Genomic DNA, 72,089 nt, shown 5'->3' on the forward strand with positions numbered 1-72,089 from the left:
CTTCAGTTTCTGACCTCATATCATCCCATAATCGCCCTTAGTGGACGTGGCACCACGCCCAGTAATTGAACTGGCTGTTCGAAGGCAAACCGAAGGGGCCTTCAACCTTTCTGCAAACTCCCCGACGCTCCCGAGCCGAACTAAACAAAATGAGATGAACATTAAATGCAGAAGGAACTGCTCAAAAGCTAAACTCTACAATGAAGGGCAGGAGTTCCACGTGCGTTCGTTCCTCAACGCGTTTTTTTAAGGGTTTACTTCAAATTTTCCATTTTATACGAGAAGGGCGAGCGTGTCCAGCGCGTGTACATACGCTACCATCATTTGGTGCTCCAGTATTTTAAGGAAAGGTATATTGGGTGTCCCAAGTGATTTGCGTGAAAAGCAGACGCTCCAAATTTCTTAGAGTGTTTAGCCGAAAGCTCGTCTCCTACTCACCTATTTTGAAAAGAGTGCCGGTCAAACGTCTCGCTTGAGTATATCCTACACTTACCACTGCGAGTCATCATAAAATGCTCTGAAGTGGCCACGCTAATATAAATATAAATATAATACCAATATAAATTATAGCAAAACGTAGGGCACAAAAAAAAAGTATACTCAGTTTGATATTTACTGGGTGGGTGCGAGTGTAGAGTTTATTCGAGTATATCAACGGAAGTGTGAAACTGAAGAGACCTGCAAAAGCAACAACATAGTGCCACATCAAACAAAAAGCATATATACACTTTTAAGTCCAGCTTATAACTTTCCCAGCCACAATTCTAGTCCCAAGTTTGCAGGATATTCCGCTCCACGTAAACCGATGGAAAAATAATAAAAATAATGTAGTGTCACCTGGCGTTTCTGTCACAATTAAGCGAAGTTTTTTTTAGTTACAACTAACCCGGCATTGTGACGGAGGGCGTGGAAGCGTTTCTGTGGTTCTTTCTCAAAGGAAACTCGTTCTTGTGACGCCATTCCTCGGAAGACCCTTTTATACGGGACCAACGCAGTTTTCTCCGACGTGAGACTGTGATTAACGGGCACCACCGTTGAGGCGCTCACTATAAACGCCGCCAAACTGTGACGTTCCATCGCGCACAGAACTAGGCTATCCACACTGTCCGCGCATTTTATGACCGGTCGTTCGGCCAAGGTTTTCGCGGTATCGACGCGGTTCGACCGCTCGCACTATACTTCGAGTCGCTGTGGCGGCGAGGTTTACAGACGACGGCACTTTGTCAACTCGAGTCCCCTGCTAAATGGATGCTTGGCTCCGGATAATAGGTCTTAAAACTTCGGGTTCTTGACAGCGCTGTTTAAACAATATAGTTTTTTTTCATCTGCAGCGCTTTTGTTCATTGGACGTTTCAATTCCTTTTTATTTTTCTAGTGTTGCTTTAGCGTGATAGAGAAAGTGTGAATTTCAATTGGCATGATATGTAAAGCGAGGAATTCAGTGTTTATGGGTCTGGTGGCGGTTTTACTTTTCTGTAATGAATTTTTATTGTTGCTCATAGCCGGTGTTCTTTATGAATAGTATGAAGGCGGGAAGGGGTTCGAATGATTCTTTTTCTTGGTTTGATTGAAATTTGAGAGTGCGTACCCGCTTCTTTGCGTTCAATTCGTTGTTTTCCTGTATATATTTCTGTTTATTTCTCACCCTCTCTAAACATATATATATATGGTATATAATATGACATGTTCCGAAGTAATTTAACTATGTAAAATTGCAGTATTTTTTATGCCACAGCTTTTATCGCCATTGCCCCAGTCCACTCCCCTCCCCCTCTCTACAATTTATCCGAAGCACCTTCATCCAAACCACGATCACCTATCTGCATTAGCTATTTCTACTTTTTACTTTTTACTTTTTTGGCCTCAAAATATACGTATTATTATAGTCTTCACCTTTTTGTTAACTAAAGCTATGTGCCCATTGGCTTTGATAAACACGGGCAGTTTTTTTTTTCTTTAGTTGTGCCATAAGGTTTATAAAAGGGAACTTTCTCCAGTGCATTTCTAGTAAGGGTAAAGCATAAAATTGAAGAGTATTTATATCGTGTTTTAAATTAAGATTTAAATTGCGATTTATATCATTTCTATTTTGCCCTGACAATTTGATCAATAATTTCTCGCAATAAAAAATTAAAAATCTTCTATATATTTTCTTTATAATAGGCTGCTCTTATGTGCATGTTTTCCGTTTATTCAAAATAAATCATCAAGCAAAAGCGATTTATGTCAAGTTGAACAAAAGCCAAAGCGGTGCTCTTCTTAGCAAATCAGAGAGTTAAAGTTTCGATCTACCCTCCCTTCGCATGCCAGTTACGAAGTGCCCCATGAAAGCAAGACCGGACAACATAAAAGTGAAAATGTCATGTTATAACGAAAGCCGCTCATGAATAATAAAAAATACAGACTTTCTTATGAAGTAAAAATGCTGCTCTTTTATTTTTATTTTCTTACAATTGGACTGTTAGATTTACAGTAATTCTTCTGCCTAGCTTTCAGAAGTCGAACGGATTGATCAAACAATCTGCTATGGTTAAAATATATCTAGTGGTAAATATTTTTTCTAGCTGCAATGATTAGAATAAATTAATATGAATATTTAAATGAAACAGTTTTGAATAGAGAAAAATTTTTATTTAAAAAAAATCACCTTGTGACTCGCTTGCGCGATAAGTATGAGGTCTCCTAAAAAATCAAAGCTGATTAACTGCTTTGGTTGTTACCTAAAAGGTTCGAAATAACCCTTAACATTTTTAATATTGATGTCTAGTGTATTTAGCCTCAAACCCTTTGAAGTTAACCAGACACCCTTTACTGTGAATCAGCTTCAAGAACAAAATGGTGCATTTCAGTTTATTTTCCCGCTTTACAGCGATGTGTTCTTCTTAAAATATCCTCAGTTAGGCTAGCTGGAGGTTAGCTAGCTGGCCACTTTAGTTGACACGTATTCAGTGTTCAAGGAGTTATTGAAAAACGTATAGAAATACGTTACTCGTTCCTTGGAAAACAAATAAACGCGTTATCCACCAACCTTATCTCAATATGAAAGAAAGGTATTACAGTTACCATTAACGATAAGAAGTAACGCACGTTACTTTATCATTAAGTTGTATGTCTGAACTAAAATGTTTCAGTGTTTTGACGTTAGAGGTACGCATAAGTGCCATATTTTAAGAAATATTATGTCCCTCAATCCCTCAATTGTCAAGAGGAAAAATGCGAGCATATATATGAAGCAGGTTTACGACATGATCACTCGGAGCTTGAAAAAAGAACCGGCACCCCGCATATGCACGAAAAGTCCAGCTAAGTTTTAACTAACTCTAGTGTGGGAGTGCTTACGTGAGGAAAAGGGGAAAAAATGTTTAGGCTATAGAGATGAGTGCAAATAAATAATTACTTGGGGCCAACGCACAAATAAATTTAAATATAATTATTTTTATCCTTTTGAAGAAAAAGTAGCGAGTAATGTATCTGCGTCAGCTGTTACTCGAAAGAGGTAACGTAAGTACGTTACCCGATGCTGTTTTGAAAATGTAACAATACATTACCACGTCACCGAAAAAATAACGCGTTACCGGTAACGCCGTTATTCGTAACGAGACGCCGCTTACGCTACCTACAATGTACAGGCCAACTTCAGTTTCGGTAAACAGCGAAACTTCCCCTCAAATTTAATTCCTGTACTTTCTTATACCCAGTTTTAAGACGAAAACCTGCATAACCTATAAGATTCGTTCTGAGGAATATAAAAAAAAAGGAAGAAATTTTACCCTCTTTGTTTTATGCGTATGGGTGAACGTAGAAAAATGTATGAACAGCTGCAGAGGCTTTATTACACGACGTTTCGGGAAGAGACTTCCCTTCTTCAAGTGTGTAGAAAATACAGTTGCAAAGCGTTTTTCGAGAGACCAAGGGAGAGAAGGAACATTGGAAAAACCGGAAGAAAAAAATCACACATAAAATAGTACAAGTGAAAACACTTGAGCAGGAAAAAACTACATTCCAACACACACACACACACAAATAGTACTTAGGGGAACACGGTCGCGGCACTCGTTAGCGAAACCAAGAAAATATATCACAGGCAACGACCTCCGTCAAGCTAGAGTTAAAGCTCCAGATCCAGAAAAATAAAATAAAATAAAAATAAAACAGAATAAAAACATACAGGGGTCAAGTCGAGTGAGCCCAAGCCAGTATAACGCCGAAGGAAACGAAGATCACAAACAAGCCCGAAGTGTGTGTAAACGGACACCAGAAATGTGACACGTGGGCGGCACTGCTCAACAGAATACCGCGAACCACTCCTTAAAGCGCTTCCCATCCAAATCTCTCCCTCCCCCCTTCCCCACAAAAAAAAGATAAGTAAAGAGGGAAGTTAGCGGGCGACGTTCCGTATCCCAATGTGTTTAGCTCTCCCCTCAAAGAGCTTTCTCCCCCCCGCCCGTTCTCCTCGGCGATGGAAAAGATGGTTTGCCTGTAGTATACCAAAAACTAACTAAAATTCTACAACAACCTATACAGGTTTCCTTTTCAATCGTTCATACCAAGCGGGGTTAGGGTTTTAAATTTCGATATATAGAAGGACTCATTATTTTTGCGCGTAATATCATTTCTGAAACTGCTTTTTACGATGATAATTTTTAAGTGCGTATGGATTCGTGGTCGTCGGAGTTAAAGTGTTTAGCGACTGGTGTTTTTCCCTTATTTACAATGTCAGACTTATGGCCATAAAATCGCTCTTTTCATTGAATTTTTATTTTCTCCCACGTAATGCTTGTTACACAGCGTGCAGTTGATAATATATATCACGCTAGGTGTTTTGCAGTCGATATGCTGTTTATTATTTACGTAGAAATCTGATGCGGAGCTCGAAATTTTATCAGCAGTCGGAACGAACGTGCAAAGTTGGCAGGGAGTGTTGTGGCAACCATCACAACCGGCGCATGAACTGGGTTTTTGTATTTACAAGAGACATAACATTCTTCCAAGACTCCGATGCTTACGGAATGTGACAAATGCTGATTCGGGAAATATTTTTTTTAAGTCTATCGTCGGCATGTAAGATGTTTAAATGCCGTTTCAATATAGAATTCAGGGTTGATAAGTTTGAATAGTTGTTTATAAATTATAACCAACGGCACCCTTGTTTCGTTGGCGTGAAGCTGTCGTGTGGATTCAAGAAGTGCTCTACGTTGTAGAGCGGATGCCTTTCTTGTGGCGTCGTCAAGAATTGATGCGGGATATTTTCTTTTAAATAGCGTGTTCTTCAAAGATGTTACGTTTTTTTTTCAAAGTTCGATTCTTCAGAAAAAATTCTACGTAACCGAAGGAATTGGCTGTAAGGTATATTATTTTTTATACACATTTTGGGTGGTAGCTACCATAGCGTATAACCTGACGTTTGTCTGTAGGCTTTCTGTACAATTCCGTTACCAAATGGCTTCCCATCTTTTTAACGTTAACGTCGAGAAAGTTAATTGTGTTCGCTGAGTAATTGCAGGTAAATTTAATTGTACGGTGACAACCGTTGAGGTAGCTTAAAAAAAAGAAGTGCATCTTCAGTGTCTTTCCAAATTATAAATATATTGCCAATAGAACGAAGATATATGGCGGGAATCTTGGCGTAAGTCCATACAAAGGTCTCCTTAAACTTGCCCATAAAAATAAAAATGTTAGCGTAATTTAGGGACATTCTCGAGCCCATGGCTGCGCCTTGAATTAGCAAGTAATGATCATGATCAAAGATAAAGTTATTGCAGTCTAAAATTAATTCCAGTGCAGTCTAAAATGTATTCCATAATACAGCTACTGTCTGTGAGAGACGAAGGGTAGAGAGAGAGGAATTCTTCCACGGCTGCCAGTCCCTCATTATGTGGGATGTTAGTGTCCAAAGAGCTCACATCGATAGTAACTAGAATGCTTTCCTGTAATATTAAGCCGGATCCACTCATATGGCCAATAAGATGAAGAAAGTGTGTGGTATCCTTAACGTAAGATTGTAACAGGGAGGGGGGGGGAGGGGGGCATATATTTATTCGCGTGGTCTACAAATTCTGAAATTTGTTTGGTTGGTGTGCCTATGCCTGATGTAATGGGACTCCCTGGTTTGTTGGGCTTGTGAACTTTGATGAGCATATATATAGAAGACACCTTTAGACTTTAACTTGAAATTTGGTGTTGCGCTATCAAAAGCCCTAGATTCATTGCATTCTTCTTTTCCATTAAAATACGTTTAAAGGTGTAACCGCCGGGAAAACTGCTGTCGATCATCTAAAAGTTCAAATTCTTTTGCTGCATGCTGGGTGGGTACAAAACTTAAGCCTCTAGATAAAACTAAAATCTAAGTAGAGGTTAGCGGAGTATCAGATAGGGCAATTACAACACATTAACTTGTTTCAATAGGACTACTAGCCACATGTGACACATTGTTCAGGGAAAGCAATATATTATCGTTGTTAACCTTTAACAGGGAAAGGCCATCCCGGTACGCTTTTTTTGCCTTGGCACTCTGCAACTCACCAAGCTTTTTAACTGCAAACGCATTAAGGTCGCAAATCTCCTCCTCGGTTAGTTCGGCAACGACAGTTTTAGTTCAAGATGAAGATGCTTGATTATAGTTAGGCTCTCCTTAATTAGAATCTTCAAAAGTTGCCTGGAAGTTACCTCTAGAGTGGTGTCCCAGTTCTTGGTATTCACTGTGAAGCCAGAACAGCACGCGCCATTATTTTCAATTGAAAAGGGTGCATGCGGGTTCTGCTTCTGAATCCTAATCTTTGTTCCCGCACCGTCTACTAGCTCGGAAGAAGACCTGCTGTAAGGACGAAAAACCCTCGACCGAGAGAACCTCTAATCGGATTAAAGCTTTGTTCATGTTCGTCTTGCCTGCAATATCGTCTTGCTCACTCGGTTTGTTTGTCGATTTTATCCTAAATCTACACCCTTGGCAGCTAAGGGTGCATAAAAAGACGACAATAATATTTTGCGAGAAAGAATTCGATTTACATTTTTTTAAAGAGGATTCAGTTCTTGAAAAGATATCCAACGTTGCTCCGGACGGTAGAGGTGTAGGCCTGTACCTTAAAGCTAGCAAGAAAGTTCATTTTGTTCGTTTTAACCTTTAAAAAAAAAATACATCTCCAAACACCAAGTATGGTCGTGGGCGCTTTAGAAAAGAAAGTGAATTACTCAGATCCTTACATTTTTATATTATTTATCTAGTTGAGCCGAGGCTGTCTTTTCTGCCAGATGTATAAACAAATATACAACCATTTTTGTACTTTTTTCTTTCTCCAAACGCCCATATGGTCGTGTGCGCTTTCGAAAAGAAAGTGAATTACTCGGATTCTTACATTTTTATATTATTTATCTAGATGAGCCGAGGCTGTCTTTTCTGCCAGATGTTTAAACAAATATACACCCATCTTTGTACTTCTTTCTCCTTTCCAATTAAAGTTTGGGAAAAACTCCGGCTTCGTCCGCTTTCCGTCTACACTCCAAAAAATGTATGTAAGTCTACTTGCACGCACAACACTCGGAGAGCCAATCACCGCAACTTACGGAGGCAACTCAGCGAATGACGATGCGGAAACATATGTTTAGACCAAAAAACACAGTCTGAATTGTTACATTAGGCAATGCAAAACGTCACGCTTGCATTGCTTAATGTCACAACTCAGACTGCGTTTTTTGGTCAAAACATATGTTTCGCCGTCGTCACTCGCTGAGCTTCCTCCCTAAGTTGCGGTGATTGGGTCTCCGAGTGGTGTGCGTGAAACTAGGCGCACAGACATTTTTTAGTGTGTAGAATCACTGACAACTAAAAAGCCGCAGGGCGATGTTTCTTGCCTCGTGATTGGTTCTGCGGCGAACTTATCGGCTAATGCCACAATCTCATTGGCTGCGGAGCTTAATAAGGCTGAGGAGCCGAATAATAAACACCCTGATTTTTTTTTAAGCTTTCAGTCACTATAATCAACGAGATGTTTCGGTGGTACCCTCTTATGGTTTCTGTTCGTGACGTCACGATCAGGATTTCCCTCGTCGTGAACCGGCGATTGGGCAAGCCTGCTCAGTATACAGAACGCAATGGTTTGGCCAACGGCGAATGTCGATTACAGCAACGCGTTTGCTCGCGCAAGCCTCTAATAGAATGGGAAGCGAAATCGTTTCTAAAATTACTGACGGCTAGCTAACGTGAATATCACGCAGGAGGCATTCAGCCTCAAAAGCAAGATCTGGCTTGAACACTTAGCACGTGTTTAGTCCTCCCCAATATGCCCGTACAAACCGTATTTATGGCCAGAACTTTATTTCCTCTACCACAGTGTTACATCTCCATAAAAAAAAAAAAAAAAAACTTAAACGTGTACGAACTACGTATCAACGAAAGTTAAGTGAGATTAAAGATTTTTATCCTCTATGTATGTTATATTATTCCTCTATAAAGTAGAAAGCTAGTTTTATTTTCATTGGCGCACATGGACAGGTATCATTATGAATTATGCTGGAAGATAACTTTTTTAGCATGACGTTGGAACCCAGATAGTATGATAATACTTGCTAAAACATTTTACCCTAGTGTAACATATCAATACTTCTGCTGAACAAATACAAATAACTTAAATACAGCAATTAATTACGTTTACATTTTTTTAAGGGCCGCAAGGCGTAAGATTATATTTTTATGCACTGTATACTTGGTTATAGATTGATCTAACCAGCCAGTTTGGCTACGCCACCGTTGCCTCATAGCATCGTGGGAACTTTGGTCTTGTTGCTCGAACGACAACGCCCCTGGAGCTCTTGGCGTGCACCGCGCGAGACGGCACGAGACGTCTCGCGCACAACGTCTAGCTCATGTGAACTAAAGCTCTCGCGGTGTCACGCAAACTCTGAACGCTTGTTCAGAGCCGTGTATAGAGAGAGTTTGGTCAACGGAAGAAACGGGCAGAGCCAGGGCGTGCACCAGACTATGGTGCCTGGATCGCGTTTTCGACTGGTATGTTTAGCGTCTTATCCCGCCCATACATCAAAAGTGGTCTCAATATGGCGATAAATGGCGTCACAGAAGCCGGAGTGTAATGCTGTTCCCAGTCGCGATCCTGGCGGTTGGCCGTAGAAATGCTGGCGAAAATCACGAGCAAACGCGAGTGTCGCTGTCGTCACGGCGTCCCAGGCGTCCCAACTTCCGGCTGCTTAGCTTCCGTGAACTTGTCACAGTGGAGAGCGACCTGCAGCAGAACTTGCGTCTGCCATTTATACCACAACTGTTGAGACGCCACCCGGGTCGCGACCGGCGACAGCAGGATGATGTCATCAGGCGGAAATCGAGGGACCACTTTTTTGGCCGCGCAGTAAACACACCAGTGATTGAAGATAAAGTAAGTAGGCAGATAGCGGGCTTGGCATGCTCTCTTAGCCAAACAGAAGCCGAAAAGAATCCCGTAGGGGTTGTAGCTAGATACAGTTTTAATAAAAGTGTAAGGGTTGTATGTAGTAATCCTTCATGGTTGAAAATATGGTGCACGCCATGCTTCGACAATGATTATGCAAAAAGATGTAAGAAACGAATGTGCCACTAGAACTCTGTTTCGTTCGGACAGAGTGTGACCGCTCGGACAGCAGATCCCTGGCCTTCGTCGCCTCTTCGATCGTTCAGGTAGTCGACCTCTTCCACCATGACTTTGGATGACCGTGATGGAAAGATAACGTGCACCACAGTTTGAGTCACCGAGAGTTACTCCGATGCACTTATTACTTTCGTTTCTCGCGACCATCGCCAGAGCAATATTTCCGACTCCTGGTTGGTCGCATTCAAATTTGTGAAGACGCCCTGGAATACGCTTAGCCCGCTTTCGGCCAATGCCGCCTCATTAGTCGCCTCATATACTTCCCAATGAAAAGCCAAACTCTCCCTATATACGGCTCTGGCTTGGTGAGACGAGTCTTTCCGCTAACTAGGATTGTAACGTACAGAGTCGCAAAAAGGATTATATGTACCTTATCCAAGGTAAAATCTTCGACTCGCGGGGTTTTCAGAGTTCTATTCAATACGACCGAATAGACACTATGACTATTCGATGTTTCGTTTTATTGTGCTCTGCAACGAAATGCAATGCACGAGACCTGTGACACTGACGGAAATTTTTAGATACCGTTCCTGCAATAATAACAAATATTTTATCTCGATCTCAAAATATTACTTGTTTATTTGGGTGTATAATGTTACAAAGGTAGACAAGCTTTGTTTCTGTTCGAATTGGCAGTATAGTGCTGGGCGATATAAAATAAAAGCGGCTAGACTACAAGCACGAGTGCAGGGGGTATTACATTTTTAATTCGGTAAGCAGAAGCCGTGGTACATTGACAATTTCTACGTAGAAAAAAAAAACGCTTAGGCGATGGTATACTCTTTTTGGAATTAATATAAACAAATGTAGCTTATGAATGATTTTCACAGCGCCCCCCCCCCCTCCTTTCTCCATTTTGTGTTGCCACTGTGACTTAAAAACAAAACACATTAATCGAATACAGTGAACTCGCGCTGTCACAGAGCAGGCAGAACTTGCATGCTATACCTGACTGTTTTCAACGTCATCGGGTTAATTGTACGTTCGTGTTGGCGTTCCGGGACCGAATAAACGTTGCGCCCTCAGTAGAAGCAAACATACAAATAATTAAAGGCTGATCCTCTGACTTATCCGTGCATTCTAGTTAATGTAGCGCGTAACAATACAAAAATAAAAAAAAGATAAGGCGTTGAGTCAGTGGAGACAACGCATCACACTACAGAACCAGAGTCGGTTGGTTTGAATTCCTAGAGCAGTGAGAAGCAATTTTTTAACCTTTTGATGCAAAGGCACCGAGGAACTGTTATAATATTGATTTCGTATCAAAAGGTTTTCCCATTTCTAGCTGTGGAACTACAGACACAATTGGTTGGTTGGGCCTCGCAGATTCCCGAAATTCTTTGCTACGCATATGTGGAAATATATAGGGTGTTTGTGAGAAATCTGAACCCGGTTTTTCGCACCCCAAAAATAAACTAGACATCGCGGAGAAGTCAACCTCCGTCAGAACGTGTCCCTTGCCGTTCAAACAAGATGCCAAAGTTTCACCAGTAACCGTTATATTATTCAAAAGTTATAAGTGATGTTTTGAAATTTTCAATGAGAAAATGGGTCCATTTTAGCCCGTCTTCGGTTTCAGGCGTTTTAGAGCTCCATGATTCGAGAGCTCCGTCAACCGCCATTTTTCCATTGAAAATTTCAGAAAATGGCTTATAACTTTTGAAGAAGATAACAGTTGGTGCCGAAACATTGGCATTTTGCTCGAACGGCTAGGGATACGTTTTGATGGAGTTGAAGCTCCGTGTAATGTCTGGTTTATTTTTGCGGTGCGAAAAGCCGGGTTCGAACCCTCCCATTTGTAACCGAAAGCCACCAAGTCCATGGGAAAAAAGATGAACCCCTCTAAAAATACTTTCGATATTCACAATACTAAATCTCGAAAACACGAAACCCGAATTACCATCTACCCTTTCACGTTTGGAACCACGCGGGAGACGGCTGCGGACGAAGAAGGTCACCAGTTCACGCAGGCTTTTAGTATGCCTGCTGCCTGATTTGACGATGGATCCAATCAATCAGCACAAATGAGTGCATCGTCATGGCGCTCGTTGCATTTTTGCGTTTGGTATGACTGACTAAACCAATCGCGCGTGATGAATTCCCGGAAATGCTGCATTTTTTTAGGGCGATTTTTTTTTAGCAGGTGACTGTATACCCCCAAAAACAACGAGCGTCGTGGCGACGGATTTTCGTCGCTGCTTGATAGGCCATATAAGATTGTAGCGTTGGTTGCGGTCGTACTTAAAGATGAGCGAGGTATAGACCAAACCACCTCGCTGACGTCACTCCATTGTGGTAGCGCTGCTGTCGGTACGGGCGAGCGCAGACGCTTCATTCCTTCCGAATTTGGTTTCTGCGCGCGCGCAGTACTCACACATGGTGGGAGCGAAGTGGGCTCCTTTGAAAACACTGGGTTGGTGTATATACAGCGCATGCATACTTAAATGGTGACGCCATGACACGAGTACCGAGTGACAGCACGGATTGGACACGACTACCGTGTCAATATCCGACTAAGATCTGTGTCCAACTACTGAATCTGAAGGCGTTCGGCTTGGAACAAGGGTTCAACTGTTGAGTAGTCGACGTCGTAGTGTGCAGATGTTTCACAGGAAGGAAAGGGATTTCGACTCGACGGCAACGTTTCCCCGGAAAACGAATGATTTTGAACTGCGGTGAAAGAAATAGGCAAGAGACGGCCGTCCCAAACAACATTCTTTTACGGCGGTGCCTAGTAAGTAACTGATCCTTCTGAGAGCGTGAAGCGGGCTCCTTTGAAAACACTGGGTTGGTGCATATACAACATATACGACAGCCTTCGCCCGCAGCCGGCTCCCGCGTGGTTCCAAACGTCAAAGGGCAGATGGTAACTAGGGTTTCGTGTTTGCGAGGTTTCTTATTGTTAATATCGGGATTGTTTTTTGGGGTGTTAATTTTTTTCCTCAGGCACTTGGTGTTTTTCAGTGGCAAATGGCGGGGTCCGAACCCGGCTTTTCGCATCGCAGAAATAATCTAGACATTACAGGGAGCTTCAACTCCAACAAAACGTATCCCTAGCCGTTCGAGAAAAATGTCAATGTTTCGGTACCAACCCTTATCTTCTTTAAAATTTATAAGCCATTTTCTGAAATTTTCATTGGAAAAATGGCATTGAATGAGGTTTCGAATCATGGAGCTCTAAAACGCCTGAAGCTGAAAGCGGGTAAAAATGGGTCCCATTTTTTCATTGAAAATTTCAACATATCACTTATAAATTTGTCCGAATGTCCGTTGTGAATTCGGCCTGGAAGGCTAGCTGGCGAATCTCACGTGGTACGTAATGAGCTCACGCGCGTCTTTTTTTCTTTTTTTATTCTTGAGACTGGACGCCCTTAGCGGTGCGTCCAACCCCAAAAGATACCCTCCCTCCCCTTTCCCCTCCTCCCCCCTTTTAGAGAGGATGTAGGACGAACGACCAAAGCACACACACATCCGGGTGCCAACGAAGTTGGCTTTTCTTTGTCGTGTGGTCGATATCATGTAGCGCTATTTCTTGCACATGTGCTTGCTCAATATGTGCCTGCTTTAGTTTTTCCAATGCGACGGCGTTGTTCTTGCCATTGACACGCGGGAGAAACGTGTCGCTTCTCTTTTCAACCACTCGAAAAGGTCAGATGTGATGAGGGCCCAGTGGCTTCTTTTGCGCTTCTCGTACAAAAGCATGAGTGGCGTACTGGAGGTCTTCGGTCGCGTAGGGAAACTTCGAAGTCCCTTGCTGTATAGGCACCCGTCACAAATATATAAAAAAATTGCTTGGCATATTCTACATAGTTCAACTGCCTCTGCTGTTAAGGCAGTTCTATTAAAAAAAAATCTGATAGCAACCGAAGTCCAGTGCCGTAAACAAGTTCGGCGGTGGAGCATCGTATGTCCGTCTTCAAAGCTGTCCGAATTCCAACAAGCGCAAGGGTAATATAACGAACCCAATCTGAGGGACCACCGCGAGCTAAAAGGGGCGATTTCAAATGTCGATGAAATTGTTCAACCATCCGGTTCGACCGTGGGTGGTAGGCAGCCGGTCTCAAGCTGTTGGTTCCAGAAATCGAGTGAGCTGAGCAAAGAGGGCCAACTCATATTGTCGACCCCTGTCGGTGACAATCTCTGAGGGGCAGCGAAACAAGGGATACCCATGTAACGATAAACGCCTCAGCGACGGTGGCGGCGGTGATATCGGGCAATGGGATTGCCTCTGGCAATCGTTTTAATCTGTCGACGCACGTTAGGATGTAGCGCTGCCCCTGAGAAATCGATAGGGGTCCGACCAGGTCCAGATGAATCTTTTTTTCAAACGGCTGTCTGGTTGGAGGAATTGCCGACTTGGTAGTACCGGATGCCGCTGTACTTTCGTGCACTGTCATGCGATGCACGAACGCACCCAGTTACGAACGCCGGATTTTATTCGGGGCCAGAAGTAGCGGTTGCAGAGGAGCTTCTGGGGCGCGCGTACACCCGGATGCGACCAGCAATAAATCGCTTTGAAAAGCGGCCGTCGCCGCTCCTTTGGTACAAAAGGCCTAGTCGTTCCCCTTGACAGGTCGCAAACAACGGTGGTGCGTTCTAGATAGCTTACATCCCGCAGTTACAGTGACGTAGATGAATTGTGTAGCACATGCAATTCTTCGTCGATAGTCTGAAGACGGGCCAGCAACTCCAAGTTTACAACAGAACAGGATGGGGTGTTGACAGCGTCAGTCCGGCTAAGAACATCGGCGGGGACGTTGCCAACTCCTTTAACGTGCCGAATGTCCGTTGTGAATTCGGCCCGGAAGGCTAGCTGGCGAATCTCACGTGGTACGTATTGCGACCCGGAATTGCAGATGACGCAAGTTTGAGGTTTGTGGTCAGTCTACGTGCTAAATGGCCGTCCTTCGACGAAATGTTGAAAGTGTCTTACAGCTGTTATGGTTCCGGGCCGAGCATGCTCTCGCTTCCAAACGTCGTGGACTTCAGAGATACTGAGGAGCGTTCACTGAAAGGAGAAGACGGTTATACACCGGAATATTTACATCGCCATGTTTCAGTTTTGGCCTCTGAGAAGAGAAGACTCTCTACGAGTCTGAGCACCGGCTAATGTATCCCCCTTGAAATGGCGAGGGGGTCCCTGTACAAGGTCCCGCGAGAAGAAAGGGCACGTTAACGTAGTGGCTTGGGCGAGAGACGTCCCGTGGAACTTTCGTCACCACGGGACGTCTCTGCAGTCTCTGCCCCGACGGGGACCTCCCACGTGGTCACACCCCAGTCCAGGCATCCCTCTCGTCCCGTTTTCTAGAAGAACGCGGGAACAGGCAGCTCTCCCGATCACACGCCGAGACCCAAACGTCTCCATTTGTCTCCATCGTCTGTTAGCACCCGGTCTGAAGGCCGAGGAAGCGGGCCCCAGTTTCTCAGCGGGGTGTCAGGAGGGCAGCTCACGCTGCGCCGGGTGGCCCGCTCGGCGTCGCCCGGAAGCCGCACCCCACCCACGCCGCGTCGGTCGGCATGTTCGGCGGCGCCAGAATGCCGAGCTCGAGACTGTGCTCAGTAGATGGGTGGTCGATGGCGCTGCCAGGAAGCCAAACCTGCTCTCTCGGTGGCAGATCATAACACAGCCAAGTAGGCAGCCAGTAGCTCAGGTCCGAAAAGGCTGTCGCGTGTTTGCGCTGGCTTGAGCTTTTTAGAAAAGAAACCACTTGGCCGCCATTCTCTGTCGATTTCTTTGTTGTAGCACCGCTCTCAGGGCTGTGAAAGATGCGTTAATCATCAGCGATGTTGCGGCATCATGATTAGAATGTACCAGCATTGCTTCTTATGCAAGTAAGTTCTTTACCACGCCGAAAGCGAGTTCTGAATCTTCGTTGCAGGGAACGGACAACGCTTGTCCCTCTTGTTTTGTTCTGCTCAAGATGCTTAAGATGCAAAACTGCTCAAAATGCTTGAGCAGTTTCGCGCAGTTTGGAATTAAACGTTGGTAAAAATTTACCAAATCGAGTAACTGGCGAAGTCTGGTGGCCAAAATTGGCCTCGGGAAATCTTTGATGGCTTGCGCCTCTTAATTCAATAGACGAATGCCAAGAAGTCAAGCCAATGATCTAGAAATTCCACTTCCGGATTTAAGAACACACTTTTCGCGGCATTGGTGACAATACCGTGGGTGCGCAGTCGTTCGAAGAGAAGGACTAAGTGGGCCGTGTGCTCTTCAGGTGACTTGCTGGCTATGAGAAAATCGTCCTAATATAATAATAATAATAATAATAATAATCTTTATTGGCTCAGGAGAGCCGTGGCACCGCGGAAAGGCGGCAGCAAGTCCCATGGAGGCCCGTGGTGCCACGTCTAGTGATGGTGATTATGAGATGATATGTACAAGGGGAAGACGACGCGATCTTCCCAACATCGCAAGCACCATTGTTTGAAGGTTCGGAAAAGGTTCACGGGAGTCTGCCACCGAGAGCTGAAGTGACCTCCCGCAGGCTGATCAATGAACATCTCTGATGGAAAATCCCTGCTAGTCTGGTGGTGTCATCGCTCACTCCAGTGAAGGCAGCGGGCTCCAGGAGGTGGCTCACTGTTGGTAGACGGCTGCCACCCCCAAGGCATTCGCGTTTAGGGTTTAGACATAACGCCGCAGTAACCCGGTGTTTCATCTTGTCATCGTCGTCGCGAAGACGAAAGGTAACCCTCTGTGACAGCTTCGATGAATTGTTGGAATGACAGCCGCAATTCAGAGCAAAAAGGGCATGCGGAAAAATTTAAAGAAAGTTTAAATAGTGATGTGATCGCTGTTTTTAGGATGTCTTTATCGGCCACGGGAATTTGATGGTAAGCCTGTGTCAGATAAATCTTTGAGACGATCATCGCGCCCTGCAGGTTCACTGTGAAATCCTGGATGTTAGGTAGAGGGTACCCGTCCGGTACAGTGTTTTCAGTTAGGGCACGAGAATCACCACGTGGCCGCAAATCTTCAGTTTTCTTCAACACCATGTGTAATGGAGACGCCCAGCTGTTAGACGAGGATCGGATAATGCCAAGGTCTAACATGAATTGAAATTCTTGGTGAGCATCGCGGAGTTTCTCTGGAGCTAGCCGGTGGGTGCAATAGTAAACCGGTGGCCCTCTCGTCCCGATGAAGTGTTGTACGTCGTGCGAGACGCGTTTTGTTCAATCAGGTGACTGAGTAAGGCTCGGAAAACTACTCAGCGAGGTCTTGAACGCTCCTTCGGGGATCGTGCAGGCAGAGGTGTAAACTGCGTTGTCGTTTATTGCGATACCATGGATGGAAATTCGCGTGGTTGAGTCTATCAGTTGCCTGCTTCTGACATCTCAATGGTGAACGATGCTACAAATATGGCGGTGCTTGCGCACAAATATTGTTCTCCAAATAACAGGCTGAAGTTGAGCTAGTTGGTACATAATTTAGGTAAATGGTCAGCTAGAACGATAGGGACAAAACACAGACAGAGAGAAACAGAGACATACACACCGCTGTATGTCTCTGTTTCTCTCTGTCTGTGTTTTGTTCCTATCGTTCTAGCTGACCATTTACCTAAATTGTTCTCCAAGATTGTTGCTAAACTTTCCAAGGAGTGTTTCTCTTACTAAGAAGTAGCGATACACGCAGTAATTAATCGCGACAGTCTATAAAACAGCGTCCCCATAGGCTCCCAGCATCCATATTCTCGCTTCCCCACATAGACTGCCCTACTTCGCGCATGCGCTTCTCCATGGCAACCGCGTCGTCTCTTGCAAAAATAAAAAAGAAAAAAAAAAGAATAAAAACACAGATAGATTGTAAAGAATATAAAAAGAGAAGAAAACAGAATGAACCTTTGTTTTGTCCTTGGAAACGTTTTTACCACGTGCTACGTGGCAATTTTCATTACGGTTATACCAAAAGTAAAATATAAACGTTTTGAAAGCACGTTCCAATGACTGCAAAGGAGAAGGACGCCAGGACAACGCTCAAAAGCCGCATGGCCAGTGCATCAACAATGGGGGAGCTCGAGTTAGCGCTGGCTTCCACGACGTGCTGGAACCGAGGCTGCGAACGTTGTGAAGTCAACTCCAACCCTTAAACATGCCCATTCCTTCAATTTTTGATGCTACGATTGTCTGTGGATACCTCCCCCTGCGTTCCGAAACAGTAAGTGCGTCGCTAACGCTGGCCATCGCCGATGCAGCAGACGCCGCCATCTTGTCCGCGCGTCTTTTACTCCCGCGGCCCTCACGCTGCTTTTGATCCCGCGCTTTTGCTCCCGCGGCTGCTTTTGCTCCCGCGCGCCTCTCGGTTAGCCCCGGACGAGTGCCGCTAGTAGTTAGCATTTGCGCACGTTACATAGCCCTACCTTATGATTTCTTCGAGGAGAAAATGGGAATTTAAAGAACAAATGCTATCGTTAGTCCTTTGAGACCATAAGTTTTCTTCGAGTGTGGGATGGCGCTGTTGTTTATAGTGTTGTGCAGAAAAAAGATCGATGTCAAAGAACGGTAGGTTCTCGTTGCTGGAACTGCGCTGATCTCGGCTCCGGTGTCGACAAGGTACCGGCTCTTGGTGGCTCGGTCACATACGAAGAAAAGGCGACTTTCGTCGAGGCTCTCACCACTCGTCGCCTTTGGAGGTCGGCCGACCTGTTTCCCTGCCATGAACAAGGGTGGAGATAATTACGTGCGTTGGCACCGAAGCGGCGGTGGGTGTAGCAGACCCTGGAAGGGCTCAGTGATTGTGACCTTTCGCCGCGTGCCCGACGAGACGTGGAACGTCTGCGACGTGACTCAGAAGGGTGGGGAGCGTGACCTTGTGTAGCTGCGACGACGATCTCCTCCCAACGTTGGTAAAGCTGTTTGATATTGGCCTGGGGATGCTGTCTGTTGGCAGCCGATCCGGTGTCCAGGGCTGTTAGTTGCTGTAAAGCCCCGGCAGCATTGGCAACAAATGGAGTGGTCAGCTCCGTCACTGGGTCGGCCAGCGTGGCAATTCCGGTCAGGTTCAAAGTGGTTGCTGTTTCAAAACCATCCGAACACTGGAAGGAAGCCTTTGGGAGAACAACCCCGGGAGGAGTACGTCGTCCAGATTGTTAGCGCGCTCACCAAGAAGCTGGGTCATGCGTCGCAGCAACTCGCTTGGCCGCCGCTCACCCAGCTTTTCGACCGAGAGAAGATGCTGCGCGCGGGTGCGTTCCGAAACCTCGGTGCGCTGGAGCAGAAAATTCCTCAGCTGGTCATACGGTGCTGCTGAGTTGGATTTGTCAGAACGTCGTAGACTGCGTTGTGGGCAACTGGGGAAAGAGTCGAGACGAGGTGGTGCTACTTCAGACCTTGTGTGGTGATCCCTAACGGGTTGAATTGTGATTGCGTTTGCAGGAACCAAACTCGCGGATTGCGGTTCCAGTACGGTGGAAGGCGGACTGCGGCTACTGCAACAGTGGCTGGCAGCGGGCCCGAAGGCTCTCCTTGCTGCATTTCACCCGTGCTAGTTGGCGATCACACCCGGGTCACCAAATGTGGTGAAAAAAACTTGCAGGAGACGGGCGTTCGAAACAACATTCTGTTTCGGTGGTGTCTCGTTAAAGGGGTATTCAGACGAGGGAGGAATCCCGGGGATTTCTCCCCGGCACGCGCGCATCACGAGATGAATACGCCAGGCTTTTGCACATCGCAAAGCCCGACGTTTCCGTCGTGGAATGCGCGTGCCGGGGAGAAATCCCCGGGATTTCTCCCTCGTGTGAATACCCCTTAAGGAACTGATCTTCGTGAGCGCGTGAGCGCATAGCTCACGGCGTCTTTTTCTTTTTTCTACTCCTGAGACTGGACGCGCTTAGTGGCTTGTTTAGTTTCTATAGTACAAAGCAAGGACTTTTTTTAAGGGTGAGCGCCGCGTCAATAATTGAAGATTCTTATCTCAAAGTAGATTCTAAGAAGAATTTGAGTCTTTACTATTACGTCCAACGTGCACAAGATCATTCACTCGGGTTAAATAAAAGAAAAGATTTACTACGCGCTAAACCCCTACATGGTTTGTATGTTGGAAAACTTCGCATGAGGTCTTTTCGCGTCAATGGACCAGTACAAGCCGTGTTTTTGTTTAGTACAGAACGTTTTCTGAGCTTCTAAAAATAAAGCTATTATATTGTTGTTGTTGTTTTTTTTTTGGGGGGGGGGGGGGCAAAAGACGTAATAAAGGGAAGCAGTTTAGGAATGAATTCATATACTTATATCATAAGGGAGAAACCTGAAATGTAATTCTCTAATCACTCTACAAACCTATCGACGTACTGTCTTCAGAGTATAAAATTGCGTTTTAATGCATGGTTCCGTCGTATTAACTACTCACATGAAATACCGCTATACCTGAATTGGGCCCAAGAGTGCACTCACTGAAAGTTAGTAATACTTTAATTATAAGTTACTATCAGCTCAGTAAAGACGGAGGAAACCCGAGAAGCAGTAGCACTTCTGAGTTTTTACCTCACTTAACAACACCATTGGCGTTTACTAATTATTAGGTTCAGTCTTAAATCGCCTAGAAACTTCAATGTTGACCCAAAGAAAGAGAGTCCGTTATTTTACGCATACAATCAAATCAAGAAACACAAAATACGGTTGTGTCGATACCCGTTTGAATCTAATAGTACTGCGTTAAAGATAACCTTCAGAGATGAAGAGAAAGCCGCGACAGCCGGTTTTCATAACAGTCTCAAAGTTAGGTGTGACACTGCACTGTTTTATACTCACCGGTATTCGCACAACCCTTAAATAACGTATCCCTGCAGATTGACCGAGACAGCCGCGACTCTAAAAAAAAAACATTAAAGCTTAAAAAAAAAAAAAAAAAAAAAAAACGTTAAAGGATTGTTTGGGAATTGCGACACCTCGTTGCCTTGGCGCAGTGTGTCTAGGTTACAAAGTGTCTCCAGGTGCTCCATGTGGGTCACATGGTTCACGGGCCGCGCTTAAAATATTTCCAGAAAAGGTAAAAAAAAATACGTTGATTTTCTGGATGTGTTTTCACCTCCCAGGCCGTTTTGCTCCTCTCCCCGCGAGGACGCAAAAGATCCGCGCTTGCGACCAACCTGCGCAGGTGGTGTCGTCCGCCATCAAAGTGCAAACGCTCTCCGAGGGTTTAGTCGCTCCCTCTCTCAGGTCTAGGCTTTTCAACTTGGCGTTCTTCTGTACGCGCCACCTCATGCATTTTAAAAGAGCACCCCCATCCTCCCCCCCCCTCCCCCCCCCCCCTCCCCCCCCCCCCCCCCGTGCCGACTTTATTACGGAGCACGCAAACGCCTAATCAACGGACGAAAATATCTCACGCTATATCAAGTTACAATGAGGTATTCAAATAGAAAAAAGCAGAACTCCGCAGCGATCTACCTTACCGGTATTACTTTGAATGTAATTCCGACTTATATTTCTTTCGCGAACATACGAGGGGCGAATCATATTCACTGGCAATTCATTTTTTACTACAAATTACAGTAACACAGAGGCCGGAGGATATGTCCACCTTCTACACAGATTCCTCCAGAAGCCGATTGCCCTTGCACCACCTGTATGGCAGCATCTCCATGCCCAAATGGAACCACTTTTTTGGGAGGGCCTAAGACCCCCGCCTCGATTGCTGTTTTCGTTTTATCAATGTGCGGAAAATGTCGGTCGTCCTCGCGTTTTCTTTTTTTTTTTTTTATGCCGACAAAAACGTAATCAACACTGCTGAACCATTCATGTCATATCCATGCACGATCGAATGTCCGACTAGCAGTATGACATGCGAGAAAGACAACCAAACCCACCAGGCGCCGCTCAATCACTGTGTCATGTGCTTTCACGTGACGCGATGAATGCCCGTGTCTGATCAAATTTAACATTCTGTTGAACACTCTGTACGCCATGTGGTACGTGTGGTCCCGCGTGGATATTGCCTGACCAGTCCTTCAGTGGTTATCACAAGCGTGTGGCACGAAGAAACCTATGCGAGGACGCCATTTCATGGTCATTCATACACTGGAAGCAGCTATCCAAGCGTGGGTGTGAAGAACTCCACATAAAGTGATTTTTCCAGGGTATGGAGCGACTGCTACACATGTGGTGCAAGGGCATTGAGCTCCAGGGGGAGTCTGTCTAGATGGTGGGCATAAGTGCCGAGCTCTAAGTGACCCGTATCCGTAACTAAAAATGAATTGGAAATCAATATGGCGCGTGCGACGCATCTTTTTCGTCGTCACTTCCACGATAGCCTACAATGCATAGCGCTGATTAGGTATTCGCGTGTCTTCTCTGGGGACTATGGAGGAAGGCTAATGTTTTTTTTTATTTTTTTTTCCTGCCAATAGCGCGCTTAAACAGCAGTATATCATATCGTCGCTGACAGAGTGCTTCCAAACTTCGTTTGTATCGACGGCACTCATGGAGAGATAGAAACAATGATGCCACGATGGAGCGGCTGCCACACAAGTGGTGCAAGGGCATTTAGCTCCAGGTAGAGTCTGTCGAGATGATGGGCATAAGTGCCGACCTCTAAGTGACCCGTATCTGTAACTAAAAATAAATTTGAAATCAATATGGCGCGTCCGACGCATCTTTTTTGTCCTCACTTGCATTATAGCCTACAATTATAGCGCTGATTAGGTACTCGCGTGTCTTCTCTGGGGACTATGGAGGACGGCTAATGTTATTTTTCCTGCCGATGGTACGCTTAAACAGCAGTATATCTCATCTTCGCTGACAGAATGCAGCAAAACTTCGTTTGTGTCGACGGCACTCATGGAGGGATAGAAACAATGAGGCCACTATTTCAGGCGTTGACATTCGAAGCACTGCGCAATAAGCAATAAGCACTGACAGCTGGGTCGACACCACCTCACCCCTTGCCTTATCTCGTGATAAGTACGAGCTCCGAGCAGCAGTTTTTTACTCCGCAGCATATGAGTTAACGCCATCATAAAATAATTAGCGCAACGAGTGTAAAAATACTCGCCAAGAAACATAGCTACGCCTTTTTCTGCGGTCGTTGGCAGCTTATAAACCACAGGACGGTGCCATTTCCTAACACCTCATTAGTGCGCTTCAGTATTGTGCATAAGAGCCAAGGAAGACGCACAGCTCCTTGCTCCTATATACAAAAACTCTTTGTTATCGATTCATATCCAGTAAGATTGTGGCATTAGGAGACATGAACGATTAAGATCAAACGACGAAGCAAAAAAAAGTAAATATTTCTCCGCGTTTGATAAGTTCTCAATGGTTATAATAATTAGTATATTTTTTTCTTTTTATGTAAGCGGTACTGGCTTCCGTTTGTGGCATTCTCCACAATGGCGTCGGCACTATAAGGGAGTTCTAGTATTGCGTATAGGAGTAAACGAAAGCGCTGTGCGTTTGCGTTAGCGCTGCCTGCTCCACGCAGCGCATGCGTGTCGTCGCCATGAGCCAATGAAAGACGCAGTGTGGGCTCCACGCACGCGCACTATTGAACAGGCAGCGCTAACGCAAAAGCACGGTGCTTGGGTCTGCTCGTATACGCAATATTAAAACTCACTATTATAGAATGTTTGCAGCGTTAGCGATTCCTTACTGACTAAATTTTGTTTTGTAGATTACAAACAAATTCGAGATTGAAGTAGCACTGAGCTTTTTGTTTGTGTCTTTATTAGTACAATCTCGCCGTTTGCAACCCGATGGCGTAGGCTACGTGCAAACCTTCAAGACATATAACCGTCCGTCTATTTTAGCAATGTCCTGCAGACTTCAAAAGTCGACCTGTGAAACTAAGATATGAATTAACAGGGTGTTGCTTTGATGAATCAGCGTAGTTAGCACAGCTTGAAAATTTTGAATTTCGAAGGTACATGATTGAAATAAGGCGCGCAATCATCGTTTCGAAAAATTATTTGTGCCTAATTTTTTGCAGCTACTTAAATTTAGTAAAATCGGGAAAAATATTACAAAGACGGTAACAGTGCATTTCATCTTTACTTAAGAGGGTTTACTTATAAAACGCGAAAAAGGAAGAAAAAATAAAATAAAGGACAACTACTGCGTTTTGAGACGTCGTTTTGTTATTCTTTTTTTTTTTCTTCCTTTATTTGTTTTTTCGTAATGCTTTATAAGTGCGACAATTTCCCAGTTTTGCTGCGATATTGCCCTTATTTTATTACTGGCCTGTTCATTGTCTGCAAATGGGTTTCCGAGCTCGCTCCCAAGAAAAATTCATAGTAAAGGCTGGCAAAGAGCAGGTTAAAAGCAATAAATAATGATCGCACGAAATATAGAACCAATAACTACCTGGAAGCGAGCTCGCTAACCATTGTACAAACGACGAACAAGACGATATATGACGTATCAAATGCACGGCGGCCTTTTCTGTCCTTTTTGTATTTAAGATTCAGCTACCTTGGAGCTGAGCTCTAAAAATGGCCGACACTTTTTGCAAAACAACGTGCTCGTGCCTTTTCACGTTTGAAATTCTAATTTTGCAAAAACTGTTGTGAATGTTAGGGCCGCCCCTGTATTTAATAATGTTGACGAACCCGCAAAAGAGAAAGAAGAAACGACGAGTTCTTAAAGCACGGTACTTCAAAAGCCTGGTAGCACTCAATACGAAAATGGGCTGGACGTTACAGCGGTTTTCTATATCAAAATCTTGTTGTCAGCATCAAATATCATAATATGTGTCCTGCGGCCCCAAACTGTGACGGAAGATTAAACCACATCGGAAGTACTCAAAGGTATTTGGGAGCTTGACACGATGGGTATCTCGGCTTAGGGAGCTCAAGACAACAGCCTAAACCTCGTCGTACGATTTGAGCAAAATATAGCTAAAATGGTCAACGGTACAAAGTAGCGTTCCCTTGGAAGCAGGGGGCACAGAGGCCTTAGAGAACAATCGAGAAATCGCAGTCTCACGCTTGCGTTACCTCCAAAAGCGTCTTTCATCTAAGGAAGGTTTACTCCATCAATACGCCAGCGCCATCCGTCAGTACATGGAGTTACGTCATGCGGAATTAGTATTTACCGACTTCGAGGGTGCTAGAAAAAAAACTCGTCTTTTACCTGTCATACCGCGAAGTGATTCGCGAAGACTCCACCTCCACAAAGTTACGGGTAGTCTTTGATGCATCATCGCATGCAACAGAATGAAACTCCCTCAACGACTGCCTCGAAAAGGGGCAAAACCTGAATACAGACATCCGCCGCATCCTGGTTCGTTTCAGGAGGAATAGGATTGCATTGAATGCCGACATTGAAACAACTTTTCTGCAGATAAAAATCTGACAAGAAGGTCGCAATGCAGTCAGATTGCTGTGGTTTGCAGAAGAGCACACCTTGCACTTTTATTTAGAAGACTTGCAGGAGTGACGAATGACTCCAGTCCCTTTTGGGGTAAACTCCAGTCCATTTCTACTCTCCAGGACAATTCAGTACCACTTCAGGAATGCGGCCGCTGACAAGAATATTAAAAAAAAAGTTGCGAAAGTCGTTTTATGTCGATGACATTTTAACAGGTGCAGACACGGTTCAGGAAGCGATTGCACTGTAGAAAGCATCCAACTCAATCGTAAATGATGCTGGCATGATACTGCGAAAATGGGCTTCAAAAGGCGAATAGTTACAGCTGTTAATTGATGAAGTTTACACAGGTGCGGTACCAGCAGAAAAAAAAAGAACATTAGGCTGTCCAGAATCCCCAAGGATCTTGAGATAATGTGGGACAAAGCCAGTGGCAGTTTCAGATATTCGATTGAACCTCTTACATCATTCTTACTTAAATGAGTGAATACCAAACGTTAGATACTTAAAGATACGTTGAGAATATTTGATCCCACGTGATTTATTATTCCTTCACAGTACGGACTAAACTCCTCTTCGAGGAGCTATGGACATTAGAAGTGAATTGGGATGAAAAACTTCCAAATGATTTAGGTGTCGGATGAAACAATTGGTGCACAAATATTCCTCACCTTTATTCGATAAATGTATCAATGAACATTAGGAATGGACTAACATAACCGTTCGAAGAGCTGGAGTTGCGCATCTTTGTTGACGCTACCATGTACGCCGACAGAGCATGTGCTTATCACAAAATAGAAGATAACAGACGACACATTTAGATAGGTTAACTACCGCGAAGCCAAGAATGGTACTTCTCGAGGCATTGACTTTGCCACACTTGAAGCTCATGGACGGGTTATTTGTGAAAAGGTTGCTGGAATACCTTGGCAGCACGTATACTCAAGTAAAAGACAAATACACCATGTAGACTTACCCGAGTGTTGTGCTGGGTTAGATAAATGGTCCGACAAGCAAGTGGAAGCCTTTTGTTCAAAAAACGGTTTCCTGAAATTCAAATTATGTCCGTGCCAGAGAATTGGAGACATTGTTCAAGAGAAACTAACCCAGCTGAATTCCTCATCACAGGAGAATCTGCTACAACTCTTTGAGATACCGGTCGGTGGTGGGAGAGGCCCCAACGGCTCGTTTTAGAGGCACGTGAGTGACAGGAGAGCCCACATAAGTCAGATGAAGTCATCCAGCTCGAAAGCAAAGCGATGAGTACTTCGCACATGTATCTACAATCAGAAGCTTCGGTATCTGCTGTACTCTTTCATGTGACGAAGTACAAGAGACTTCAGAAAGTACTTCGAATCACAGCGTGGGTGATGAGATTTTCGCATAACAGCAGCTCTAAAGGAAATAGACTAGGAGGGCAGTTCGAAGCCGCAGAATACGCTGCAGCAAAACAACGGTGGATAAAGCAAAATCAAAGAGAAGCCTTCGCAAGAGAGGTTCAACTGCTATCGAGCAATCGCGACATTGAGCCGACCACTTTTCTGTCGGATCTGCACCCAATTCTTGTCAACAATAACTCATTCAGAGTAACAGGACTGTTGCAACAATTCCATGTCCCTTCCGCTGTGAAACATCTAATCATACTTCCAAAGAACCATTATCTGACAGAGCATATTGCTATAGATATTAGTTATCAAGTTTGCCATGAAGGACAATTCAGCACAATGACCACTCTACTACAGCAGTTTTGCGTTCTGAGAGCTCGACAGTCAACCACGAAGACCCTCAGGAAGTGCCTCTTATGCTCGAGGCTCCGCATAATGTCAACACCTGTGCCATTCGAACCCCTACCGGCGGAGCGAGTAAATATTACAAAGCCGTTTAACAGTACAGACGTTGAGTTCGCCGGACCTTCATATGCGAAAAAAATTAAGGTAGGAACGAACAGCTCTAAAACGTATATTGTCCTATTTACGAGCGCGACCACAAGAACTCTCCATCTGGAGCTCTCAAGCGAACTCTCTACTGAAGCCTTGCTTCTTGCATTTCGAAGATCCATTTCCCGAAGGGGGATACCAAGTATTCTTTACTCCGACAACGCTAGATCGTTCAAGAATGCTTCGACTGGTTTAAGGATGATTTGTAATTTTCCTCATACCTCGCTAACAGAGAAATCAATGGAAATTGATCGTAGAAAGCGCTCCTTAGTGGTGGATAGTGGGATACTTTATTTGGTTCAGCAAAAGCAGTTTTTTTAATGTTTTCGAAAGAAGCAGTTTCTTTTTCGAATAACTGTCAACGGTGCCGGTGGAAGTAGAGGCAATTATAAATTCTCAACCGTTAACGTATGTTTATTCTGACCTCGAAGAACCCACACCAGCCAGCCCAGCTCATATTTATCTTAGACGAAGCCTCATCGTTCTGCCGGAAGTCGAGTCAAACTCTGAACTTCCCAAGTTCATGACTCGGAGGGAAGCTACACGGAGGCCCAGGCACAGACAGCTGGTTATTGACTACTTCGGGCTCGCTGGACCAAGGAGTGTATCTTGCCGCTGCCATTAGCTCATCACTACCCAAATAGCAAGTCAGCGCCATTGAAGATTGATGACGTCGTCATGTGGAAGTAAAGAAACGTCCAAAATATGTTTGGAAGCTCGATAGAGTAATGGAGGTTCACATCGGAAAAGACGGCACCGTGAGAGCGTGTTTCATTAAAGACCAAGACGAAAATGTATTTAGAAGTCCGATTTAAAAGCTTCATCTACTCGAGACACAACCAGCTTTGCTTACTCGGGAGGACTTTGACAAACCGAAAAAAAAAGAGAAAGAAAGGACGACGAGCTGTTAAAGTACTTGTCTACGAAGAGGAACACGGAGAGATGTGTGTTTGAGTGTATTATTAAACCTACCGGTCGCATTGACCTTCGGGTGCGACGTTCTGCCGTCTCACTGTCAGATCTTTCAGAAATAATGCCATACCTCAAAAATGCGGAGAACTTTCCTTTCAAGTCTTTTCGCTTCAAAAAATAAAATTGAATCTGAACGTGACATTTTTCTGAGAGTTCCTTTATGTTTTCTATATGGAGTTTGTTGAGTGTGTCGTCGTCTGAGAACGTGCCCAACAAGTCGCCTGCTGAGCAGGGAATTTAGAAATTAAAGGGTATGCAGCCCAAATACTGGAAGCACGCCCGAGTAAAAGGAAACGGTCGTGCTCTGTTTACTGAAGCCGCAAAGGAGCACTCATTCAGCGCTCAAACTCTAAATCATTACCCTTATTCTTTTTATGTATCTATTTTTTTTTTGTTATACAATACAGTAAGCCGGAAAAAGGTAAAGGTAGAAATTAAAAAAAAAATTGAATTAACGAAGGCTGCATACGTTTTAACATGAACAACAAAAAAGAAAGAAATTTGTATTCCGTTTCACTTGACCCTTTTCGAAATTACGTGCCATCTGGTGGCTCAAATAGCAGCCTACCTTTTGTCCTAATAATGGCGGTAATCGACCCGAAGTATGTTGTATTTTGCTGGGCGCAATCACTTTCGCTAGTCGACGGCAGAGGAGAGTGTGTTCTTTACTTTGCCATGATTTCTGAATCTCCCAATTTCAACGGTGGCAATATACAAGCGGTAAGAATGAATTACCAGCTGATATTGACACCGTGATACTCTTTTATACACAAAGTGCTTTAAAGATGATTATCCGCCGTAAAGAGATTTACTAGACTCGAGTTAGAATAAACGCTTACGCAGCTCTTGCATTCAATTTCGGTGTCACATCGTGCTCTTTAAAAAAATGCTGTGCATCTACTTACCCGTAGAAAACTCAAAAAACTCTCCGATATAGGAAATCATCTCAGCGAATGATGAGGCGGAACATCTGTTTAGACCTAAAATTTAGTTGGCGCTATGGCATTACGCAATGCAAAGCGTGATGCTTGCATTAGGTAATGCCACAGCGTAGGCTTCATTTTTAGGTCTAAACGGATGCTCCGTCTCATCATTCGCTGAGCTGATTTCGTAGATAGCAGAGCTTGGTTCTTTGAGTGTTTTGCGAATAGAAAGACGCGCAGGCATTTTTTAGAGAGTACAGTGAAACCCGTTTAGAACGAACCCACGTAAAACGAATTATTATCGACATCTAACTCACAAAAAATTTAAATAAAAATGCATGTAAAAATACTTTTTATAACGAACAACATACTGGCTATATCGAACTTTTTCCCTTCGGGAAGGCTTCCAAAAACGCGCAAAAGTTGTCGTCTAGCCTGTCCCTTGCCCCAAAAAAGAAGTAGGCAAGTGAAAAAATTCCAAAAGCTCAAGTTGCGAACGAAATTGAGCGAAGAGAAGCCATTCAGGAGGGGAAAAAGCTAAAAAACACAGTCTGCACGCACGCACAAAAAAAATATCCTAAAGCGTTTGCCCACGAAGAAAAGTAATTCAGAAAAGAAAATAAACTAAAAAAACAAAAATAATCTGCACGCATGCAAAAAAAAAAAAAAAAAGCATGCAGCGTGTTATTACAAGGCGGAAGTGAAGACATGAGAAACCACCAGGAGCTCTCGCCCTACAACGAAAGCATCGTGGAAGTTTGTTGTAAATGGTTTTTGCTATATCGAACTGATCGTAGCGTTTCTTGCTGTTCCTTATAAACGGGTTTGACTGTATACCCACGTCTCGAAAGTATTGGCCTCGCCATCATCCGATTCTCAGCATTTCCAACTTCTTCCATTATCAGTGTACAAGGCCGCCTTAAGTACGACATATACACCATTAGATTTCCGCACCCGGTGGAAGGATTGAACAAACTGGAAGGCATTAAAAACAGGCCGTTAGATTCATTCTCAAAGCATTTAGTAACCGCATATTCGTAACCCACGTGATTAAACGAGTCAATATTTGGCCCTTAGGAGCAAGGGCAACAATAAATAAATAAAAAAGTGTATATTCATTTCTCCAAAGCAAATTTAATATCAATGTTGCAAATAACATCAGATTTCATCCACCGGACAGACCAAGATCAATCACACCAGAACTATCAAGCAAAGCAAATGTACAAACATTGTTTTCAAATATTCACTCCCCCCCCCCCCCCCCCCCGACAATACAATATTGGAATTCACGTAAAAACGATATTAACGCTGTCCCTTATTGATCATTTCACTGCTGGATTTAGCAACACATTTTTCTGAACCGTCTTTTTAAAAGCTCTCGTTCATTTTCTATCTATAATTACCATCGATTTCACTCCCGAGATGGCTCACAAGGGAAGGCCGCTGTAGCGGTAAATAAATAAATAAGATAAAAAAAGATACGCCATAGCTTCGGATGATGATAGTGATCAAAGTGGCCAGTCTGAATTTCGGAAAAGGTCTCTTTAGTAATGCCGCAACCATCGCTATGTCCATATCGAGCCAATCAAGCATAGTCAAAAGTGCATAACGAGGGCGCCTGTTGTCTTAGCGTGTTTGCCACCTTCGGCTATACCAATCACGCATGAAATAATGCGCAGGATCACGGCGCATTCACTGTGCCTGATTGGCTTAGGCTATGATAGCAGACACGCAAATGTCACGATCGTCTAAGCAATGAAAGTTGGGCGATGCTCCATTTTTTTCCACCGCACCGTACCATCGGCTGCGGCCGGTCTTCGAGTGAAACAGAATGAAAATAAAAGATTTCGAACACTCTTTCTAGATCGTGCGAAAATCTAGAAGAATAATGCTATAAAAATGTTAGATTCAAACGTCCACTTTTTGCTCTAAAATAAGTATAAATATATTTTGATTTAATCTGAACTTTCAATTGTCGCTTTAATGAGGGAAAGTGGTTCGAATTGCATCATTCTAATTTAAGATAGCTAGAATGCCTTCATTTTCAGTACGTTGCCAATCAGTTTTACATGCTGCCGCCTTCTTCTTATTTATTATCATTCAAAAGTTTGTTCAAAGCCCTAATACTAAAACGAATGTCGTGAATCAAACGTTAGACATTATTTACACCTCGACATGCATTCAGAACCTTCAGAGAAATCGGAGAACATTTTTTACCAATCATTCAAATATTCTGACGTGTATTTATTCAAAGCAGATCGCGCGAGGGTTTGGAAGGCTGTAAGTATAACGAAATCAGCTGTTTTGTATCAGTTCCTTCGTAAACACCACAGTTTCAGATTGACATAAAAGTGAGAAAATAATTCATTGTAAATTGATCAATGATTACTGCCATAAATATTATTGCATATTTTTCATTAGCAGTGCACTTGTTGCAGAGGTTTTAAGCAATGCTGTAGTCACTGTTAAGAAACATATGGTATTCCGACTCCTTGGCTTATTGGGATGCCTCCGAAACCAATCAGAGTCTGGCAGCACGCAACAAAAATAGGGAAGAAAAAAATCCCAAAGCAAGAAGCCTGAGTAGCTGGTCACACGCTGCGTTTCTTTTTTTTTTTAAATTTTATTTGTTTTATGTGTCAGTGACCCTGCAGATGCGAAACAAATTGTATGAATACGTTTCCAGCTTTATCGTTACTGGCGGACCCTGCAGTTTCCAGCTTACGAAGATACACACGTCTTCGTAAGCTTTGGTTACGTGCAGGAACGCGTAACCAAAGCATTGCGCAAGCCAGCGAGCTCGCCCTGAAGGCGGATCTTATAGCCTCAGCTTAAGGGTGAACGTAATATAGCGCGGAAAAAGCAGTTGTAGCAGAAAATGTCATTTGTTAGTGAGGAGAACCTATGCAAACATCTGGAGACTGAACGGCGCGTCACGGCTGTCTTAGTTGCGAATGCCACCTTCTGTGGTCGCGCGGTGTAAAGGCGAATTTCTGGGAACCAGTTGGAGTGTGGGACGCAGCAGACGGAGCATGCGGAAAACAGAACAGTTGGAACGCGGCAGCACCGGGCCGAGCTCTGGCACGAGCTTGCGGCAAGAAAAGAACCGATCGCACGAAACTACTTCAAGCCGTTGCAGCAAAGGAGTCTGCAATTTTTTTTTTCTTTTTCTGCTTTTCGATCGTTCTTTCTTACTCTCTTTCCCTCGGGAAGCCTGGAGCTCCCTCCTTTCACGGACCAGAACCCCGCTGTATGTCCGAACACGTGATGTTTTACTCTAGCCGAGAATAACACGGAGGCAGTAGAAAAAGAGGTTCGGCTGGCACTGGTGTCCAGTCAGTAAGGAGACAACTGCAGCTTCATCGTTTGTCTGCCTGTCAGCCTATCGACTTACGTTGCTGGCACCTAACCGGATGTGGTTAGACACCGGCCATATAATAATTATGCGTTAATTTTATAATCATAAAATACACGCGGACCAGTAAAATCTTACGTTGCTAAAAAAATGACGCCGAACGTAGAAAAGAAAGCATTTGTAATGTTATTAACGGTTTAATTGTAATTTGGAATAGTTGATTTGTTGGGATGGTAAGAAATGCATCGGGAGAACGTCACTTGACGCTGAACGTTTGATTAAAAAGAAAAAAAAAAAAGAATTAAACGGACCTTGAACGTGCTTAACAAATTCGTGCTAATTTTTTTATTTTTTTATTTTACTTTTTCAGGTTGGGATTTTCAGTATGATTGAAATTTCACCAGATTGCCTCTCTGCTCTTTCCTATAAATAGGTAGGGCTCGGTGCTTTTTGTAGTTATTATTTTCTTACGAATTCAATGTTTTTTCTTGCGAATTCTTGGTGTCAGACAGACATTAGGGATTATCTGGACTTATGCTTAGAAGAAAAAAAAAAGAAGGCACGGTCACAACATTTCTTCACCTCCTGGGTCACCCACCTGTCGATACGAAAGAAAATGTAACGATTTACCGACTGTGGTTCTAAAGAAAGATTCAACCTCGCACAAAGTCCACTGAGGGCCAGACATATGCATGTTACTGAATGAAGTAACTAAATGCCGTAGCTTGTTACTCGCTCAAAGAATAACTTAGTACGTAACTCGTTATCGCGATTCTAGGTAAACGAGTTACATCAGCTCAACGGTAATGAGATTGTTTCTCATTACTCTGGATGTGTTGTTTTTCTGAAGCAGTAGAGTACTTGCAAGATTTTGTGTCGTTAATAGGTCCAAGCTTTTGAACTCATTCATGAGCATCATTTTTATTTCCTTGCTGGCTTTGTTTTTACGTGGAAGTCGAATATGCGTGCTGGGACAAGAATCAATAGGAGAAGCTTGTTTCAAACGGTCCTCTCCAAAAGCGGCTAAATACCGGAAGTCGTTACTCCAATAAAAAAATTACAAAATTACGGGAGTTTTGACCCTTCATTCGAAAAGTCAGCCTTTACTTCGTCACCAAAAAAGTAAACAAAAGTGACGCTTTATATCTAACCCATTACATACAAGTTTGTTGATGGCTGTGTTCCGGAGCAGCATAAAATAAAGATGGACATAAATATTGCGTTCCCATCAAGCTTGAATTTATTTAATTCATAGCTAGAACACTAAGATTTTCTTCTTTTTTTTTTCGCGCTCTATAACACTTGCTCGAAGGTCAAGTTTCGGTGTTGATCTTTATTTACCAAGAAGTAAAAGCCCTATTTATAGTTGCTGAAACTAAACGAAACGCGATGATTTATATAGGAGGTTGTATTATTGAATCCCCTGCATTACAAGCATAAGAGAAAAAAAAAAACAGTTTTCAAAAAACATTTTGTGGTCCTTATACTATGTCCTAAAAGGTATTCCTTTTTACTGCAGCGAAGCATAAATAAACATAGGTAATAACATAATACTGAATGCGTCTCTGGGGCCTTAAAATTGATATCGCAAATCGGTCACTTTCAAATTATTTTATAACAAACCAGTAAGACATACACAGAAACACGTTCTATTAACATAAAAAATACAAATGAGCTCTGGTGTTGCGCAATAAATTTCGGCAAAAATCTAGAACCGTCTAAATGACTTTGGTAAATAAATAAATGAAATGGCTTTAATTTTTTAACCCTGCATTAGTTTAAACTAAAAAAAACACACGAAGACAAAAAAATGAAAGACGTTTACAAATCTCTAATACGAAATTGACGCGCTGCTCTTGAGGTATTCTCATTGTGCGATATGCTGTGCAAAACAATTTGAAAACTAAATATACACATTTGTACAAATATATATTATTCTCCTTACATATTGGTTCTGCACCCTCCTCCCCCTCCTCCGTACTCTCACCACCTCCTCCTCCGTACCCTCCCCTCCTTCTCTTCCCCACCCTCCACTCTCCCCTCCTTCTCTTCCCCACACTCCACTCTCCTTGAGTGGGCATGGAAACAGCCTGAGGATGCAGTCTTCTAATCCGTTCTGCTTCATTGTACAGGTACTGCTTTGCCTGTGTTCAGCGCCTGTCTGGGCATCGCCGTTCTCTCAAGTCATCGTCACAACAACGCTGGCCACGGGAGGATTTCCAGTTTTTCAAGATAAATCCGACGTACGTTTTGGCGTACTCGCGTACTGGCCGCAGTATGCCTTTACCCGGCACAAGGAAGCTACCCCACCGACATCCACACTAATCAACAAGGCTTCAAAACCGTGGAACGTCGCCAGTTCTGTCAGTGGGCATGGAAATAGCCTGAGGATGCAGTCTTCTAATCCGTTCTGCTTCATTGTACAGGTGGGTTCCTCTCCGTCGTTACATATTAGACGAACGAATAACGTCGTTCTTCTGCTGTTTCCATGCCCAAGTGTTATTTGTGTTACGGTCATTGAGTGTTATGATGTGGTAAAATCGTTACTAGCACTTTCGGGCGACATTGAACTTAATCCCGGCCCCATGAGCGACGTTCAAGCGAAACAATTCGCGGATTTGATGCAGATGGTGTGGGATATGAATGAACGATCTTTGAAATCTGAAGTTGGGCAAAACAGTTTACTAGCCAGTGTGAAAGAAATAAGAGAAAGTCAGAGTTCAATCGAAAGAAAAATTAACGACATCGGTATTCGACTTACGCTTGTCGAGAATAAAGTATCTGCGCTTGAGTTGGTTGACCAAGATTTCAACACAGTGAAATGTCTCGCTGGAAAATTAAGTTATGACAACGCCACTTTGAATGACCGTCTAAATGACCTTGAAGATCGATCACGTAGGGATAATCTAATTATTTATGGTTTGGCGGATTCTCCGTCCGAAACTTGGTCCATTACTGAAAGAAAACTTCTCGAGCTTGCTTCTGGCTCTCTTGAGCTACAGGTGCCCCCAGACTGCATTGAGCGCTCACACCGCATCGATGCTTTTAGTGCCAATCGCTGTCGCCCAACAATAGTGAAATTCTCCTCCAATAAAGTCAAGAATTATGTATTTTCGTCGCGTTTTAAGTTGAAAGGTAGAGACATTTACATATGTGAAGATTTCTCGCCAGCAACCCGCGAAGCTAGGAAAGAACTAACTGAGTTTGGAAAAGCCTCTAACAATGTGTTTCAACTACGCTACAATGAACTGTTTATTAACAAGAGGTGTTTTATGTATAACTCAGTGTCTGACGAAGTGTTTGATCTCGGTGCTGGTCCTGAGAGGAGTGAAGGTGATAACGTCAACAGGCCTCCCCTTAACTTGCATCAAACGCCCTCATCTGATAGGTGCGAAGGAGATAACGTTAACATGCTTCGTAACACACATCAAACGTCTTCTTCACCATAACATATGGCAAGGGGCGTGGGTGCTATTCCTTTTTCCAAAAATGTGTCAGCACTTTTTAGCAATATAAGGAGTATTTTACGTCATCGTGATGAATTGAGTTCGGTTATTTATTCTTGTAGCGCTGACGTAGTAGCTTTAACCGAAACGTGGCTGTCATCGAATGTTCGGAATTGTGAATTATTTAGTTGTGATAAGCGTTTTAATGTCTACCGTTGTGATAGGGGTGCACGAAATGGAGGTGGCGTTTTATTGGCAGTTGCCGATCACATTGATTCTTTCTGTGTGCGTTTGAATAGTGATTTAGAAATAGTTTGTTGTTGCTTTTTTTTGAACTTCCAAAAATTTATCTTAGCCGTGTGTTATCGTCCGCCATCAGCTAATCCTTCTTTTGTTTCGAATCTTCATGATGTTTTGAACTCAATAATAGTGCGCTTTCCTTCATCTCCTATACTCCTCCTTGGTGATTTCAATTATTCTCAAATAAAATGGTCTCACCCGCATAGTTTCTCTAACCCTTTCTCATCAGATGCAGAAGATTTTATAAAGTTATGTGATGACTTCAGTTTTTCGCAGCTGGTGTCTCTTCCTACTCGAATCACTGCTACAACTGCAAACGTATTAGATCTCATTTTGTCAACTTCACCTGAACTTATTTCTTCTGTTACTTTCATGCCGGCTCTCAGCGACCATTCGCTACTATATTTTTCACTTGATGTGCCAGCCAAAACAGCACAGCGAACTCTTAAAAAAATACGATACTATGGTAGAGGTGACTATGACTCTATTAACGGTGCCCTTGGCCTTTTTCTTAACGATTACTTGGACCACTTTTCTGACCGTTCTTTAGAATTAAATTGGACATTGTTTAAGAAGCAGGTTGAGCTCCTAACCAATAAACATATACCGCTACGTAACATCCCAATTGTTTCGAATTCCTCTTGGTTCAATAACACCCTAAAAAAACTTTCCAATAAAAAGAAGCGCAAATTTCGTGCAGCAAAGTTAACAAATTCGGAGGTTAAATGGCTCGAGTATCATGAGGCTGCCAATGCTTATAAAAGTGCAATCGCGGATGCAAAGTCAGTTTATTTTTCTATCACCCTGGCATCACTACTAACCAACAACGTCAAACAGTTTTGGAAGGCGATTAACGGCAATAAAAACACCACACTGTCTCTGTTTACTTTATCAGGTGAACCTGTTTCCACCGATGACTGTGCAAATGTTTTCAATTCTACTTTTGTTGAATCATTTTCAAACTGTATTTCTTCAACTTTACCTCAACTTCAACAACGCGCTTTTCTGCCCATGTATCCCATCTTAATTCAAACAAGTGGAATTATAAAGATAATTGAACAGCTAAAAATATCCTGCTCCGCGGGAGTTGACGGAATTAATTATAAATTTTTGCTAAGAACAAAAGAGTATTCTTCTATAATACTGTCTAAATTATTTGAGCAATCACTTACTCTAGGCTGTTTACCTGACAATTGGAAGGTGGGTAAAGTGGTGCCCGTGCATAAAACCGGTGATCATCATTCTCCTCTCAATTACCGTCCCACTTCCATAACAAGCATTCCGTGTAAAATTCTTGAGCATATTATTTTTTCTCATCTCGTTCAACACCTAGAATCCAATTCATTCTTTGCTCCTGCACAACATGGCTTCCGTAAATCATTTTCGTGTGAAACTCAGCTACTCACCTTCACTCATGACCTTCACCTTATTCTTGATCATGGTTCCCAGGTGCATTGTATTTTCCTTGATTTCGCCAAAGCTTTCGATAAGGTGTCACATAATCTACTACTCCATAATCTTAGCAAACTTAACATTGATCAGGATGTACTTTCATGGATTCGCGCTTTCCTTAATAACCGATCTCGATTTGTGTCTGTGAATAATACCTCTTCAAGTCCAGCTCCCGTGACATCAGGCGTACCTCAAGGCTCAGTGTTAGGTCCCCTGCTCTTTCTTATTTTTATCAACGACTTACCGTCCTCTATTAGCTTATTTGCATATGATTGCGTTCTTTACCGAGAAATAACTAACACCTCTGACGTTGCTATCCTTCAGTGTGACCTTGATTGTGTTTCTAATTGGTGTAACAAATGGAACATGCAGCTCAACACTAACAAATGTAAATGAATGACTGTTTCTCGTCTTAACTCGCAATCTACTTTCTACTATCTAAACAGTGTTTTGTTGGAAGGTGTATCATCTTATAAGTACTTGGGGATCCATATTTCATCGAACCTGTCTTGGGAGCCTCATATTCGCTACATAACTAACAATGCTAACCGCATGCTTGGCTTTCTCAAACGTAATTTTCCATCTGACCCTGTATCTCTCAAGCTACTACTATACAAAACCCTTGTCCGCTCAAAATTGGAATACGCCTCCCCTATATGGAATCCCGGTACTGACTTACAACAGCAGTCGAAGCTATTCAAAATAGATCTGTTCGCTTCATTCTTACTAACTATCACCGTAGTGCAAGCGTAACATCCATGAAAACGTTTTTAAACCTAGCTAACCTTTCTTCACGTCGTGAGTTATCCCGTCTTTGTCTGTTTCATAACATTTATCACCACAATTCTTCCTTGCATCAAAAATTACTAACTCCTCCCTCATATGTCTCGCCACGCGTCGATCACCAACAAAAAATCGGTCTACCTGTTTGTAAAACCACTACTTTTTTATAATTCATTCATCCCCAAAACAACACTCACGTGGAATCACCTTCCGTCGTCAGTTGTGTCTGTAACAGATGCCATCATGTTTAAGCGTTGTTTAACCACTTTTCTAAGTTAAAATGTCTTATGTTCGTGTTTCTATTCTTAGGTTGTCATTTTGTTTTTTAGTGATTTTACTTTGTAACCCACGCCCCTCTGTAATGCCCTCGGGCCCTGAGGGTACAATAAATGAAGAAATAAGTAAATATCCTCCTCCATACCATCTTCTCCTTCTCTTTCACAACCTCCGCTCTCCCCTTATCCTCCTCCGTACTCTCACCTCCTCCTCCGTACCCTCCCCTTCTCCTCCTGCGTACCCTCTCCTCCTCATTCGTACCCTCCTCTCCTTCAACAGCTTCTCCGCTAAATTTAGCTGCAAAACTAAATTCACGTGACCTCAACACCAACTTAATTTTCTCGCTAAACTTTGCGAGGAAAATGACGTCACCTGACTTCATGTCATGTCACCTATGAACAAATTCAATTCCTCCGCTAAAGTTAGCGGGAAAACTGACGTCACGTTACCTCAACAATTATTAAATTCCCCGCTAATTTAAGCGGGGGAAGTGAGTTGGTGCGTATGTTTGTGACGTCTCATAATGCAACACCGCGCATTCAGTTTCTCCGCTATATTTAGCGGTAAAACTGTCGTCACATGACCTCAACACCAATTCAGTTTCCCCGCTAAATTTAGCGGGGAAACTGTGACGTCCTATAACGCAACGCGCGCGGGAACGCCGACCCCGCTCAACGCAGGAACGGGCGTCCGAGAGCTGCGCTCTAAAAGGGCGGAAGAATTATCGACGGCGAAAAAGAGGGTCAGACGGAGGAAAAGCAAGTGGAACGCAGCGAGTGTAAGGCAAGTGTGCTAGCTCGGCTACCACTTCATGTCGCCGTTCGGTTAGACGAGAGATGGTCATTTATTTCACTTAGGGGGAGTCTTGGGGCCACCAGTGCTGGCGCTTTTGCTGCTTCCTATCAAAGCAAAACATCACTCACAGATCGTTTTCCGAGACTCTTTGCAGGGGGTACGAATCCTGGCGGACGCTTCTAGTTGCCCACGATATTGCCCAGTTTTCGAAGTGGTGTGAGGTTCTCGTCAGACCTGTACAGTCTATTATTTGGACATTTTTTTAGAGCGCAGCTCTTAGGCGCCCGTTCCCGGCTTGAGCGGCGTCGCCTTCGCCGTCGCCGTCGGCGTCGCCGTCGGCGTCGGCGTAACCGCGCGGTGCATTATGGGTAAATTTCCCCGCTAAATCTAGCGGAAAAATTTCCCCGCAAAATCTAGCGGAGAAACTTCCCCGCTAGATCTAGCGGAAAGTTTTCCACGCTAAATCTAGTGGAAAAAATTTCCCCGCTAAATCTAGCGGAAAATTTTCCCCGCTAAACCTAGCGGAAAACTTCCCCCGCTAAATTTAGCGGAAAAAATTTCCCCGATAAGTTTAGCGGAAAAACTGCCCCTCAAAATCTAGCGGAAAAACCCCGCTAAATCTGGCGGAAAAATTTCCCCGCTAAATCTAGCGGAAAAATTTCCCCGCTAAATCTAGCGGAAAAACATCCCCGCTAGATCTAGCGGAAAATTTTCCCCGCTAAATCTAGCGGAAAAATTTTCTCCGCTAAATCTAGCGGAAAAATTTCCTCGCTAAATCTAGCGGAAAAATTTCCCCGCTAAATCTAGCGGAAAAATTTCCCCGCTAAATTTAGCGGAAAAAAATTCCCCGCTAAATTTAGCGGAAAAACTTGCCCGCTAAATCTAGCGGAACAAATTCCCCACTAAATCTGGCGGAAAAATTTCCCCGCTAAATCTAGCGGAAAGTTTCCCCGCTAAATCTAGCGGGAAACCTTCCCCGCTAAATCTAGCGGAAAAATTTCCCCGCTAGATCTAGCGGAAAAATTTCCCCGCTAAATCTAGCGAAAAAAATTTCCCCGCTAAATCTAGCGGAAAACATTTCCCCGCTAAACCTAGTGGAAAAATTTCCCCGCTAAATCTAGCGTGGAAATATTGGTCACGTGACCTGGGGGGTCACGTGACCCCTCTCCGAGGTCACGTGACCCCTCCCCGAGGTCACGTGACCTCGGGGGGGGGGGGCACGTGACGCCCCCACCACATGGACCCCTCCCCTGAGGTCACGTGACCCCAACAAGGTCACGTGCCCTCGGGGGGGGTCATGTAGGACCCTTTCCCCTATGTCACGCGACCCCGGAGAAACCATGGCCCTCAATACACTTCCCTCCTCCTCCTCAAGAGCTGCACTCCAATTCGGCGTTACAGGGAGTGGTAAACGGCTTTCACTTTTTAGTTTGATTTTTATAGAATGTAATCTCACGATGGACGTTCGGTGTCAGAAGACCAATTTTTTGTATATAAAGCGAGGAATATAATATGGACGTAATAGCCATAAATTAAGCTAACTTTTAGAAAAAAAAACGTTTTTTCTGTTAATTATCCTGAATCGGTTAGGCTATTACTGAATTTTTATTCGTTAATTTAATACGTCCTTCAACGGTTTATTTTTGTGCTCATGAACAGTTGATATTTCGTCAATTCTGAACAAACAGTAAGATTATAAATAAAATGAATACGAGAGAACTTAAATGCCTACAAATCTGAGCTAAAGAACATCAACATCTGCTGCACCGACAGTGTTTTACAAGTGGTGGTTCCTTAATTCTGCTCCGTTCCAGGCACGTGACTTTAAGCCAGGCTGGATTAAGTTACCAAGTTCTACTGGTCTGATCGTTCAAAGTATACGATTATTGTTGAGACAATGAGATATGATTATTGCAACGATTATTCCTGAGACTCAAATTTCACACCTTCAAATTTGTTTCATATTTTGTTTTGCGTTCTTTTTGAAGTCACCGAAATGTCTATGAATTAAAGGGCTCCATTTCTTTCTATCAGACTGTTTTATTTTTATTTAGCTTCTAAAGACACTATCTGCTTTCTGAAATGATAACTTCAAGTATCATTTAATAAAATTAAAAATATCATCAAGTTACTTATTTACCACCTTAATGCCGTCTATGGTGCATCTTCATCCGCATGACTCGAGCTTCTTATTGGCTCTCCGTCAGCGGCTACTTTTTACCGTCATGTTTAATGAGGCGTACTGGATCCAAAGTAGACTCAAGCAAGATGGCTATACGTCGAGCAAGTTCGTCTGCTCGGTGCTATCTTGGTGTGGTTCTTTACGCCCCAAATGCGCGAACGTGCGTTTGTTTTTATCCCGACCTGAACCAATGTTGGCGCGAGCTTGGCGTCGTCGTCATCACGCGTTCTCTACGCGTTCTCTATGTTAGCCTTTGATTGGCGTGCCCGTCTTTGCGTTCCGATGCGCCAAAGACGCAGTTTAGAACACTTGCTCGGCGCGCAGACGCTCTTAAGAAACCCGAGGCAGGGCGGCTTTCGAGCACATATTAGTATTTATTTGTTTGTTTGAAAATACTATCAGTCTCTGTTGAGTCTATGATAGGGTGTGTATACAGGTATACAAAGAAAACAACAACAAGAGCAACACATACTTGAAAAAGTACCGTAAAAGATATCACCAAATAACCGCAAAAAATGCTATGACAATGAGAGATAAAAATTAGATCCGTCATGGTCTATAATGCGTTGGCGGAAAGTAATACAAAAACAAAAATTTATATCACATTTTGCAAGATGCTATAAAAGAAGAAAAAACGTCAAGTGTTTGGCAGAGCACAGCTTGCCCCGAAAGAAGATTCCAGTCACTTATGGTTTGCGGAAAGAGTGAGCATCTGAAACAGCTCCTTCAAGAACCGGGGCTGATGAAGTGCGCGACTGTGTTTGTTCCGAGTTATTCTCGACTCGGTCAGGAACTAATTAAGCTGTTTTGTCTATCTGCAATAAGCAATTATTAATATTATATAGAAATTTCAATTTTTTCTCATTACGCCTTATCTTAAGTAATGGAATGTTGGCTTTGAATACAGTGCCATAGGTGAATCGTTGCACCTTTTCTAGCATTAGCACATCTTTAAGCATATGACTACCCCAAATTTCGCATGCGTGTTTCATCAGCGGACGAATGATTGTTTTATAAGCCACAAGTTTTGTGTTAATTGAACTTGGTTTCAAAGACCGACTTAAATACCACAGTTCATAATTCGCTTTTCTTACAATACTATCAATATGAGCACTCCAACAGAGATTGTGAGAAATAATGACGCCCAGATATTTGTAACTGCTTACCCTTACTAGTGGATACCCTTCGATGGCGTACACAAATTCAATGGGCATTGTTTTGTGAGCAATAGTCATACAACCGGCTTTATCAAAGTTTAGTGACATTTGCCAAGTATTGCACAACTGACCAACGCGTGCTAAACACGCGTTAAAAGCACGCGTTAAATTATTTTGATCGGTGGGCTCCTTAGCCTCTGCATACAAAATACAGTCGTTGGCAAAGAGCCTAGCCTTAACAGTTAAATTAAAGAGTACATCATTAATAAACATTAAAAGAAAACATAGGACCGAGCACTGTCCCTTGAGGTATACCTGATTTTATATCGATTAAATCGGAATATTTATCTTTAATTTCTACAGATTGTCTTCTTTCGTACAAAAACACCTCTATCCTTCTGATGAGACCTGGGTTTTTCAAAAAAATGTTTTAATTTGAGTAATAATTTTTTGTTGTTAACCTTAGCAAATGCTTTTTGTTTTATCCAAAAATGTAACATCAACTTGGTCTTTGAGGTTCAGTACTTCACAGGAATCATGCGCGACTTCAAACAGCTGAGTAATAGCAGATACGCCTTTACGAAAGCCATGCTGAGAGCTATTTAATAACTTGTAATGACTTAAGAAGGAGTGAATATGGCTCAAAAGTATATGCTCTAGAAGTTTCCCACATGTGGATGTTAGTGAGATTGGTCTGTAATTGTTAATGGAGGTAGCTTTCCCAGACTTCAAAACAGGCACAACTTTACCAATCTTCCCGTCATTGGGTAATGAACCTGAAGATAGAGATCATTCAAAAACTATAATAATATAATGGGACAGAGACTCGGCATATTGTTGAATAAACGCATTCGGAATTTTATCGTATCCGGTTGCTTTCTTTCAGTCTAAGTGAAGTAAAAGATCTACGATTCCTTCCCGAAACAACTGTACAACAGGGATGGCGGGAGCGTCTTCCAATTGGTTAAACACGGGCGTCGTTCCGTCATCAGAAGAAAACACAGAGTAAAAAAAGAATTATCAATGCAATTTGCTCTTTCGTAGTTATATTCGATCGTGTGTCCATCGACATAAACTTTTTCTATGCCCTCTTTTGTTGGTGAAAGGTGCCGCCAAATTTTGCGGGGAGACGAGATTAAAAACGCTGGCATCGTTTGGTTATAGCATCTGTGTTTCGCGTCTTTAATTGACGTTTTAAGGTTCTGACTTAGCGACTTAATTTTTTGACGCGAACTGGGAGTTGCTGTTCTGCAATTTTGAGCCCGACATCGTGATATTTTTCTTTTTAAATGAATAAGATTTCTATTGATCCAGGGATTGTGCGTTGCCTTCTTCTTTGTCCTAGTGGGTACGCACTTAGTCATACACTCAGTTATAACTTCTTTTAAGTAAAGCCACAGGTCATTTACCGAAAGGGCTGGAGTATCAGCGATTCTCTGGAAAGTTCCTTGTGCCAAAAGTAATTCGTCCAAGATGGCCTCATCGTCGGCCATCGTCGGCATCATTTCCTCTACGTAGTCAGTGAGATTGTAGAAACATCAGACACTTAAGTACGCCGAAAAACGAATTTCGAACAAAGGAGTAAAATGACGAAAAAACATGTCGTGTGTTTTTTAAGCTGTCACCGGTTATAGACACGTTAGGGTACAAACCCAGTTGAATACAAAACAGAAAATCAACCATTTAGCAAAACAAATAAAAAATCACTGATAATGAAATTCTGAATACATAAAGAAAAACACAGCAGGCTCTACGAACGCCTCAGTAATTAGCATACCAGTAGAACAGATTTCTCAGATGCAATAAGTAAGCCGCAGGAGAGGTCATTGGGAATTATTGGACATCGAAATTTAACGCACCATAACCTCTTCCAATGACCGACACGTCAATGGATTGTCCGCCACTTTTTTTGAAGGACCTCACCTCTAAAGATAACAATAAGTAAAAAAGAATTAGAGCACATATGAAACATAAGATATCTCTAAAGAATTCCGCAACCATGTTTCGAAGTGTGGAGACGTGTAGCACAATTACATAGTCAAAAAATTTTGCACAGAACGACGTTGGAAACCCAAACAAAACTTGCAGCAGGAGACTTAAGCTTCTCCTTTAAGAGTGGAAAGCGATAGCTAAACATATGAACCTCCACTTGTTCCCAAGCCGTTCAAGCGTGTCTGGCTCGCAACCGAAGAATCATGGGTTCGAATCCCGCGGTCGCCTAAAATTCTGCAAGTTTTTTTCTCAGACACCGGCTATAGACACAAAGTGAAATCAATTATGATATGTGGCGAGCTTTAATTCTCGTTACACGTTATCTTTTAATCACTATCATTCCACGTGCAAAGTCATGTTTTACGTGAGCGTTGTAAGTTGTTTGAAATTGCCGCGCGAGAACGTGTAGCTGTGACGTCATGACCCTTTCAACCAATCCTGGAATTTACCGTCCCACCAACGCCGGCGCCGGCCTTTCTGCGACGCGAGCTCCTTAAAGCAGGCGCTTTAAATTGTAAAGCTTGGCGACGTGAGCCCCCCAGCTAAAAGAAGAGACAGGGATTGGTTTATGCATGATTAAGCCTAAACTTGAACCGCTGTAATTGCGAGAAGTCATTCGCACACTCGCACATGCCTGTTGGTTGGAGATTTATTCCTGCGCTTGTCGCGGTCAAGGTTTCAATGGAGGCAAACACTTAACCTTTCCTAGAACAGAATGTTTTACCTGGGGGACACCCAACCAATTCCGATTCGCAGGTCTGACGCAAAAAACGAAACACTTACGTTCCGTAAAACGCTGACACAGATTCCGTCTCCTCACTGATTAAACACGATGCCAGCTGAATGTCATGCTCGAGTACATCATCCGAGTTACTGCCTCCACGCGAGTGGAATCATGTGATCAAATATAAAGGGCGACCTTCTACTCTTAGCAGAGGCAAAAAGAGCAAACTCCGGGCTTCCTAAGTGAGAGAACGGGACAGGGAGCGACCGTAAAGCAGAGAAAAATCAAAAACGTTTGGTTAGGTGTGTACACTTTGCCGCAACGAGTGGAGGTACTTCGAATGTTTGTTAACTTTCCTTATATTTTCTTTCTTTTCAACACTCAACCCCGGTGGTTTTGGGCAAAATATGGCCCGAAAACAATTAGGTGCATACCTTGCAAGTTATGTATTGGTACTTATTTGTGTGTATTAAAGCGTCTTAGAATGCGAGCAGCGCTGAGCATCTAGCTTGGTGCTGCATAACATTATGTGCCTTTGCCGCGATCGTGGGAGAACGAGGCGATATGTTCTTTTTCCACGTCATGTTCACCGCAAATGAGGCTTGTCATTCAGGCACGACGCAATACTGCCTAAAAGAAATGATGCTGACGCTGGCTTCGGGAACGTTTCTGAAACCCCTTTATCGGCAAGAATACGAACCCGGGACTAAGACGCCAAAGAGATAAGGGAGGGGAAATGTGTGTCAGCTAACTTTACGAAAAAAAATGCGAATACAATTAAAAATGCACACACTACGTAAAAAGCAAAGTTCACACAAACTATGGCTTGCAGTGACTTCCATGCCTTGTTCTCGACGTACTAAATATACATTCTTTCCTGGCTGAACTGGCTCAATCTACAAGTCATTTTGAATATAAAAAATGCAACATTATATTGTAAATATCTCATAATCTGCAGCTGTTGCCTCATCTTATTGGTCTACGCGCATTATTCAGCATGTGTCCGATTCTCGTTAATATTATTTATTGATTTTTTTTGCTCTATTTTGCATGTTGCGTTGTCGTTTTTCTTCTCCTGAATGCTGCAGCCAGGTGCCATGGCCCCGCCAGAAGGCAGTTTTGTATTCTTGTTAATCAGACACTAAGACATCATTGCATGTGAGTAAAACAATACTGTACAAAAAAAAATCGCAATTTGCAAATTTGAGACGTTTTAAGGCTGCACATTTTATATGCCTAAAGGACAATAATGGCTTATAAGGCTCGGAGAGACTGAAGCAGGGTCTGCGGACGTTTCTGAATAGAGGCTCAGATTACCGCGAGCAGGAAAAACAAATCGCTAGCAACAATAGCTTCATTCAACTTAGGCGTGTCACACTGAGAATGCTCTGAACTATGCTGCGAGATTATCACACGCTAGAAAGCGAGGTCGACCGGTTCCCGGGTGTTGGATTGCATTTCAGGGTACATTAATGCACATGCCGGTTCTGGAAACAAAAAGAATTGGGCAAAACCAACTCTGTTGTTGCCTAATTAAGCGACGCAATTGAAAGAGCCGAGGACGGTAACGTGTCAAAATTCCCGCTAGATTTATCGAGTAAACTGAATTTGTGTGAAAGTCGCGTGCCATCAAGCCATGTGAAGTCATTTTCCCAGCTAAATTTGGCGGAAAATCTAGACTGACATTAAAGTTAAGTAACGTCAGTTTTTTCGCTAAACCTAGCGGGGAGACTGAATTTGTGTAGGTCCCGTGACATCATGTTCTATATTTTGCCCGCTAAATTTAGTTGAAGCAGAGTTTGAGTATAGGTCTCGTGATATAAAATTTTGCGACGCCATTTTCACCCACTAAATTCACCTGGAAAATTAGATTGGCATTGATGTCAGGTGAAATCATATTTTGCGCTAAATTTAGCCTGGAGACTGAATTTGTGCGTAGGTCTAGTGACATGAAGTAATGTGACGTCATTTTCGTCAGTACATTTAGCGAGGAAACTAAATTTTCGTAGAGGTCACGTGACATAAAATCATTTGACGTCATGTTCCCCGCTAAATGTTGCAGTGAAAATAAACAGAAACATACTTTAACGTGGCCTGAAGATCCTAAGTAAGATAATTGGTTTAAAATCCCTTCAGAAAGGCACAGTTCATTCCCATACACTTTAAGATATGCCAGTTAGTTCAAGACCCTGCAAGACTCGGCAACTGCCAATAACTACGGACATCAAGATGTCAGCGAATGGCAAGCTTTTTTTTCAACTAGATTTGAAAATCCTGATGTGCATAAAGGCAATACACAACTGAAACGTCATGCTCAAAGACCCAGCGCACATTACAATTTTTAGTCCCATCGTACTGTGAGCTTTGTGTTCTGTTTGGATGCTGGCAGTTTTCGTCATGATTTCTTGTCGTCCAAAGAATTCACGGATCTTTTTCTGAGTGTAAGCTTCCGCTACACTTCGCCTTCCCAACCGTTTCTTTGTTGTTCTAGAAACGCTTTATTTATTTGTTTGTACGAACATTCATCTCTTGTCTATCTTTCCCATTGCGTCTCCGTGTAGCTACAAGGTCATGGACGTCATTGTGATTGACGAATGAAGGATTTGCAGCTCTAGACATGCCAGCCTTCATTTTGTACGGAGTGTTACGCAGACACTACCGCAAACCATTAAAGACGAACTGCAAGTAGGGTTTCGTGAATTCTTCGAGAGAACAAATTTAATGCATGTATTCCGACCCCTTTCGTTGCATTCGGCGAGATATTGAGCTCCGGCCACACCGCCTTGATGAGAAGGCCCTCCTGCTCCGCCATGACGTAAGCAGTAGACAATGTTATTAGATCAACTCAGTTGTGGAACTGCCGGTAGACTGCTTCCACGAGCGATACCCCCCTTCCACCCTCCGGCCCCTCCTTTCCGGCCAAAGTGTGCCTCGCTTTCTTCGACGCTCCACCTATTTGGGGATGGTTGCTGCGATAAATACAGTGAACTCTATGTAATCCGCAGGTTTTAAATCACCGCATCCAGATGGCGCTTCACCGCGTACTCCACAGTATACGCAGTTTTAAAATGCAACCACTAGTTGGCACTTCTAACGACGGGTGGCAGTCTCGGCAATTGAGTGGACCTAGTAACCTTGACAGTAAACCATATCCTTGCTACAAATAAAAAACAACAACAAAAAAAAACGCTTTGTGCTGCGGCTAACATCGGCATTTTCCGGACTGTGGGCACCAGCTTGGCTTACGCCATTTCATAGTAACTGTCACCCACGCTTTGAACGTGATTCATATCCCGGCAAACAGAGATGACGATACCTAGCATGCCATCATTAGAATATTTTTGTGTGGGTTAGTCACACTCCGGCAAATTTCAGTGTAGATGGCGTTGAAAATATCTGACAACATTAAAAAAGAGATGCTCCTTGTTTATTTACGCTTCTCTTGTACGAGATTCGTGGTGTGGTAAGAATGTCGCAGGCAAAACAAAACCATTTCTTTCTCACGCGCCGAGAAAGTTTTTCGTCTTCAGCTCTGAGTAAGACCAGGAGACTGAGTGGTACCATTAATTTATTTTAAGGAAGAGTGGATTAGTTTCTTGAACATTCTTTATGTGTATTCGGGATACGCTCGGAGCCACCTTGATGTGAAAGATAAGTGAGTGTTCGTGGTTACGGGAGTAGAAATACTTGCGGTTGCATCAGCGTTTAATTCCAGAGTTTCTTCCCGATCACTGGCGAGCTTATGTAACACACACACACAGATGTCGGCAATCCGGTGACTACGGGCCCGCCGATAGCTACCCTCTGCGGTCACAAGTCCTCTGACGGCTAAACCAGCTAGCAGGTTGCAGAGAGCCCGCCAGGGAGGTATGCTTCGTGTCTAGAAGCAGACCTGCGAAATCAGTGCCCCATTCCGCTTACATGGATGGCGCTAGCGCACCATTTGTGTAGACTTGTTATGTATAAAGCCAAATTCGATTATATCGGAATTTTCATTAGGTTGCTTTTAAGTGCTGCCAGATTCTAACATTGGCACACGCACAAATAAAGTACCTAACGTAAAATTTGTTGCACGAAATTAATTTTAGTTTGAAGTACAAAAAGTCGTATTCACCGCCGAATAATTTTTCCACGGCCTCTTGAGCGTAGTTGCGAAAATGACCTCTCCATGCCAAAACAATTAGCACACGAGTTAACTACACAACTATTGTAATATTGTAGATTAACAAGTATCCCAATAAACAGAGCGGCGTGGCTGGACACGGCAGGTACGATGGGAGTGTCCTTGCCTAAAACCTTTTTTTCCGGACTCCCTGCCGCTTGATTCTATGCAACTGCGGCTCGGCGCGAGAGGGCGGGATCGAGGGGCCGTAGAAAGAAGAAAGCTGGGAGCCTGACCGCAGTCCCACAAATAGAAGTTTCGTCAAAACGTAAAATTGGAGTTTCACTCAGTTCCTGACGGATGTTTCAGTCACAGTATTGTCAAGTTTTATTGTACTTAGCAGTCTGAACACCTTAATTAATTAGATGTTTAAACTTGCCACGCATGCACGCAAAGCTGTAGTTTTACATATCTTCGCCGCCTTTGAACACAACTTCACACGCAAATGAAGCCATATTCAAAACCAATAGACGCACACTTTTCATTAATAACAATACTATATCTGCAGTGTCTCAGGCTCACATATATCCGCGTCGAACGGGACCGGCCACGTCGAACGGACAGTCGCCAGCCACCATCTTGTCTGAATTTTAATGCGGACATCACGGCAGAGCAAGGCTAAAAGAGTTTCTTTAGTGATTCGGGCAGCAGAGCCACTCTTCATGTGACTTTACACAGCAAAACACGAGCGTTTGTAATTAGTGCATGATTTGGGGAAAATCAGTGCTATAAGACAAGGACAAAGAGAAGAAACATGCTCAACTAAACAGGCGCTGTTTCTGCTCTTTGTCCTTGCCTTATAGCGCTGTTTATTCCTAATCATGTACAACGGCTACAAACCAGCTCAACTATCTACCTTACTGGAGTATTGTCATTAGAATCGCAACATTCAAAAGCTCTCTAAATGGCACTAGCGACGCGGTATTGTTCAAGACGGGAACTGGGTCTGGTTGCCTTTTCGTGCGACAGATAGCACTGTTTTGCCTAAAGGGTCTATAGAACAGCGTTTCAATCAGTCAATCGTTTTTTTGTTTTTGTTTTTTCTTTCAGCAGCACAAAAGAGGACGACAACGAAGGAGCTAGCGGACCGAAGCCCGAGCGCCACGAGCGCGCACTCTAAATTCTGCTCTGGTTGGCGAACACAAGCTCCACGTCATTAATCTCTATTAAATACCTTGTAAGTGGTGACCCAGACAAAGCCGCTTCACAATTAAAAGCACCACCATGGCTAACAGTGGAGACACTACCTCAGGCGACATCTCATCTGTGCACTTACGTCTGCCGAAAAATTGGGCTTACGATCTTGTGGTATGTTTCACTAAGATTGAAAGTCAATTCTCTACATATCGAATAACCTCGGAGATCCGCATGTTCGATTCCACCACGTGGTTGCCGTGCTCATACCCGAGAGTGAGATCAAGTACGGGATTTGATCCTAGTTCTGCCACCAACGGATCCTTACATCAACTTGTAGATGGAACTTGTTAAACGCAGTTCAGAATCAGAAGAGTGTCGATTGCAAAACATTATAACTAGCGAAACGCTCGGTGATCGTAAGCCTTCGTAGCTGCTCTGACGTTTGAGACAACTTCCTGGCGAGAGGGCCTCGTCATTCGACACTTCGCTGTTGAAAGAGTTATTCCTGCAGAGGTTGCCGACCAGCGTGCTTACGGTCTTAGCGACGGCGTCGGACCTCCAGTTGATAGCCCTTGCAAAACTGGCCGACTCTGTGATGGACTTTGCCACACCACTGGTACAACAACTCCAACAGACACAAGAATCCACAAAACCATCTACTGCGACAGCGCCATCTATACTTTCGACAGAGATAAAACATCTTCGAGGTGCCTTCCATCGGAAGCTGACGAACCTCAGAAACGAAATATTGGCAATATCACTACACTCTAGGTCGACATCGCGGCAACATTATGGCAGCCACAATTTCTGATACCGCTCAACCCCACGTCAGTATAGAGTGCGTTGGCACCACCAAATATTCGGGGGTCAAGCCAGGACCTGCATACCGCTTTGAGCAGCGGCGGAACTTACCAAACCCCACCACTAGAAGCGGCAAGTTGCGATACCGGGCAATGTTTTCTTAAAACACCGGTGATAAAGTCAGCGTCTTACCTGCATCTGCGCGTCCTCGTCGACCCACGCAACCGCAGTCGTATCTACAAGCTGCAGATAAAACACCGATAGCAATATACGGTGAACCAGCTTTGACCGTCAACATCGAACTACGGCGAGTTTTCCGTTGGGTGTTTCTAATTACGGACGTTGCATACCCTATATTTGGCGCCGACTGTCTACGGCTTTGTAACCTCCTTGTCGACATGCTGAACCAGTGTCTAGTAGACCCTGCCACGGACCTCATGGTGCAAGAAACAGCACTCACAGCATGCGATGCCCGTCTCAGAGAGTGCCACCGTGCAGACTCTACATACGTGGCGCTACTTCAGGGTTTCCGATCATTGGCCCGCCTTCTCAACTTACAACATCCAACCAGAAACAATGTGACCCATCATATCGTAACAACCGGACAACCCGTTGACGCACGCCCACACCGACTGCACCCAGATCGCATGAGAGTGGCACAACAAGAATTCGCACGCATGCATGTGACGGGAATTATACGAGACTCATCAAGCCCGTGGGCGCCGCCTCTACAAATGGTGCCAAAGGCTCCTGGAGACTGGCTGCCTTGTGGGGACTATCGTACTTTAAACAAGTCGACAGTACCCGGTCGCTACACACTCGTACATATCGATGATTTCAGAGCGTCCTTTCATGGTGCAAAACTCTCCTCTAAAATTGATCTCAAGGAGTATCGCAAGGTACCCGTACACCCTCTTGACATCCCAAGACAGATATAGCTACTCTGTTCCGCCTTTTGGAGTATGTGGAATGCCATGCGGCTTGCGAAATGCACCCCGGACATTCCAACGCTTCGTCGACTAAGTCACTTGAGATCTACAGTTCTCTAATGCAAATCTTGATGACATACTCATTTTCAGCCGTAATAAAAATTAACACCAGGAACATCTCAAGCGTCTGCTCCAGCACCTTTATAAATACTGACATGAAGTTAATAAGAACCAGTGCGAATTCGGTGTAACAGACAATCTTTCTGGGCCACCATCTTGACCAAGTCCAAGCAATACTAGACTTCCCCGAGCCATGCTCACTTCAAGAACTTCGAGAATTCCTAGGGTTAAATAAATTTTAAAGACGGTTGATTTCTAACTGTGCTGAGATACTTAAACTCGTAACTTGCCTTCTGAAGGCTGTCCACACACCTTCAACAAATATTCAGTGGTGTTCCGAAATTCTACAGTTTGATGAAGCCAAACGAGCACTAGCCAATGCCACACTTCTATTCCATCTGAAGATGAATGTTCCACTTAGCGTCATGGTCGACGTTTCCAACAATGCCGTTGGCGAAATTTTGCAGCAATACATCGGTGCAATCTGGCACCCTAATTCTTTTTCCAAAAAAAAAAAAAAAAACTGGAACCTGCAGAATGCCGCTACAGCACGTTTGGTCGTTAACTTCTATCAGTATATTTGGCATCAAACACTTCAAACATTTTTAGAAGGCAGACATTCTTTTTTTATTATTACTCATACCAAATCTTTCACCTACGCCCTAAAATCGTCCAGTTACAAGTTTTCTCCAGGAGAAACACGACACCTATCTTACATCACTGAATTCACGCCTGACTTACGCCACGTCAATGAATCTCACATCACAGCAGCGGACGCTCTGTAACGCATTTGATCCAACTTGAAGTGCAGTGGGTTATCCCCTACCATTGATTTCACAATTATAGCTGCTGCGCAACAAAGTGACGAGGACATTCGTCTGCTCACTCAGTTCTCCAGCCAACTGAACCTTATAAAGATTGCGCACCATCTTTGTGATCAGTCACTCCGCTGCGATTTCTCAACTGGAGTGTTGCGACCTGTTGTCCCTGCGGCGTTTCGCCGCCAAGTTTTTAGCTCACTCCACGGTCTGTCGTGCCCTGACATACATGCAACACAACGTTTGATTATACAACGTTTTTTTGGCATAGCATAAACAAGGATGTAAGAGAATAGACGCGAACATGTACTGGGTGCAATAATCAAATATCCATTGCCATAACTCGATAGATTTCCATTCATTTCAAGTGGTCACCACACGTTTTGATAACATTCATCTCGGCGTCATTGACCCTTTACCTAAATCAGAGGGAAACACTTGTATGCTTACCTGCTTTGAAACGTTCATACGTTGGCCGGAAGCCTACCCGAATCCTGACATCACAGCCGCCAGCATAGCACGAGGTTTTGTGAGTGGATGGGTCGCAAGACTCAGTGTGACATCGAACATAACAACAAAACGCGAACGACAGTTCGAATCATAATTATTTCGTTCACTTATGCAGCTTCTCGGTACACGACGCATCCGTAAAGCCTCTTAGCATACTATCGCCAACGGCAAGATCGAACGGTTCCATCGCTCACTCAAAGCATTGCTCAAGTGAGGTGGTTATTTGGGCCAGTTGGTTCATGGTCTTCTAAGATATAAAAGTGTCGATAACAACAAGGACGAAGACCTCATCTTCGTCCCTGTGGTTTTTTGGAGCTTTCATACATTTTAACATTCACAAGGCACATGGAGACTCAGCCCACTGGCGCAAACAACTCTCTCTCGTCCTGCTTGACCTCCGATCAGCAGTCAAAGACGAGCTCAATTGCAGCCCTGCATAACTTGTGTGTGGCAGCATTCTACGTCTCGCAGGTGATATATTTTGCCAGGTGATTCACATGCCAAACCGGAGGTTGTAACATTCACTGGTGCACTGAAGGCTGCCATGCGCCGAGTGCGTCCAGTGCGGCAAAGGCGCCAACAATGATCGCTGATACACGTTCCACAAGTTCTTCATACGGCCACACACGTCTTCGCTCGACGAGACGCGGTTCTAAAGTTGTTACAACAACCGTACGAGGGACCATATCGGGCTTTGGAGCGATAAGACAAACATTTTGTGCTGGACTTAGGAGGTCGAAGAGACACTGCATCTGTCGACCGCCTCAAGACAGCGTATTTGGCTGCTGCCATCGAGACTTCACTTTGTGATTCTCCTTCTTGTCGAAAGTCCGCAGTTTCTTCGTACGACGCTCCCCCCACCATACCACATCACCGAGATCATACCGTCACATGGGCTATACCCCTCAGCCGTCTACTTCTCTAGAAAGGATGCCCTTGTAGCAAACAAGAAGAGGACGTCGACGAAGGAGCAAGCGGACCGAAGCTCGAGCGCCCCCAGGGGGCCCATTCCGAATCCTGATCTAAACAGGAACCGCAAGCTCGACGCGTTTTATCTCCGTTAATTAACCTATGCACTGAAATAACACGAAATTCAATTTTTGTTTAGAAATCTTTTTCGACAAGTGTTGTTTCAGGTCAAACATTGAACATCCACTAGGATAAAACTAAAAAAAAAGCTTGCATTTTTATTATTTTTTTATTTAGAGAAAAACCCATAGTACCGAAACATCGGAGGAGGGAGGGAGTTTTATAATAAAAGTAGAGAACATAACCTTAACAATAATAGGCAAAAAAATCACGCGTCAACACACACGTAGCCGCACGCAAGCAAAAAACATTAACGACACGTCATTATTCGTACGTCATCATATGTCAGTAAAGATCACCGCAATGAGCTTCAAAGTAAACGAAGCTTATGTTTACATTGCATTTATAGTCAACACAAATCACAAATCAATTCATGATACCTTATCTGCCGCCAGGTAGCTCCATTGTGCTATGTGCTTGCGGGAAAAAAATCATATAGTTCGTACGGCATTTTATTTCGCGCATAGTTTTCTAATATCAAGCCAATTGTATTTTTACAACTAAAAAAAATTTCACATGTTTTCAATTATTGGTACGCTAAATATTGAAAATTGCTTCGGTCGCAATGTACTGTACGGTGTCGCCCTCTGCGTCTTGGATCTTTAGTTCAAAATTTTAGTTGTAATGTACATCAATAGAAAAAAAAAATAAAACAAACAAAAAACCACACATTTCGTGCATATTAGATTAAATTTCACATTTCTAATTATTGAAAATGCCTGCTCAAACTTCAGACTTAGTAATTTCTAAAAGAATGACCCGTGGCGTGAATGCACGCGTTATAAATTAATGGCCTAGAAAACAAAAACAGCGTATACAAAAAAAAAAAAAAATTAAGAATGCATTTAGGGCGTCCTGTCTCATTCATCCAGCTCCAAATTCTGCGGTACGCCCTTTCCCTCCACAGAACCCCCCCCCCCCCCCTACCCCCGCCCATCACCTTCACCCACACAAACACTCTCTATGCCAAACAGCACATATAGCCCAAGGAAGTGACGGCACAGAGAACCACACCCACGATCCTTTCATACATCGACATCAGAAGCCATAAAAAAAACATCGAATCACTTCTTATTGTCTAATATTAGAACAGTTTCATCGCACGCTTGTTTTTTGGATTCACCCCTGTGCACTTGTTCTGAAACGTTACGTTGGCGTGAGCTTTGTTAGACAAGGCCGAGTAAATGAAAGAAAAAGAGAAAGAAAATAAATTGGAACGCGAAAACCCAACACGCAATTTTCGTTAAGTAGCGTAGCTCAAGCAGCAACGTTATGAAAGGAAGGGAGTACGTAGAGAAAGAAACCGTTCCGGGGATAATCATGGTGCGAGCTGCATGGTCGCGAGCAAGTGTCCGCGACTTTCCGACAAATTAACTCAAAAAAGGAGGGCGGGGGAGGAAGGAGGACATCCATGATACCGTCGGAGATCTCCGAGATAAAAAGACGAGCATGACAAGGAAAGGGGAGGATAAGCCCCTCCCGCTACTCAGGACGAACGCTTTTTAGGTTCTGAACACTAGTTCAGTAAGTTCTTGGCCGAAGGCCGAGCGTTCCTTTCGAAAGCAAATCTAGCTGGGACGTGCAATCCGGACTAAACCGATCCGAATACAGAACGAAGAAAGAAGACGCATTTTCTTTAAAAACTCGTAGAGTGAATGTTGGCCAGCTAAAAAGTGCTGCAGCAAGCGAATTGTTTTGTAGAGCGCCGGGGTTGGGTTGGAGGAAATGACTGCTGGGCAGACAGGTACGTAATGCGTTAGTATTACCGAGCTGCCTCTTCCTAATTATTTTTTTAGTACCGAGTATCCTATTTAGTTCTTTTTTTTTTTTTCAAAAGGAAGGAGTAACGTTCTTGGTTGCTTTTAATGCCTGCCAAGTACCGAGGAACGGCACTTCGGTGCTTTTGAGCAGTAACGTGCGCAACACCGTTTAAATCTCATTGAGTTAATTGTAACCTGAGATGCGTCTATTGCGACAAGGACCATTAGGCAAACTCGAAAAACAACGATACAGTATGAAAGTATAGCAGCGCTTACGGCTGAATACTCAAGTCCAACTCTTCAGCTGGGAATGACGTTTACCCAACGAACATAATAAGATTCGTTGGTTGAACCTTCTAGACTCACGTACAGACCGAATACTAACCCGGACGTTGACAACACGGAGAGGCACACCATAACCCTTGTCAAATTTGAACCTTGGAAGCAGAGAGCATAGAAGAGAGAAAAGAATATCAGATCCACCAACGCTTCCTGAAGCACAACAAAGGCCGCTCCTTCAAACGCGTCAGTAAAACGACCCTTCAATGTCGCCGAAGATCTAGTCTCAAGGAAGCGGGGAAACATAACTGATGAAAACATCGAGAGGCAGCTAATGCTTAGGTGCAACGACTGACTTAAAAACAAGACGAAAGAACATAAAACAAAAACAGTTGTGTAGTTGGCAGATAAAGTAACGAGAACAGTAAGCCGTTATTTGGAGGTAAGTAACGCGTTCCTTTTGGAAATCGGTAACGAGTAACCTATGTAGTTACTTTTTGAGCGTGTAACGAGCAACGGTATTTAGTTTCCTTTCTAAGAGTTACCTATAGATGTTTACCGTACGGTGACATTTATAACAAACGGATGGCTCACACAGCAACGTCATCTTCCGTTTTCTTATTTTACGGATATTTCAATAAAACATTCGTGTCTCGAATGTTGCGGGCCAGGCTATTTCCTTGAAATGGTAGACACGCTTATTATGAAGCACAGATGTACTTCATATACTGTCGACGTAAGCCGAAGTAAGCGTTCGTAACGTTACGTAACATAAGAAAACGCGGTTTTGTGAACTGTGTGGAACAGTCAAAAGCGGCGGTGTAAAACAAAGTGCAGCACGTCACCCGTTCTTCTTAACTTTTCGGATAAAGTATGTCTAAAGCTAAACGCAAAATTGACATATGTATATAAGGAACTTTTCGTAGCTCGTCTCCGCTATCTCGCAACCCACTCCGCAACCCGCTACGAGATGCGAGACATTGCAGGAAAGGTTAGCGCAGCGCATGCGCAGTAGTGGCATCTTCGTTCCAGAGATCGTTCGGAGGTGGGAAAACGGTCCACGAAAACTTCTTATTAGACATGAGGAAGATACATAGAAAGGGGGACGGACAACGAAGACTTGACTTGACGAAGACTTGACGAAGACTTGGGAAGACAACGAAGACAACGAAAGAGTCCCCATTTCTATGTATCTTCCTCATGTCTAATTACCGTTACCAACACGCTCGTTTTGTACTGAAAACTTCTTATTATTCGCTAATTTTAGAGGGGAAATGTTTCTCGCTCAGTTTGTCGATTGATAGGGAGTTTTCGCAGAACGGTCTTGCTGTCCCGTAAAGCTTTCCGCAACCCGCTGTACGATACCCGGAACTCTACAGTCTAGGCCATCGGCGCGCAGGCGCAATAACGGCTTCTTCGTTGCGGAGGGCTTATCGGGGAGTGAAACGCTGTCTATGAAAACTTCCTAATAAAGCAAACAAATACGTAACTATACACAAATAATTTATCGCAGTTTTTTTTTGTGTATCTCAGATCTATTTAGTGGCGGAGCACACGTTTTTCAGTTCTGATTTTTATTACATTAAATTATGTTTTTGCTGTGAGCATAACCGAAGCACTTTGTTTATCTATGACATAAATTATAAGGTTTAGAAACTATAAGAAGAAAAAAACCCCGAGAAGCAGAAATCAACAGAAAAAGTCGTCCAAACATTTCGGAATCAATACCTTTTCAAATAGCATTTATAATAGAATAAAAAGTGAAAGCCGTTTACAACTCCCTGTAACGCCGAATTTGAGCGCAGCTCTTGAGGAGGGGGAGGGAAGGGTAAGGGGGTGGGTGGGTCACGTGACCTTGGGGGGCCACGTGACGATGCCAATGACGTCATCAGTGACGTCACTGATGACGTCATCAGTGACGTCACTCATGTGACGATGACGATGCGGATACCGATGACGTCCTCAGTGATGATGACGATGACGATGCGGATGCCGGTGACGTCATAAGTGACGTCACTGATGACGCTATCAGCGATGATGACGATGACGATGCGGATGCCGGTGACGTTATCAGTGACGATGACGCCATCGGGGGGGGGGGGTCACGTGACCTCGGGGGAGGGGGTCACGTGACCTCGGAGTGGTCACGTGACCCCCTCAGGGTCACGTGACCGGGGGGTCACGTGACCTGGGGAGTCACGTGACCTGTTGCATGCAACCTGTTGCATTTCCTCTGAGTTGCTGCATCTCAGGTTGCATGCAACCTGTTGCATCTTCATCGAGTTGCTGCATCTCAGGTTGCATGCAACCTGTTACATCTCCTCTGAGTTGCTGCATCTCAGGCTGCATGCAACCTGTTGCATCTCCTATGAGCTGCTGCATCTCAGGTCGCATGCAACCTGCTGCATGTCAGGTTGCATGCAACCTGTTGCATCTCCTCTGAGTTGCATGCAACGCGCGGTTACGCCGACGGCGACGGCGACGCCGCTCAGGCTGGGAACGGGCCCCTAAGAGCTGCGCTCTAAAAAAGTGAAAGCCGTTTACATATCCCTGCAACGCCGAATCGGAGCGCAGCTCTTGAGGATGAGTAGGGAAGGGTACTGAGGGGGTTCACGTCACCTGCGGGTAGTCACGTGACCTCGGGGGGGGGGGGGGGGGTCACGTGATCTCGGGTAGGGGGGGTCACGTGATCTCGGGGGGCGGGGGGGGGGGGGTCGCGTGATCTCGGGGGGGTCACGTGATCTCGGGGGGGGGGGGGTCACATGGACTCAGTACTCTTCCCCCCGGTTACGCCGACGCCGACGCCGACGCCGCTCAGGCTGGAAACGGGCCCCTAAGAGCTGCGCTCTAAAAAAATAAAGACGTTTACAACACCCTGTAATGCCGAATTAGAGCACAGCTCTTGAGGAGGAGGGGGTAAGGGTACTGAGGGGACAGTCTCCCCACCCCCTGCTCCTCCTCACCTCCTCATCCTCCCTGCTACTCCTCCTCCCCTCCTACCTCCTCCTCCTCCTCCTCCTTCACCTCCTCGTCCACTCATCCTTCAAGCTCCTCCCCTCCTCTCAACCTCCTCCCCCTCCGCCCTCTCCTTTTCCTCCTCCCCTTACCCTCCCCTCCCCCTCCCCTCCTCCTCCTTCCCTCGCCTTCTCCCCCTACCCTCCCCTCGTCCTCCTCCCCTCCTCCTCCTTCCAGCGCGGTGCATCATGGGAAATGTCCCATAAAGCTTAAAAGGTTAAAACAGCGCAAAAAACGATGGACAGGGTAAAGAAGGACACAGACAGAGCGCTGACTCTCAACTAAATTTATATTGGACCCAACCGTGCAATATATACGCACAATTGAGAACAAAAAGAAGAAAATTAGCCTAAAAAAACACCCAAAACAAATGCACAAAAAAACGAAGTATCGCCTCTAAAAGACAAACAGAGGGCACGCGCTAAAACGCGTGCCCTCTGTTTGTTTGCGCTGTTTTAACCTTTTAAATATGCCATACCAACTTGCCCAGGCTTCAACTTTAGTCCCATAATGCACCGCACGGGACCCTTGTGATGTCACACGTGACGTCACGAGTGACGTGACGAAGGTCCCGTGCGGTGCATTATGGGACTAAAGTTGAAGCCTGTTCGAGTTGGTATGGCATATTTAAAAGGTTAAAACAGCGCAAACAAACAGAGGTGAGGAGGAGCAGGGACGCAGGGTCTGGCGCGGTGCATTTTGGGGCATTTCCTATAATGCACCGCACGGTTACGCCGACGCCGACGGCGACGGAGACGGCGACGCCGCTCAAGCCGGAAACCGCCGCTTAAGAGCTGCGTTCTAAAATAAAAGTTTTCAAAGCACTGTAAAACCTAGTAACACATCACTTAAAAGCGATCACGAAATGTGTTTTGAAAAATCTAGGAAATACCAAGTTATCATTATGATGACGACGTAATGTTTGTTGTAGCGACTCATGACAGCTGACAATAAGTGTGTGTTTCAAGGCATTTCATAGCGAAAATCTTGAATTTTTACCTTTTATGAATTCTAGAATATTATCATTTGTGTAGTTTCCTCCATGGAACAAACTCGATTTGACCCTGAGCTATGGCGGAATTCAATCGCTTCAATTCAATATTTTTGAACCAAGCAAAGCAGCGAAAACGGCTTAAGCCACAAATTGCATACACGCATAAATAATGATTAAAATCATGCAGTTTGCGCCAGTTCCAGTACACAGCACATACAGCTGTGGGGTTTAGTATACGGGTCTATTATACGCGACAATTTGAATATAGGAATTTCTTACTTAAAGTTACAAATTCTAACATGTCGATTCCATAACGTCAGCCCTTGGACTGATGTTTTAGCCTCCATAAAATAGCTCGGTTAGAATATTAAAAACTTTACACTTTGTGTTTGTGGCTCTTAGGTGCACATATGGACTTTCGGGTTGCCCACTTATATACAGTGCTCAACGAAACGAAATGGGCCAGCGGAACGCGTGGCCTCCAGAACTTGCTGCGCCATCTACCGATAAAAGACGGGCTGCCTGGTGACGCGAGTCGCACATGCGCAAAACTGATACGAGCGCTCAGCGGCTGTTCGCACACAGGCGCGCAACCCCCGATAATCTGCGCAGGCCATGATTTTGCGGAGTGACCACGTTTATTTTTCCTCAGAGACACTGTCGTGATGATGTGCATGAGTTTATCTTGCTTCAAATATATAAAAAAGAAAAGATAAAGCTTCATTTTTTATTCCATAAAAGATTGATGAGCCAGCGCGTCCGGCCTTTTGCAGCTATAATATATTAATGCAGATAGTTTTATTTTTTCGTGGTTTTATTTAATTTTAACGAGCGTCTGACAGTCATTAAAAAGCGTGTGCTGTGTCAACATAGTTTATTTGACATGTTACACAATGCTGCGCCTACCAGAAAAAAAATAATATAAGTAACGTGCTTGTTTTATTATCAGCACCTTACTTTAATATTTGCAGAACTCTCCATTGGCTTCACAAATAGCATTCATGCGACGCGGAAGGGATTCATAAAGATTCACCACCAACTCTGGACATTGCCGCAGCCTGTCCCATTCTTCCTTCACAGCATCCCATAGCTGGTCAGTCGTGACGGAGTGAAGTCCTCGCCGCGATAGCTGGATCTTCATGTTTCCCCAGATGTTCTCGATGGGGTTCATGTCAGCCCCTTTTGGGGGCCATGGCATAACCGCCACTCCGCGTTCCTCTAGAAGGTCACGCACACGATTTGACTGATGAACAGGACAAAGGTCATGTTGAAAAAAAAAGCATCCGTCAGGGAAAGGTCCCTCAAGAACGTAAGGAATGAGCTCGTGCTCAATGACGTCGCAATACGTTTCGGAGTTAAGCCTCTGGATTCTTACAAGTGGACCAAGTCCTTCCGCTGACAATGCCCCCCAGACGTTAACGGTTTGTCGCCCACTCCTGCCCACACGCTGCAAGTAAGGGGCATCATACCTGAAACATCAAAATCACAAATTATAAGATCCGGCTTGTTAAAAATTGTCGTGTTGCTCAAAAGTAACATACCGTGCACCTCGCGGTCTCCAAACTTGTTTTCCTTGGTGCCAGTCAGTTGAGAAAGAGGACTCGTCGCTGAAAACAACGGTTTTCCAGTCTTGAATCGTCCATGATGTCTTTTCCATGGCAAACCGCAGGCGGATATCTTTTTGTCGAGGAGTTAAAATTGGCTTCTTGCACGCAGCATAGCTCCTAATACCCGCTTCTGCAAGACGGCATCGCACAAGTTGGTCACTGACATTCAGACCAAGTTCGCCTCGAATGTCACGGGCCGTAATAAAAGGCTGGTCGACTGCAGCCGCGACGATCCATCGATCTTCCTCATCGGTAGTGGACCTTGGGTGGACGTCGTGAGGAGCGTCATGGATGCGGCCGTTGTCGTCTCGAAACGCCGTGAAAATTCGGGCCACTGCGGTTCGGGTCCTTCCTGTCATCCGGGCGACTTCTCGTTGGGGCATTCTCGCGCGGCATAGGGCCACAATTCGCCAGCGTTCGTGAATTGGCGCTCGCGACGGCATCTTCACGAATGGATACTGATGGCAGTGAACCGACAATTTATAGAAAAATAAATGTGAAGTGAAATGGCACTGTGCTTTTTATTAAAAGAAAACAATATTGCCCTTTTGTTCCTTTTCTTTCATATTTGAGACAAGATAAAAGTATGCACAGGGCGTCAAACAGATCGCGATAAAACCACGCGGCGATTAAATAATAAAAAAAGTCTATCACTCTGCAGAGATTACCCATCGGGGGTTGTGCACAGCGTGGGAACAGCCGATGAGCGCTCGTATCAGCTTTGCACACCTCCGACTCGCGTCACCAGGCAGCCCGTCTTTTATCGGTAGATGGCGCAGCAAGTTCTGGAGGCCACGCGTTCCGCTGGCCCATTTCGTTTCGTTGAGCACTGTACCTTTGTGAATGTGAGGCAACAAAATCATGCCTTAGCTCTTTAATCATCACCATCAGGGTCTCGCGCCATCCATGTCAGAGACTGTGCCTGCACTCCTGTGTTCAATTAACGTAGAGTCCTCAGGCGCAATCACAGCAAGAGGGCAAGAGAAATCTGTGAGGCTAAAACCATCATGGCTCACGTGACCAAGTGCATAAGTGCGCCTTCTGTCGCAATGTCTCAAAAAAGTAGTAATATCTATACATTTTTTCTTAAATATAGCAGGTAACTTAAAACATTTTAATAATCTTTTTCTTCTTGTTTAAAGGCATACGTTAGGAGGATCAAAAATAAATTGCGTTTTGTGTATGTTTATGCAGCCTAGGACTTGGTCTGCCTCAACGGGCGACGAGTTTCGCAGCTATAGATGAGAAATTTAGCCAGAGCAGTACAACCGGTAGCCTGGGGTCTTTAACGTGCATCACGCAGTAGTTATACACGACCGCCCGCTGGTATGATACTCACCCAGATTGAAACGGGCAGGGGTGGGGATTGAACCACAGTCCTGGGTTCTGCAGCGCGAGCTTTCACTCCATGTGCTCGGAGCTAGTGCGCCCTAGCCTACTCGGTCACCGATCCCCCCTTAAGTTGATCATCAGTGTAGATCTTCCTGTCTCCTTTTTCATCGCATTTATCGCATCGCATCGTTTTCTCGCATTTGTCATTTTGTTCATCTCTTTCACGACCTTTAGTGTAAATTGTATTTTCTACATTTTCTGTTGTTCTGCGTTTCATCGAATTTGTCCCTTCGTTTACCTGTTCCACGATACATACACTAAATATCTAGTTGTGAGTAGCGTTCTTTCACATTTAGCATCGTACCGGAGTGCCGTCGTGTATCACTACTACGTGTTGCGCGTTAAAGACCTCAGCGGTTGTACCGCACTGGCTAAATTGCTCATCTACTGCTGAGACACCAGACGCCCACTGAGGCAGACTAATTTCCGACCGTAGAAACATACACACACCAATTTGCTTTGCTATCTATGTCTCCTTTCTGATTCGTCTTTGCGCTTTATTGTAAATATGCAAAACCAACTAGCCTAACGACTCATTTCGATAAAGCTTATACAGTCCTGTCTCGGTAGTATGAACACGTCTGTTTGCCCCAAAATTATACATAATATGAGTTGTGCATATTAACAAGACAAAATTTATGTATTGTACTCAGTTCGTCTCAGAGAACGTTGTCTATAAAGAGGAATATCCATATAAACGACGTTCATATTAACTAGGAATCACTATGTTACTAGCGGAAACCCCTGAAAGAAAATATTCCTGCTGTTTAAGGGCTTCCAGATTCTAAAGAGAGACCTTATATTCTCTCGTTTTGCATTCGAAGCTCTCGTAGCTCTTGTCACCTCATAACCAGAGTAAACAACCCACAGAAATATACAGCCACGGACAATATTGATCTCGTTTTCTTTTCCGCACATGCACGCACGGTGTCGGGTAGCAGGGAAAACGAAACCATGTTGTACACGAATGACGTTTCAGCGAATGATCAGTTCTTGTCGTCACTTGTTTTCGCATGGTCGGCCAAGTGTTGCTAGTCGACGTTGATTTCCGCTGTAATATTCACTCCTCTGGCGCATGGAGCATCAACATATCAAATGGCTGAGTGATTCATGTCGCGATGCAGATAGTGTGCTATAAAAAGTTAAACGACAAAACGACTCTCGTTTGTAATCTTGCTACCTTATCATAGAACGCCCAAAAAACTGAACGTTGAAGTGAGCACTCCTATTTTATAACTAAAGCTCAATATATATATATATATATATTTTTAAATACGTCAGTCAGCATTAACTGCCCTGGCATTAACTGCCGTCTTTCCTTTGGACGGTCCTGAATTGGACTCGACTACTTTCGTGAGGCCGCAGCGCGGTTCCTGCCTTGCTCTTCTGCCACGTTCGTTCGCTCGTTTCGTAGTTGTCATATCGTCCGATGATTTAATGAGAATAAGGTCGACCTAGGGTTCGTCCTAGACGTCGTCTTTGACGCCGCCCTCTAGGACGTTGTCCTCGACGACGTCCTTGAGGTCGATCTAGTCGTCATTCTTAACGTCGTCCTCTAGGACGTGGCGTCTACGACGACTTAAAGGACGTCGTCCTAGACGCCGTCCTTAACGTCGCCCATGGCCTCGAACAAAGGAAGGAGGTAAAAATAAAGAATGCTTTCGCAATTCATAGACAATCAACAACAGTAGTTCCTGCAGCCAATTTTTTATTTATACCTTAAGCATTTCTTTCCGTTTAATATTTCTAAATATATATTATTTTTTTATTGCAATAGCCATTTTAAGCGTATAGTGGCCGTGGAACCTTAACCAAAAGGTACCCTTAGCTCCTATTCAAGTCATAATTACTGTTTCGATATTTCCATATGAATTCCACCCGAGCATTTTTTAACCCAAAGTGCGTTATCTAGCTGGCACCCATTCATTTCCAATTACGACTCTTTTTACAGAAAAATCAAATGCCAGTGCCAGCCCAAAGCTGACGGAGGGCTCGTCTCATAACTGCTTGAACATGGGTGGCAGTCAGATGTCCTACCCGAGTAGAGCCAAGTTACTACAGCGGATCGCATCAAGTAATAAAGATTGAACTGACACTATCGACACAATCTAAATAAATAAATAAATAAATAAATCTCCATCTAGCCCGTGCTAAACAAGTGAGCTCCGAGCTTGTGCCAAACACGCAATCTGTTTAATTTTTGTTTCTGCTTTTTTTACGTATTAGATTTTTCACAAGTATTTGGCAAGGCAACGCGACTTTTGCATCTCCTCCGTATGTGTCTCACTCTCGGAGGCATGTTGGTGTAGTTTCAGCAACGCCAAAAATGGTGGCTCTGCGATCGCATCTAGTTCGACGCTGCACCACATTTTATGTTAGCGGTGTCCTTGCCAGGAAAGATTTGGGAAAGGAAGGGAGGGGGGGGGGGGGGGGGGCGTTTTCGTTTTGTCCTTTTTTAGATTAATGTGGTCTCTTTGTGAATCACACCAATACGCAGACAATTAATCGGGCGAAGTGTGCCGTTGTGAAGAACAGGTGATCAGGCTTAGGAACAATACGAGGAAAAATGCAATATAATGTTTCAAGAAACCTCGTTTCGTAAGATCCAATTCCATTAGAAATGATTTTTCCCTGAAATATACAGTTCTCTCAAAGCGAAACCCCACCATTTTCGAATGGTTGTTGTTTCACAATTGGCACAGCCCATCAGCCGATACCGCTAAACTATGAATTAAAATACCACGGTAAAAATTGTGGTCGCGGACTAATTAGATTTTTAGATTTGCACCCCACCGATCATTAAAATGGAATGCCTATACTGGAAACACTCAGAACGTGGAGCACCGACAGGCGCGGTTTGACTACTTGGACAGTGGAACCTATTGCCAACTAAGTCGAAGTAGGTGTTTGGTCTAGAAAGTACGTCGTCGCACACTCACTTCAGCACACAATCATCATTAAAAAAACAAATGAGCAACGTGCCTACTTTTTTCCAACTGCCTGCTTAAATTGTTGGTCTTCCTGCCAGTGACGTCATACCATTGGAAAAGGCAGAACGCCTTAATTTTGGCTATGACACTGCCTTCCTGCCTTCATTTGCTGTGTTCTGAAGAGTTACACAGAATATATAAATGCAATATAAAATTCGTGGAAGAGAAATACCCGGGTATTAAAATGAAATGCAGCTAGTATAGTTCACTCCAAAAGGATTTCCGGGGTACCTATTTACATTTTAAAAACTTGTAGTGACAAAAGTGGAATATATAAATATTTGAACAACTGATCTTTTTTATACGTACAATGTCAGATAAACACGCGGTTCTAGAAAGGAAAATTATCCGAAGATGGGGGTTATCAAAAAGTGAAGAAGACGTATAGAAAGTGCGATTTATTTACTAGGCAGATGAGAGCCTAGATTTTGTCCGTCCCATCAACGGTAGTGTGAAGCCGAAGTCAGGGTCCTGCAAAACCAAAAACTTGAGTGCCACGTAATCGAAGAATCCTTTTTACTGTACATCGACCTCCAGCTGGTAACTTCCCAAGCTAAGTATCTTATCTGCGGTTGGCAGGTGGTTCCAGTTTGCATAAAAATACGGCAAATTTAAAGACGAAGAACGTCTCGCCACTGGGAGTTTGAAAAAAAATTAAACGATTTCGCAATTTTGCTTCAGCAATGCCCAAAGTAGCGGGGTATTCTTTAGTTCCTTATCAAAATAAATTTGTTCATACTATTGCGATACACTCAACGCGTATCCGACTGGTGTGTTTACCGCTTCAAAAAAGAAATGGTCCTTCGATTTCTGCCTGATGACGTCATAGAACTGGCATGCTGTCGCCGGCCGCCATCCTGGTGGTGTCTCAGCAGCAGGAGTGGATGTTGCAGACGCCTGTATTGTTGCAGGTCGCTCTCCAGTTTGACAGTCCAAGGAAGCTGCGTCATCCAGAAGTTGGGATGCCACGACAACAGCGACACTCACGTTCGCTCGTGCTTTTCGCCAGCATTTTAAGAACCAACCACCAGGATTGAAACATCCAAAAGTATGACACTCCGGCTTCTTTGACGTCATTTGTTGCCTCTTCGGGACCACTTTTGATGTATGGGCGGAATAAGCCGCTAAACACGCCAGTCGAAGACACACTCCAGGCTCCATACTTTACGCCTCTTTTTGGAACGTCTTTTCAAACGGGACCAACGCAGTTCTGCACGACGTCAGATCGTGATTAAAGCGCACCAGGGTAGAGCCACTGACAATAAAAGCCAACAGAATGGACGTTCCATTGCGCCCAAGACTAGGCTATCCGCACTGTCCACACATTTTATGGCCGGTCGTTTGGCCGAGGTCTTTGCGGTATCCGAGCCCCCTGTTCGACCGCCCGCACTATACTTCGAGTCGTGATAGCTGCGTAGTTTATAAACGGCGGCACTTTGTCAACTTCCCTACTAAAGGGATGCTTGGCTCCGGCAAAACGGTCTTGGAACTTTGGGATATTGGCCTAGTTGTCAACGCGATAGAGGTTGTCTATCGGCTGCGTTTCTGTTTATTAGGCGTTTTGAATTCCTTACATTTTACGTCTTTTCTTGGGTTGCTTGACTTTAAGAGAGAAAGGGTGAATTTAACTGACGAATATAAACCTGAAGAAGGGGAAAAAGAGGGACAAAGACCAAACACAAATCTTCAACCACAGCTAGGTGACCGATGTGCGACCGAAAAAATCTGTCTGGTCCGGGTATCGAACCCGGGACCGCTCCATCTCCAGTGAAGCGATCTACCAACTGAGCTAACCAGGGGTTAGACGTCAGTAGAGCAGACAGGTTTCATCAGTTGCCACCATTCTAACACCAACAAGGGTAAAGCTTGCATTTTAAGGTTATGATTACCAGCTGGCTTGCACCTCTGCATTTAATTGCAATATAATCACGAATTGAACTGACTGTGATATTTCGAGGGAATAATTCGTTGCATACGGAGCTTCCAGTTGGTGGTGTTACTTTTCTTTCACACTGTTTTTGCCATAAATTGCTGTTGTTTAAGAGAATGAGGGCGGGGGGGGGGGGGGGGGCTACAACCGACAGTGATTTATATGAGGTCGGCATACTTGTCCCCACGCGCGTGTTTGTGTGAAATCTACAGTTTTCTAAAGAAAGTTGCTACTATTCTTTTAGGTTTTTGCGCTCGTTTCTTTCCTCCTCTTGTAAAACAAAAATAGAAATATTATGAATCAGTTGCCTGCGTTATGACTACATAAAACTGTAGTGTATTCTTCATGCCACAAATTTGACGCCCAGCCCCACCTCTCCCCCTTCTATACAATTGGTTCTAATCACCGATCTTCATACCACGTCCACGTACCCCTATTTAATTTCTACATATATTTAGTTTATTAATTTTTACGTTTTCCATATACTTATTATACTCCAATCTTCCGTTTGGTTTAAAAAACAAAATCTATGGGCTATTGGTTTTGATGCGATATATCGTGTATCTTTTAGTAGCACCAGACGTTTTATAACTAACCTAGCTTTAGGGTACTTCTAGCCTCAGGGTTCCAGAATAAAAATTGGTTAAGTCGTTAGCTAATTAACGTAATATATATATATATATATATATAGGTTTGTACATTTGTTTTTCCGTGAAGCCGAATGCAGTAAGAGAATTCACACACATCCGCATTATTATCCAGCTGTGACGTGGAATTTTAACAAACAATTTTCAACGTAGACACTATGTGGCCCGAAATGTCCTCACTTGCACAGCTTCTAACCGAAACTAAGCCGGCAAAGAGCGCCCGTGGTGTTCATGCCGCTGCCCTGAACCGGCTCCGCAACTCACCTATCTGAGCCGCAGGCGACGTCACACGTGCGAAACAAGCGAAGAGCGGAGGCATGACGTAAAGGGTACTCTTTGCGGGCTTAGTTTGGGTTTAAATCTGTGTTCAAGGTTGACAACTCTCGCCCCTTAGTGGCTAAAAAAAAAAAATTGTTTTTTTTTTTCAATAGCCTACGTAAGAGCTAGACTACAGTCAGGTCGAGTGTCAATCATTTTACTACATCGTGATCCATAAATAAAATTAATTAAAATACCACTTAACCATTCCGGTTAATTAGCTAACTATACTAAACAGTGTACCCTTTTTTCCGGAGACCCGCATCCACTTATTTAGCCATAAAGTTAAAAAAATCCTAAGGAATGTTCTTTTTTTTATATAAATTGTGGTCCCACATGGAACACTCTGTGTACGTCATAATTCATGGAGAACACTCATAGGTCACATTAACAAGCGGCGTTATTCGAAATTATTGATTGGACTATAAGCTCGGATCCTTGCTTTTCTCCGTCTTTTTATCTCATAACAAAACATAATGAGCCGTGAGGTTTATCTAAGCTATTCTCTTATGCATGGAATGCAACATTTCAGATATTGATCGATTAAACCTCTTTTTTAGAAGACTTTTATTTTTGCAGAAAGTGAAGAAGAACATATGGTTCGCTATTTGTTATCCTCCTTTCCAGCGCTCAGGCTAAGCATGCCTATGCACCATACTCGGCTATTCTCTGCTGCAACACCTGGCGAGGGGGTGCAGGTGTCATTACAATAGAGGCCAAATAATTAGCATGATCGTGATTCACCGGGCATGTTTGGTTGTCCCTACTCACCGCTTTAATGCTCAGTCACTCAACGCCTCCGACAGACGAGGACGGGCCTCCATTGCGAGACTTGTATGTACCCTATGGAAGCTGGGAGTGACATTTCACTTTTCAATTGAAAAGGTCGCTTGCACACCATTTTGTTTCTTACTTTCCTCGTTGTAGTGATGCGCTCGTCGGATTATAATCTATACCCTCAATGCCGTATTCTATACTGCACAAATTAAGTCTGACCGAGCCAACTCTACGACCTGATGGAGCCAGTCAAGCTGAACACAAAATGTACCTTCATAGAGGTGGTCGTCTCTGTACGTTCGCCATCACCGGCCAGGCCAATCAGGAACGGTGAATGAGCCGTGAGCGTGTTGTTTTTTTTTCGTACATGATTGGTATAGTCAATTATAACAAAAGCACAACAGACGAGTGCCGTGATTATGCAACTTCGGCGCTGCTTGATTAGAAAATTAGTTCATAGCGCTTGTTGCGGTGTGAAACGGGGTATATTAAAATGACGACTTTCACCCTAAATCACCTAAAACAAACACACTGATGCCTTCCAGTGTATTTTCCTGCAATGTATGTTTATGTTCTTTCATAAACCTCCAACGTCTAGCGAGGTGGAAGTTGGTCAACCTGGAAGAATCACGCAGTACGTCTTTCATAATATGCAGTTTAGTCACGTTCTTTAGACATACGTATTTCAGTATTGGTAAGAACTGAAGGTTCTGGTAACTTTTAGTACTTTAGATATTAAAACTGACGTGGAAAGCTTAATCCCACATACTGTGCACTTGCCGTCAATTTTGATTGAATAGTGCTCCCGTTCTGCTTCTCAACTCTTATATTTTTCCAACACCTCCTACTAGCTCAGAAGAGGATCTGGTGTGAGCACAGAAAAGCTTTGGTCAAGCGGACGTCTAAGCGGATCGCGACTTGAACTCGAGTGGTAAAAATAATGTTCTCTCTTTCTCTTCTCTCTAAGAGCATTAAAGGGTTGGGCATGCCCGTTTAATCTGCCATATTACACGCATGGTTTTTCGTATTTTCATACTTAACCTTCACACTGGGCAGTTCAGGCTTCATAGAAAGATACAATATATTTAAAGCGAATTTTGTTCTAGAGATATGACCGAAAGCTGCCCTTAACGAGCTGGGCGTTGCCCTAGACCTTCACGCTGGAGTTAACGTGAAAAAGCAGTAAGGGTGAGGCGAGCTGGTGTAGGTGTAGGTTTGAGACGTCGTCGTGTTTCTTCCACCTAGTCTCAGGTGGTCTAAAAAAAATAGTAAAACGAGTTAACATATTTCTGTTCCAATTCTTTATACGTATAAATAGTAAAATAGCTATGTCCAAGCGCAGTGTATTGCTGTGCGCCAATTTTGAAAAAAAGTGAATGGGTTGTATCCTTACATTTTTTATGTCATTGTCTGGGTGAGCACGTACTGTAGTTTTTGCCAGACATGTAGACAAACTACGCAAAGATTGTTACGAATAAAGCCCCGAAAAATCTCCTGCTTCGTCCGCCTTTCCCGTCTATTCGGGCAAAAACTGAGGAAAAGGAGGAAACAAGAACGCGCGAGAACGTCAGAACACCAAACTCCGGTTAGA

This window comes from Ixodes scapularis, unplaced genomic scaffold, assembly GCF_016920785.2.
Source record: "Ixodes scapularis isolate PalLabHiFi unplaced genomic scaffold, ASM1692078v2 PGA_scaffold7__128_contigs__length_106722199, whole genome shotgun sequence".
NCBI lineage: Eukaryota > Metazoa > Arthropoda > Arachnida > Ixodida > Ixodidae > Ixodes > Ixodes scapularis.